Genomic DNA, 72,089 nt, shown 5'->3' with positions numbered 1-72,089 from the left:
AGTTAAAGTGACTCCTGCAGTGTTGACCCCCCGCTCTTCAGTGCTGTGACTGGACCAGGTTTGCTTTAAAATAAACCTGAATTCAAAAGAGTGAAATTTTTTGTCGTAGGAGACATTTAGAAACTCAGGCCCAGATTCTCAAAGGGCTTACGACGGCGCAACGCCATGAACGCCGTCGTAAGTCCTAATCTGGACCGTCGTATCTATGCGACTGATTCTTAGAATCAGTTACGCATAGATAACCATTAGATCCGACAGGCGTAAGGCTCTTACGCCGTCGGATCTTAAATGCAATTTTTTTTTCGTTTTTTCGTTTTCCCCGTCGAGTATGCAAATTAGCTAGATACGCAAATTCCCGAACGTACGCGCGGCCGACGCAGTAAAGTTACGATGTTTACGTTAGGCTTGTCCCGGCGTAATGTTGCCCCTGGGTATATGAGGCGCAATCAATGTTAAGTATGGCCGTCGTTCCCGCGTCGAAATTTGAAAATTTACATCGTTTGCGTAAGTCGTTCGTGAATGGGGCTGGACGCCATTTACGTTCACGTCGAAACCAATGACGTCCTTGCAACATCATTTGGAGCAATGCACCCTGGGATATTTTACGGACGGCACATGCGCAGTACGTTCGGCGCGGGAACGCGCTTAATTTAAATACTACATGCCCCCTACCTGGCTACTTTGAATTAGGCGGGTGATTTACGCTACGCCGCCGCCGCAACTTTACACGCAAGTGCTTTGTGAATAAAGCACTTGCCTGTAAAACTTGTGGCGGCGTAACGTAAATGAGATACGTTACGCCCGCACAGTTTTGTGCGATTCTACGAGAATCTGGGCCATAATTTGGGCCTTAGCAGTATCAGGACAAACCTAGATTTTGTTTGGATTCTCCCTAAAAATAGCAGTGCACTTCCTGGTATGTGAGCGTGCCTAGGCACCCCCATAGCGCCCAACTGCCCCTGATTTGGAACAATCATTTGTCCCTCCTTTTGGTCTGATCTATAGAGTTGTATATAAAATGCACTTTTCATCTTTCAAAAAGTGTTTCCCAGTGCTAAACCTTTCATCATAAAAGGTTTAGAAAAAGAATAGTAGCGGTAAAAAAAAGCATTTAATTAACAATTTTTTTTAGTTAATTCTCCTTTAACCGTTTAAAGTGGAGGTTCACCCTATAAAAAAATTCTAAGACTACATCCAGCCCAGTCTTGCATATAAAATTACACTGACCTTTTTCTTTTTCTTTGCCGTAGATAGCGTTTAGCCATGGAATTCACCGCGGCTTCCGGGTAGCCGAATCACGTTTATAGGGGGACACAATCGATGACGTCACACCTACAGCCACACCCCCCTACAGTTGTAAACACACTTCAGGTCACACATAACCCCATCAGCGCCCCCTTGTGGTTAACTCCCAAACTGCAATTGTAATTTTCACAATAAACAATGCATTTTAAATGCATTTTTTGCTGTGAAAATGCCAATGGTCCCAAAAATGTGTCAAAATTGTCCGAAGTGTCCGCCATAATGTCGCAGTCACGAAAAAAATCACTGATCGCCGCCATTAGTAGTAAAAAAAAAAATTATTTATAAAAATGCAATAAAACTATCCCTTGTTTTGTAAACGCTATATATTTTGTGCAAACCAACCGATAAACGCTTATTGCGATTTTTTTTTACCAAAAATATGTAGAAGAATACGTATCGGCATAAACTGAGGAAAACATTTTTTTTTTATATATATATATATATTTTTGGGGGATATTTATTGTAGCAAAATGTAAAAAATATTGCATTTTTTTCAAAATTGTCGCTCTATTTTTGTTTATAGCGCAAAAAATAAAAACCGCAGAGGTGATCAAATACCACCAAAAGAAAGCTCTATTTGTGGGAAAAAAAGGACGCCAATTTTGTTTGGGAGCCACGTCGCACGACCGCGTAATTGTCAGTTAAAGCGACGCAGTGCTGAATCGCAAAAAGTGCTCTGGTCTTTGACCAGCAATATGGTTAGTTTTTAGTTAATTCTCCTTTAAGGTGGTGTGGCAGGAGGGCGTGTCCTATGCCTACATACATTTCTTAGTAGGTATCCCTCATTCCAATGTCAAAATGTTGGGAGGTATAGCCCCCCCCCCCCCTGCTATCTGTAAATCTGCAGCGTGAGATTTAAGGCACTGCTGCCTCTGACTGGCAGTTTTGGGAGATTTGGAGTGAGACTTGGTGATACCTCAACTGTGCTGCTCACTGTTCTCTTTGCTGGAGACTCTGACATGAGGAAGCAATACCTGGCCTCTACCAAGATGGCTGCCTCCGCACAGAGATATACAGCGGGTATAGAAAAGAATCACCTAAAATAATCACATTTTGTTGCTTTGCAGCCTGAAATAAAGACAAGACACAGTTTTTGTTTTATCCAGCTGTATTTACACAACGTTTAACATCCAAGCGAAAGATATAATAACAACATGTCAGAACAAAATGTAAAAAAATTCAAAAACAGACTTATTGAGTTAGAAAAAGTATCCCCCCCCTTATGTCAGTATTTTGTTGGACCACCTTTTGCTTTCATTCCACCCTTTAGGCTGGGTTCACACTATTGCGAATTGGATATCAGGAGTGACCAGCTCTCTATGGAGCCGGTTCGCACATCTCCGGGGACAGCTGCGGAGCAAATTGCACAGGAGTCCTGTGCGTCTTCTGGTTTGGGTTGCCACCTCATCCCTTCAAACCCAAACACATAAAAAATTACACAGGTTCTGAGGCTAATTTTATGGAGATAAGGCACTAATAGGTAGATTCACAAAGAGTTAGGCCGGCTTATCAGTAGATAAGCCGGCCTAACTCAGAATCTACGCCGCCGTATGTTTAAGCGTATGCTCAAACAGGGATACGCTTAAACATATCTAAGATAGGATGGCTTGCGCCGTCGTATCTTAGATTGCAATTTTTCTGATGGCCGCTAGGTGGCGCTTCCATTGCGGCCGGCGTAGATTATGTAAATGAGGGGATACGCCGATTCACGAACGTACGCCAGGCCGACGCAGTACTTTTACGCCGTTTACGTAAGAGATAGGCCGCGTAAAGTTAGTGCTAGGCTCTAGTGGAATAGTAATGTTAAGTATGGGTGCCGTTCCCGCCGCAAAATTCGAAATTTTTACGTCGATTGCGTAAGTCGTCCGCAAATCGGGATTTACGTCGTTTACGTCCACGTCAAAATCAATAGGCCCATGCGGCGTACTTAGCTGCAATGCACACTGGGAAATGTAGTCGCCCGGCGCAAAGCGCAGTCACAAAAAACGTCAAAAACGTGAGGTCAAGCCTCATTACCATAACACACGCCCCCCCCCCAAACCATTTGAATTAGGCGCCCTTACGCCCGCTCGTTTTAGGCTACGCCGCCCTAAGTAAGGAGGTAAGTATATTGAGAATCAATACTAGCCTAGCTAATTTACGGCGGCGTAGCCTAAACAGGCTACGCTACGCCGCCGTAACTATAAGCCATTGTACCTGAATCTACCTATACGTAATTTTAATTACCACCTTAATCAGCCACAGAACCTGTGTTATTAATACGTGTTCGGGATTAGAGGGATAAGGTGGCAACCCTACCACAAATTCAGCCACAAATTTGGACTGAAATCGGACCTGAAATGGTGAACGGGGGCGCACCGGACCCCCTGCTGTGAGCCGCTTTGCTCGGCAGTGTGAACCCAGCCCTAGTCTGTTGGGATTTGTCTCTACTAATTTTACACATCTAGATTTCGCGATATTTTCCCGCTCTACGATGCAGAACTGCTCAGTTCAGTTACATTTAATGGTGACCGTTTGTGGACTGAAGTCTTCAAGTCATTCCACAGATTTCCAATGGGATTTAAAGCGGGATTCCACCCGCAATTTTATTTTTTTTAAAGTCAGCAGCTACTAACAGTGTAGCTGCTGACTTTTAATAAGCACACTTACCTGTCCTACTTGCCCGCGCTGATGGCCCCCCCGATGCCGATCCCACGATCGATGCAGGTCCCGCGCCGCCATTCACACTAGGGGAAACAGGCAGTAAAGCATTACGGCTTCACTGCCCATTTCCTACTGCGCATGCGCGAGTCTCACGCCGACTTGTGAATGGGCAGCTGCTCTCTGAGAACACACACAGTTCCCAGAAAACAGCGCGCTCCATTCACTAGGAGAAGATGAAGAAGAAGACAGACCGCGGCTACGGAAGAGGCAGATTACGAACTTCCGCATATCAACAGGTATTTCAGGTGAGTATAATTTTTTTTTTTTTTTCACATTTTTTTTTTCATTTTTTTTTTAAGATTTTTGGGCAAATGTTGTTTTCCTGGGTGGAACTCCACTTTAAATCTGGGCTCTGACTAGGCCATGCTCCTTCAATCACTGTGTGCTCATTGTTGCTGTGTTATTTGGGTCATTGTCATGTTGGAAGGTAAACCTTCTTCCCAATGACGGCTATCTGGCTGAGGGCAGCAGATTTTCCTCTGGAATTTGATGGTATTTTCCACTATCCATTTTTCCTTCTATCCTGACAAGTGCTCCAGTCCCTGATGCAGAGAAACACCCCCATAACAGGATATTATGCCCCCTCCCCATAACAGGATAGTACCACCCCCCATAACAGGATATTACCCCCATAACAAGATATTACTCCTCCATAACAGGATAGTACTACCCCCACCCCCCCCCCCAATAACAGGATATTACCACCCCCATAACAGGAGATTACCACCAACCCCCCCCCCCCCCCATAACAGGATATTACCCCCCATAACAGGATAGATTTGAGAGCGAGTGGGAGCACTGGCTTCCTGAATACTGTGCTTGCCTCTCTGCGCTGCCTCGGCGTAGCGTATATTTGATACGCTACGCCGGCATATATATGCGCCACTGTATGTGAACCTGGGCCTATGTGTGGGGGGAAAACTAACACTGCACATCACGCTGAACACGCCATCCTCACTGTGAAACATGGTGGTGGCAGCTTCATGTTGTGGTAATGTTTTTCTTCAGCAGGGACAGGGAAGCTGGTCAGAGTTGATGGGAAGGTGGATGGAGCCAAATACAGGGAAATCTTAGAAGAAAACCTGTTAGAGTCTGAAAAAAGACTTGAGACTGAGGCGGAGGTTCACCTTCCAGCAGGACAACGAGGCCCTCCAGTTGTTCAGGAACTACAATTCCCATCATGCCTAGTCATGTCTGTGAATGTCAGAGTTTTACAATGCCTCATGGGATGTGTAGTTCTGCAACAGCTGGAGGGCCATAGTTTGAGGATCCTTGGTTTAGATCAAAGCATATTCATGTGTTAATGGCCCAGTCACAGTCCAGACCTAAATCACATTGAGAATCTGTGGCAAGACTTGAAAATTGCTGATCACAGACGCTCTCCATCCAATCTGACAGAGCTTGAGATATTGTGTAAAGGAGAAGAATGGGCAGAAATGTCCCTCTCTAGATGTGCAAAGCTGGTAGAGACATCCAGGGCCGGCCTTAGGTGTTCAGGCGCCCTGTGCAAGCTAATCATGTGGCACCCGCCAGTCACCTAAACATACACAAAGAGGACCCCTTTACATTACACAGCACCCTGCATCACTGGACCCTTTTACATTACACAGCACTCTGGACGCCTTTACATTACACAGCACCCTGCATCACTGGACTCCTTTACATTACACAGCACTCTGGACGCCTTTACATTACACAGCACCCTGCTTCACTGGACCCCTTTACACATTACACAGAACCCTGCAGCTCTGGACCCCCTGCATGTTACACAGACCCCCCTTCAGTGCAGACCCCCCTTCAATGTATCCACCCCTTCAATGCAGACTCCCCCGTTCAGAGTAGCCCCCCCCCATTGCTGGTCTGACACCCCCCAGTGTGTGGTACGCCCCCACCCCTAGTACGCCTCTGGATGGCCGCATGGCGCCCCTGTTGCCCATGGCGCCCTGTGCGGCCGCACAGCTCGCACATCCCAAAGGCCGGCCCTGGAGACATCCCTAAAAAGACTTGCAGCTGTAATTGCAGAGAAAGGAGGTTCTACAAAGTATTGACTCCGGGGGCGCCATACAAATGTACCCCCCACACTTTTCACATATTTATTTGTAAAAAAAATTGAAAACCATTTATCATTTTCCTTCCACTTCACAATTATGTGCCACTTTGTGTTGGTCCATCACATAAAATCCCAATAAAATCCTTTTACGTTTTTGGTTGTAACATGACAACATGTGGAACATTTCAAGGGGTATGAATACTTTTTCAAGGCACTGTACATAGAACACTGCACCCCCAACATGACTCCCTGCTGGGCATAACACAATTTTATTACAACCTATATACAGAATACTACACCCTCAGCTGGACATGGTCAGTCAAATGAGTTGTAAGCACTGTACTGACTTTACTTTTTGGATCTGCCAGGACATCCAAAACCGCGATAGATAAGAAGAGAAAGCATGAGAGTTCATCTAGAAAACACTTACTTATTTAAAGTGTATAGAGAGCCACTTCTCGGGATCCCGATTAATTCCCTCAGCTGGCACCGAGCTCTCTGCATTATTTTCTCTCTTGCCAACTTAGTACTTTTCACCTTGGCTGCCAGCCCTGCCAATAATGCTACATTAAGGGACTATTTTCAGATGCCCACTGGCCATGGGAACGTTGTCAGGACGGCATCATGGAAAGTGACACTTCAGCTGCCGAAAAAAAGCGAACAGCGATCCGAAACGTTTACAGCTGAGGAAAACCTACCTCTGCCCTGGAATTCTCATAAATGGCACAAAAGTACCAGCGCAACTTGGCAGCTGTCAGTCAAAAGTTTATAAAACTCGCAAACACAAGCCGGCGCATTCTTTGCTTAAAGCGGAGGTTCACCCAAAAACACAACTATGTACCATCCAAACGAGCATACTAGCGTCAGCTACAGTATGCCTTTTTTTTTTTTTTTTGCGCTGTACTTACGGTTTAATCCGTAACTTTCGTTTCAGACTTCCGCGGGGAAAGGCGTTCCTATGAAGAGGGGAACATGATTGGCGCGTCACACGTTCCGAAAATAGCCGGAGTAGGACTCGGCTCTTCACTTCGCTATACGGTGCCTGTGCACAGACTAGGAGCTGACTGCGCAGGCGCCGTATATGTCCGCGTCCTATTTCGGCTTTTTTCGGAACGTGTGACGCGCCATAGCTGGACATCAATCATGTTTCCCTCTTCATAGGAACGCCTTTCCCCGCGGGAGTCTGAAACAAAAGTTACGGATTAAACCGTAAGTACAGCGCAAAAAAAAAAAAAAGCCATACTGTAGCTGACGCTAGTATGCTCGTTTGGATGGTAGATAAAGAAAAATTTTTTTTTAGGGTGAACCCCCGCTTTTACCCCTTTATGCTCTCTTTTGCGCTTGATTATCAGCTCTGTGCCTATAGGGTGCCACCTTATAGGGCCCTCTGCAATGCAATAAAATGAGCCCCTCTAAGGCTAGGGCTACATGGGGCATTAAGGTCCACTTCACACTGCCGTGCTGCATTAGCGCATTGTGTTTTAACCAAAAAAAAATCCTAAATAGCTTCATTTACCTTAGTGCAGGGCTGTCTTAATGAGAGGGCACACCTGGGCACTGCCCAGGGGCCCCAGCTGCATGGGGGGCCCCTGCACTTTCCCCAAAGCAGCTGGTCCTTGAGCCCACGCTGTCCCGTAATTGGGGGCCCCATGATGGCACTGAGAGTGATAGATACACAGGGGAGGCAGTCTGCCTCCTACCTACTTGATGTCTGTTTACCTTCACTGTCATCATTGTAGTCCAAGGGAGGGGGCGAGCACGACACTCCACACCAGGGAGAAAGCCTTGCATTACTGTGTGGAGTTACAGACAGAAGAACAGGAAGTGAGGATTTCTCAGAAGAAATAAGGACATTTAAAAGCAAAATGGAAGGATGAGGTAAGTGAATGAGGACTGCACTAAGGTAAAGGAAGATATTTAGGGTGGAAAAATTGTACCTTTACAACCCTTTTAAGTGGTTAAGGTGACGCAGTACCGTATGGCAAAAAGATGGCCTGGTCATTAACCACTTAAGACCCGGACCATTATGCAGGTTAAGGACCTGGCCCCTTTTTGCGATTCGGCACTGCGCCGCTTTAACTGACAATTGCGCGGTCGTGCGTCGTGGCTCCCAAACAAAATTGATGTCCTTTTTTCCCACAAATAGAGCTTTCTTTAAGTGGTATTTGATCACCTCTGCGATATTTTTTTTTTTGCGCTATAAACAAAAATAGAGCGACAATTTTGAAAAAAAATGCAATATTTTTTACTTTTTGCTATAATAAATATCCCCCAAAAAATATATAAAAAAATGTTTTCCTCAGTTTAGGCCGATACGTATTCTTCTAAGCGGGGCTTACTGTGACACGACATTGATCACTGCTCCTGATGACAGGGAGCAGACAATCAGTGTCCTGTCACTAGGCAGAACAGGGAGCTGCCTTGTTTACAATGGCATCCCCTCCGTTGCAAGGCTGGCAGTTACAATTACACCCAGAGGCATGATGGGACTTGTAGTGATGGGCCCCAGTTTGCCTACCCCTGTTCTATTCCCACCATCAGGGCAGGACTTAGGGTGGTGGGGGCCCCTGGGCTTGAGTGTTGATTGAGGGGCCCCCTGTAGCCGAGAAGCGGGGGGGTCGAATTTGTTGAGCGGAGGGGGGCATGCCGCTGAGATCGAAGCTGATCGAAGTTGTTGAGCGGGGGGGCTGCCACCGATCGGAGCTGACCAAAGTTGTTGCGCGGTGGGGGGGGGCGCCAATCTGAGTTGTTGAGCAGGGGGGGTCGCCGATTGATCAAGGTTGTTGAGGGGGGGGGGCGCCGATCGTAGTTGTTGAGCGGGGGGGCTAAGGGGACTTCTTACCTCTTCATCAGCAGTGGCATGGCTCTTCCTGCTTCCTCCTCCCGGGGCCCATGGGCTTGAGCCCAGTCAAGCCCAATGGTAAGTCAGGCCCTGCCCACCATCCATGTGTAGATGGACAAATCTCCCGCTGCCGGCTATTGTATTTTGACAGCCAACCAGAATACGCCAACAGTGGCTGCATCTGATTGGATGCAGCTACTGGTCACCCTACAGTTTTCCACCTAGCTCTCTCAGTTTATAGGTCCAAGGGTGTTAGATGATGTTCCAACAGGCACATCTATAAGTCCATTTGTACTTAATGGTGCTACTCCAAGCTGAGGTGTATAGCCCCATTGGTACTGATTTTAGGGATGGCAGCATTGAAGAGTAACTCATCCAGAAGTAAGAGTCCTAAGCAAGAAACCCCCGCCCACCTAAACCGATCCTAGTTAGGATGTGTGCATGTGAAAGCCTCAGTCAATGCCGCTCCTCAGACCACACCCCCTGACGTGTTTAGCCCCACCTACCGAAGCTTAATCATAGAGTTGAGAACCTCACCTCTATGACTAAGCCCCAGTAGGTGGGGTGAAACACGTCAGGGGCGTGGTCTGAGGAGTGGCATTAACAGGGCCGCCCATTGCTTGAATTTTAGCCCCTTCCTGATGAAGTTTGCCCCATGTATGGCCAGCTTTAGATGCTGAATAGAGATGAGCTTAGGTGTCCTCTGAACTCATCTATAGCTAAACTCCGAACTTGAGGAGAGGAGTTTGGAGGATGTCCAACTCATCTCTGCCGCTGAAAGATTATAAACACAAAGAAATGCGTGGAGATTTACTCAAACTGGAGGGTGTGAAATCTGGTGCAGCTCTGCAAAGAAACCAATCAGCTTCCATGTTTTATTGTGAAAGCCTAAAGTGTTTGTAAAGGCACAAGGTTTTTTACTTTCATGAAGGGGCCCCCCTAATACTTACCGTATTTATCGGCGTATACCGCGCACTATTTTGCCCTGAAAATCAGGGCAAAATCGTGGGTGCGCGATATACGCCGATACCCGCTTTCCCGCGCCGAGTTTGAATACTGCGCCGGCATATACCGAGCGCAGTACACTCGTGTATAGTCGGGCAGTCTCGGCTACACTCGCGCTCACGTCCTGTACGTCCAGGACGTCAGCGCGAGAGTAGCCGTGCATTGCTGACTATACGCGAGTGTACTGCGCTCGGTATATGCCGGCGCAGTATTCAAACTCGGCGCGGGAAACGAGCGGGGAGGACGCCGCAGAAGGACGCCGGACCCGACGAAGAGGACACCCGAAGCCGCAGACGGACGCCGGACCCGACGAGGCCTCCGATGGACGCCGTGCAAGACACCAAACTGTAAGTACAAAAATCTTTTTTTCACAGGAATTTCTGGGCAAATTTAGGGGTGCGCGCTATACGCGGGAGCGCGCTATACCCCAATAAATACGGTACCTGAGACCCATCGCGATGCACATGACGGCCTCTGCTCTGTCTTGACTCCCACTGCTGTCCATCCCAAGTCAGTGAGCCAATGAGGAGAGAGAGGGGGCGGGGCCGAAACTGAAGCTCTGTATGTGAACGGACACGTAGAGCCGTGGCTGGGGAGCGCACTTGCTCGGTGCCTAGGGTTGCCAACTCATCCCTTTAAAACAGAACACATATTAATTACACATGTTCTGTGGCTGATTAAGGAGGTAATTAAACTCACTTGGTGCCTTATTTGCATTAAATTAGCCACAGAACCTGTGTAATTCATATGTGTTCTGTTTTAAAGGGATGAGTTGGCAAGCCTATCGGTGCCCCTACAGCAAGCTGCTTGCTCTGGGGGGCACTTGGCAGGAGGTAGGGGCCTGGTGCACCCCAGGGGGCCCAAGAAGAGGAGGATTCAGGCTGCTCTGTGCAAAACCACTACACAGAGAAGTTAAGTATGACAAGTTTTTTTTTTTGACAAACCTTTACTATCACTTTAATTGAACAAGCTGAAATTAGAAGCCGATTGGAGACCAAGCACAGCTGTACTGGATCCTGAGTGCTCCAGTTTTAGCAAATCTCCCTCATGACCTAACAAGCAGTTATTGAATCATCTGGAGAGCCCCCCCAACCATAGGTGTGCGCAGCCTATTGCATTAGGGTGTGCACCCCAATGCTCAGACACATGTGCCCATGTGTGTGTATGTATATATATATATATATATATATATATATATACACACACACACATATACATGCATACACACACACTCTTATTAATAAATGTAAACAAACATCTTAGAATGTAATTAAAAATGGAAATACCAGAGCAGTGGACAGTGACAGTAGGGCAGTGAAGGCTTTCAGTAGGGCAGTGGACAGTGACAGTTGGGCAATGGACGGTGTCAGTAGGGCAGTAGATAGTTTCAGTAGGGCAGTAGATGCTTTCAGTTGGGCAGTGGACAGTGACAGTAGGGCAGTGGACAGTGGCAGTAGGGCAGTAGATGCTTTCAGTAGGGCAGTGGATGGTGTCAGTTGGGCAGTAGATGATTTCAGTATGGGGCAGTAGGCAGTGTCAAAAGGTCAGTGAACGGTTTCAGTAGGGCAGTGGACAGTGTCAGTAGGACAGTAGACAGTGTCTGTAGAGCAGTAGATGGTTTCAATAGGGCAGTGGACGGTGTCAGTATAGGGCAGTAGATAGTTTCATTAGGGCAGTCGACAGTGTCAGTAGGACAGTGGACAGTGTCTGTAGAGCAGTAAATGGTTTCATTAGGGCAGTGGACGGTGTCAGTAGGGCAGTAGATAGTTTCAGTAGAACAGTGGGCGGTATCAGAAGGACAGTAGACAGTGTCAGTAGTGTCAGTAGGGCAGTAGATGGTTTCAATAGGGTAGTGGACAGTGTCAGGAAAGTAGAGGACAGTGTCAGTAGGGCAGTAGATGCTTTCAGTAGGGCAGTGGATGGTGTCAGTAGGGCAGTGGATGGTGTCAGTAGGGCAGTGGATGCTGTCGGTAGGGCAGTGGATGGTTTTAGCAGGGCAGTGGATGGTTTTAGCAGGGCGGTGGACAGTGTCAGTAGGGCAATAGATAGTTTCAATAGGGCAGTAAATGGTTTCAGTAGGGCAGTGTCAGTAGGGCTGTAGATAGTGTAAGTAGTGCAATAGACAGTGTCAGTAGGGCAGTAGATGGTTTTGGTAGGGCAATAGACAGTGTCAGTAGGGCAGTAGATGGTTTCGGTAGGGCAGTGAACGGCATCAGTAGGGCAGTAGATAGTGTCAGTAGGGCAATATACAGTGTCAGTAGGGCAGTGGACAGTGGCAGTAGATGTTTTCAGTAGGGCAGTGGACAGTTTCAGTAGGGCAGTGGACAGTGTCAGTAGGGCAATAGACAGTGTCAGTAGAGCAGTAGATGGTTTCAATAGGGCAGTGGACAGTGTCAGTAGGGCAGTAAATAATATCAGTAGGGCAGCAGATGGTGTCAGTAGGACAGTGGACAGTGGTAGTAGATGGTTTCAATAGGGCAGTGGACAGTGTCAGTAGGGCAGTAAATTGTATCAGTAGGGCAGTAGATGCTTTCAGTAGGGCAGCAGATAGTGTCAGTAGGGCAGTGGACAGTGGGAGTAGATGGTTTCAGTAGGGCAGTAGATGGTGTCTGTAGGGCAGCAGAGAGTGTCAGTAGGGCAGTGGACAGTGGCAGTAGGGCAGTGGACAGTGTCAGTAGATGGTTTCAGTAGGGCAGTGGACAGTGTCAGTAGGGCAGTGGACAGTGGCAGTAGGGCAGTGGACAGTGGCAGTAGGGCAGTGGACAGTGTCAGTAGATGGTTTCAGTCGGGCAGTGGACAGTGTCAGTAGGGCAGTGGACAGTGGCAGAAGATGGTTTCAGTAGGGCAGTGGACAGTGTCAGTAGGGCAGTGGACAGTGGCAGTAGGGCAGTAGATGGTTTCAGTAGGGCAGTGGACAGTGTCAGTAGGGCAGTAGATGGTGTCTGTAGGGCAGCAGAGAGTGTCAGTAGGGCAGTGGACAATGTCAGTAGGGCAGTGAACAGTGTCAGTAGGGCAGTAGATGGTGTCTGTAGGGCAGCAGAGAGTGTCAGTAGGACAATAGACAGTATCAGTTGTTTTTTTGGGGGCAATCTGCCCACATGGGGTGACTAGGGTGTGCCCAGGCAACAACTTAATCAGTGCAAAGGCTGGAAACAAAATATCAACTGTGCAGTCAAATCTGTGAAAGGTAACTAATCGGTTGCTATGGGCTACAGCAGCATGCCCACCCCCCCCCCCCCCCCCCCCCCCCTTTGCCCTACATCAAAACCTTGTATAACTTGCAGCATTTTCCGATAGCCCTTGTCAAATTTTCTAGGTACCTTTAAAAAAAAAAAAGTTTTTGAAAACTTTTCTAAGAAACTTCTGCAACTTCATTCCACCAAAAAAAGAGGGAGAGAAAAGCCTTGGGAGGGGCTGTAAGTTTGAGGGCAATTTTTGCCTTTTCAGAAGTTAAAAGTCAGCATGTACTTTCATTGTTCCCTTTTCTCAGCTGTGGAAGAAAACTAGTTAACTCACAAAGAAGGGACCTGCTCGCTCACTATATTGCCTGTTCACTGGCAGCCATTCAATTTAGCTGTCGTGATATCGAATTGCAGTTAAAGTCTGGCAGCCGGCCAGAAGTAAGCCTATTTAAAAAGACAGCCTGCGCCTACAGTAACCAGTCTCTTTACAAACTCCACTGCCGTCTACAACTGGTGGGAGATATACAAAGTACTTCTTTTTTTTGTGTGTGTTCCTCCTATTCTTGTTACTTTGTTACTCTTTCTTTTATTTATTTATTTTTTTACTTTCTTTTGGATGATCAACTAAAAACTCCTTGTTTCAAAAGTTTAAAAAGCTACAGATTTTGAAACACTTTTGCAATATTTTGAGGAATTAACACTTGATTTGCAGGACTGCAAAGAATTACCGGATTTTGCATTCTGGCTAAAGAAGTTTGTGATTAAAGTAGATTTATTTTTTTATTATTATTATTTTTTGACATAGCAAACCTGTTGCTTCTGATTGCAGCAACAGGTCCCCGACAATTGTGTTTAGAAGACAGCAGCACCTTGCTTGGTGTGTTGAATTTTTAGTCCTTTTTGATTTTGCAATTGTAGGCTGCAAAGGGGGTCCGTAGCTGGGAGTGCAACCCCCCATATTCCCCCCCAACTTTGCATTTTAGGGGTTTTTGCTGCATTTTTTTTTTTTGGGAGGGGGGAGAAGCACTTTGCCTGTCCAGATGATTGTGCCTGCCTGTTTCCTGCTCACCCTGTGCCTGGGGATGTGTCAGTGCCTGGGCTCCTTTGTCCACTGCGAGCCCTGCGATGAGAAAGCCATGTCTATGTGCCCACCGACCCCCGTCGCCTGCGAGCTGGTGAAGGAGCCCGGCTGCGGCTGCTGCATGACCTGCGCCCTGGCGGAAGGGCAGTCCTGCGGGGTGTACACCGAGCGCTGCGCCGGGGGGCTCCGCTGCCTGCCCAAGCAAGGAGAGGAGAAGCCCCTGCACGCCCTGCTCCATGGAAGAGGGGTCTGCCTGAACGAGAAGATCTACAGGGACCAAGTCAAGATCGGTAAGAGACTCTCTGCAGCTCAGCTGGCAGTCACTGCAGTCTGCAGGATGTGATTGACAGCTGTCAATCAAAACCCATCTCTTTCTCTCTATCTTTCTCTCTCTCTTTTTTTGTTTAAATTGTGTTTCTGATGTAAAAGTGAGTCAGCTCTGCAAAGAGATTACATTCTGTAACCTTCCCCAACCTTATCACACCCTTCTCTTTTCAAGTTCATGTTAAGACATAATCTCAAGTGTCATGTGGACTTTGAGTCAGTGAAGCTCTTTTTTTTTCTAGTGTTGGTGAAACCCTGCAGTTTGCCAAAATGTACTGTCACATGGGATGTTATAGGAAAGGCAATAGAGTGATGATAGGATTATCATTGCATGAGATATAGATTATAATATTTGAGATTGGGAGCTGTCCAGTTAAAGTCAAGTCCATAGTTTGCATGCCAATAAAGCGTTAATCTTCCATGGCTTGAATCGTCAGATATTGGTTCTCAATATTCTAGTCTACATGCCATCAAAGAGTTAATCTTGCATGGCTTGTATTATTATTAATATTTGGGAATGGGAGCTGATCAATCAAAAGTCAAGTCAAAGTTGACTCCCTTTAAAGAGTTAATCCTCCATGGCATGAATCGTCAGATATTGGTTCTCAATATTCTAGTCTACATGCCATCAAAGAGTTAATCCTGCATGGCTTGTATTGTTACTAATATCAATATTTGGGAATGGGAGCTGATCAATCAAAAGTCAAGTCACAGTTGACTCCCTTTTAAAGGGTTAATCCTGCATGGCTTGTATCGTCAGATATTGGTTCTCAATATTCCAGTCTTCATAGTCTACATACCATCAAAGAGTTAATCCTGCATGGCTTGTATCGTCAGATATTGGTTCTCAATATTCTAGTCTACATGCCATCAAAGAGTTAATCCTGCATGGCTTGTATTGTTATTAATATCAATATTTGGGAATGGGAGCTGATCAATCAAAAGTCAAGTTGTAGTTTGTCTCACTGTAAAGAGTTAATCCTCTGACTTGTATCGTCAGATATTGGATAGTTCTCAATATCATCGTCTGCATGCCTTTAAAGAGTTAATCCTTCATGGCTTGTATCATCAGGTATTGGTAATCAATATGTGTGAGTGGGAGCTGATCAATCAAAAGCCAAGTTAGTTTGCCTCCCCTGAAAGAGTTAATCCTCCATGACTTCTATCATATATTGGTTCTCAATATTCTAGTCTACATGCCTTTAAAAAGTTCACAAGCCAAGTCACAGTTAACTCCCTTTAAAGGGTTAATCCTCCATGGCTTGTATCGTCAGATATTGGTTCTCAATATCCTAGTCTTCATAGCCTACATACCATCAAAGAGTTAATCCTGCATGGCTTGTATTGTTGTTAATGTCAATAATTGGGAGCTGATCAATCAAAAAAGTAAAGTCATACTAAAAATCCATTTAAAGGGTTAATCCTCCATGGCTTCTATCGTCAGATATTGGTTCTCAAAATGATAGTCTACATGCCATCAAAGAGTTAATCCCCCATGACATGTATGGTCAGATATTGGTTCTCAATATTATAGTCTACATGCCATCAAAGCGTTACTCCTGCATGCCTTTTATTGTTATTGGTTATTAATATCAATATTTGAAAATGTGAGCTGATCAATCAAAAGTCAGGTCATAGTAAACTCCCTTTAAAGGGTTAATCCCCCATGGCTTGTATTGTCAGATATTGGTATTCAACATTCTTATTGATATTTGTGAATGGGAGCTGATCAATCAAAAGTTGTAGTTTGCCTCCCTTTTAAAGAGTTAATCCTCCATGGCTTTTATACTCGGATATTGGTTCTCCATATATAGTCTGCACGCCTTAAAGAGTTAATCCTCCATGGCTTGTATCTTCAGATATCGGTATTCAGTATTATTATTATCAATATGAGTGAATTGGAGCTGATCAATCAAAAGTCAAGTCATAGTTTACCTCCCTTTAAAGAGTTAATCCTCCATGTCTTGTATCAAAAGTTGGTTCTCAATATTATAGTCTTCCTAGTCCATAGTCTACATGCCATCAAAGAGTTAATCCTGCATATTGGTTATTAATATCAATATTTGGGAATGGGAGCTGATCAATCAAAAGTCAAGTTGTAGTTTGCCTCCCTTTTAAAGAGTTAATCTTCCATGACTTGTATCGTCAGATATTGGTTCTCAATATCATAGTCTGCATGCCTTAAAGAGTTAATCCTTCATGGCTTGTATCATCAGGTATTGGTTATCAATATGTGTGAGTGGGAGCTGATCAATTAAAAGCCAAGTTAGTTTGCCTCCCCTGAAAGAGTTAATCCTCCATGACTTCTATCGTCAGATATTGGTTCTCAATACTCTAGTCTGCATGCCTTAAAAGGTTCATCCTTCATGGCTTGTATCATGAGATATGTCTGCATAGTCTGCATGCCTTAAAGAGTTAATCCTCCACAACGTGTATTTATTTCTATTGATTTTCAGGGTTTATCAGTAACCTTGGTGAAAGCCGAGCAAATACAATTCAAGCCCATAGATTGCATGCTCCTAAAGAGTTAATCCTGCACAGCTTGTATTACTGTAGATATTGATCTTCAATATTTGTGAATAGGAGCAGATCAAAAGTCAAGGCACACTTTGCATGCCGTTATTCAATATTTGTGACTGAGCCGATCAATCAATAGTCAAGTCATGGTTTGTCCCCTCTTTAAAGAGTTAATCCTCCATGGCTCCTATAGTCAGATGTTCGTATTCAATAATATTATCGATATGTGTGAATAGGAGCTAATTATTTAAAGTGGAGTTTGTTTGCCTCCCCTTAAAGATTTAATCCTCCATGACTTGTATCATCAGCTATTGGTAATCAATGATCTGATCAATATGTGCGAGTGGGAGATGATCAATCAAAAGTCAAGTTGGTTTGCCTCCCCTTAAAGAGTTAATCCTCCGTAGCTTGTATCATCAGATATTGGTAAATTGATATTATGATCAATATGTGTGAGTGGGAGATAATCATTTAAAATCAAGTTGCTTTGCCCCCCCCCCTTAAAGAGTTAATCCTCCATGACTTGTGTCATCAGATATTGGTTACCAATAGTATGATCAATCAAAAGTCCAGTTAATTTGCCTCCCTAAAGAGTTAATGCTCTCTAGATTGTATCATCAGATATTGGTAATCAGTATTATGATCAATTGTTCGCCTTCCTCTGGATCAACTGTGGGTCTAGAATTGGGTATATGGGATTGTACGAGATATATATTTTTATATGGTTGAACTTGTGTCTTTTATTTCAACCTGACTAACTATATAAGTATTATGATCAATATGTGTTAATGGGAGCTGATCAATCAGAAGTCAAGTTAGTTTGCCTCCCCTTAAAGAGTTAATCCTCCATGACTTCTATCATCAGATATTAGTATGATCAATATGTGTGAGTGGGAGCTGATCAATCAAAAGTCAAGTTACTTTGCCTCCCCTGAAAGAGTTAATCCTCCATCGCTTGTATTGTCAGATATTGGTATTCAATATTATGATCGATTATGTGTGAATGGGAGCTGATCGATCAGAAGTCGAGCCATAAGCCATGGGTTGCATGCCCTTAATACGTTAATCCTCAATGGCTTGTATTGTTAAATATTGATATTTAATATCCTCAATATTCGTGGATGGGAGTTCATCAATCAATAGTGAAGCCCATAGTTTAGCATGCCTTTTTTTTTTAAAGAGATACACCCCCCAATAGATATTAAATGTTCATAGCTTGCATTCCTCTTATGGATTTTCCGTGTTATCGGTAAAGCGGAAGCTGAGCATGCTCAATCCAAGATTGCAGGCACTTAAAGAGTTAACTTTCTTTTTTTTTTTTTTTTCTCCGATGCCCCATGCTTGCAGCAGATGCTGAGACAGTTTTTTTTTTGCACATACCTACTAAGTTGTGTTTACTAGTGCAGCAAAGCCCTTGTGTAGCCGGGTCCCGGCCCCCTTTCTCCCCGCCCAGCACTGTTGTGACTAACGTCGGCGGTGAATTGCCTGCACTGAGGAGTTGCATCATCATTTCTGTTCAGCTTCTATGGAATGCAGCCAACCCCCCCCCCCCCTTCTCTCCCAATCCCAGGTGACTGCAAGGCAGGCGAGGGGTTAACATTTGCAAAGTCACGATTAACTCTTGGCTGTCCGGGCTGCAGCTGTGGCGAAGGGCGGTCGTCGGTTGGGACTCTGCCTACCTGATGTCCTTCGATTCCCAATCCATTCGTAAGGCTGAGGCTGCTGCACGGGTTTTAGGAACGATTTGCATTTGGCGATGATGACCCCTGTCTGCGGGAAGGCGCAGCACTTGTTCTCTTCGCTGCCAAAAAACAAAAGGTCATCGGCGAGGAATTTTTTTTCTTTCTTTTTTTTTTTCCTCTTCGCCATCCGCCGCAGCACACCTGTAATTAACTAGCAATGTATACATTCCATAAGCAGTGTTACTGGTAGCTCCACCTGACCTTTTTGGGGGGAGGGGTCATTATCAGGCTGGAATTTGACGGTAGATGTTTGATTTTTGGTGAACGAGAGCAGGGGGTCTCCAAACTTTCGAAACAAAGGGCCAGTTTATGGTCCTTCAGACATAAGGTGGGCCGGACTTTGGTCATTGGGTGTAGAAAAGGTCTCGCTGTCAGTGGGGGGAAAAAAAACAAAGACCCATTTTTGGTGTAGGTGGAAAGAATTGTGCCCCATCGTTGATGTTGTTGAGAAGCAGGGGCGGATGTACCATTCGGGCACTGCCCTAGGGCCCCATGCCACTAGGGGGCCACATCAGGGTTGCCAGCCTCAAGAAAACCAGGGACAGTATGTAAAAATCCTATTTTTTTAATTATTTTTTTATCCCAAGATTATAGCTGCCCGCCTCTCCAGTACCTTTTCAGTGTGTGTGTTTATACTGTGTGGCCCCATAATCTATTGCCTCGGGGGCCACATAATCTCCTATTGCCTAGGGGCCCCATGAGTTGTCAGTCCACCCCTGTTGGGAAGAATTGTGCCCCATCTTGGGTGGTGTTGGGAAGGAATTGTGCGCCATCATTGGGTGTTGGCAAGGAATTGTGCGCCATCGTTGGGTGTCGTTGGGAAGGAATTGTGCGCCATCGTTGGGTGTCGTTGGGAAAGAATTGTGCACCATCGTTGGGTGTTGGGAAGGAATTGTACACCATCGTTGGGTGTCGTTGGGAAGGAATTGTGCGCCATCGTTGGGTGTTGGGAAGGAATTGTGCCCCATCGTTGGGAAAGAATTGTGCGCCATCGTTGGGTGTTGTTGGGAAGGAATTGTGCGCCATCATTGGGTGTTGGGAAGGAATTGTGCCCCATCGTTGGGAAGGAATTGTGCGCCATCGTTGGGTGTTGGGAAGGAATTGTGCCCCATCGTTGGGAAGGAATTGTGCGCCATCGTTGGGTGTTTGGAAGGAATTGTGCGCCATCGTTGGGTGTTTGGAAGGAATTGTGCGCCATCGTTGTTGGGAAGGAATTGTGCACCATCGTTGAGTGTTGTTGGGAAGGAATTGTGCCCCATCGCTGGGAAGGAATTGTGCGCCATCGTTGAGTGTTGTTGGGAAGGAATTGTGCCCCATCGTTGGCATCTTTGGGAGAGTTTGTGCCCCTTCATTGGTGTCAGTGGGGTGAATTTTGCCCCACTATTAAATATCAGTGGATGAAATGGTGCCCCAAGGGCCAGATAAAAGCAAGCAAAGGGCCACATCTGGCCCCCGGGGCCGCAGTTTGGAGACCACTGAACTAGAGAGAAGAAGAACTGGTTAAACGTTTTTGAGAACTTGCACAAGTTGCTGGCAAGGGGATTGCGGGGTCCACACCTAAAATGTTCTGAGACTGGTGCCAAATGGGTGCTTTAAGCGCTGTGTCTAAAGCCAGATTAAAAAAAAAAATGCTAAGTTTTGAGCATTGCATTGTGGTTCAGTCACCTCTTTGGGGGAGATTTACCAATGCTGGAGAGCGCAAAATCTACTGCAGCTGTGCATGGGAGCCAATCGGCCTCCAGGTTTTATTGCCAAAGCCTAATTGAACAACATGAAGTTAGAAGCTGATTGGCTGCCATGCACAGCTGCACCAGATTTTGCTCCCTCCAGTTTTAGTAAATGAACCCCTTTGTGCAGCTGGAGCACAGAGCCTGCCATTAAATTCTAGAGGTGTTGGAGAAATGCTGTGCCAAGAAGTTAAGGAACTCTCATTTTTCCCGGATGCAGCTAATGGTCGCACTAAAAGGGTGCCAACGAAGGGTTAACTCATTAAAAATTCTTTAAAAAAAATAAAAATTTAATTAAAACAAATGGCATTCATTTTCTTCTTTTCTTTTAAAAAAAAAAAGTGTTTGGTGCACGTGCGACTTCACCCTTTTTTTAAGAGGCGTGCCAACCAATGATGTGTGGCGGCCACGCCTCTTTCGGTCTTGTTCATCAGCCACAATTGCTGCCAATCCGGGTTTTCCCCAATTCTTCCACCCTGTGAAATAAAGTAAAACCTGTATCTGTGAAGGCATTTGGAATTCCTAAAATGTATATCATTAGGGTTCCCCCCTCCCCCCCCCCTAATGGGTCATTCATATACGAGAACGCAGGTGAATGGATCAGCGTGTCTCTGAATGTTACAAACGGATCCACCTGCGTTGCAAGCTTGACTTTTGCACAGCCTGCAGTATTAGTAGTCATCGAGGATCGGAGCCGAGAGGCGGTAATGGAAAATCTAGCCGCTGTAACATAAAGGTTTTAAGGAAATCGAAATAACATAGCGGGGATTTGAGACGGCGCCAAAATATTTCGGAACTTTTGGTTTATTTTTGTGAGGCTGTGACTGGGCCATAAATTCTTTTCCTCCGCGGTATTGTGTTGCCGAAATGGGCGTTGGCTCTTGAGAGACTGCAGGTGCCAGCGTGCAGTTGGCACATGTATGTTCATATATAGGATGTATATAAATCTAAATATATATATATATATATATATATATATATATATATATATATATATATATATATATATATATATATATATATATACTCGAGTATAAGCCGACCCGAATATAAGCCGATGCACCTAATTTTACCACAAAAAAAATGGGAAAATGTATTGACTCGAGTATAAGCCTAGGGTGTCCATCTGCATGCCTCACTGTGCCCATGCCTCACTGTGCCCATGCCTAGACTGACATTTAACATGGGAGTCTATGGAAGGGGTGCTTGGCTTTGAAAAATCGGTGCTCCCCTGCCGTAGGTCCCCCAGACAACAAACTTTGTACAATTGTAGAGAAGAAATGGGGCTACAGCTGTGCCAAGTTCTGGGTCCAGAAGACCTACGACCGGCCAGTACCGGGTCCCCAAATTCACCAAAGAAATTACTGTTTAATATGGGAGTCTATGGAAGGGGTGCCCGGCTTTGAAAAATCGGTGCTCCCCTGCCATAGGTTCCCCAGAAAACAAACTTTGTATAATTGTAGAGGAGAAATGGGGCTACATCTGTGCAAAGTTCTGGGTCCAGGAGACCTACGACCGGCCGTCACCAGGTCCACAAATTTACCAGAGAAATTACTGTTTAACATGGGAGTCTATAGAAGGGGTGCCCGGCTTTGAAAAATCGGTGCTCCCCGGCCGTAGGTCTCCCGGACAACAAACTTTGCACACGTGTAGAGGAAGAGTGGGGCTCCATGTGTGCCAGGGTTGGTGTCCGGCCGGCTGGTACCGGGTCCCCAAAGTTCGGGAGATCAGGCCCGAAAAGGTGACTCGAGTATAAGCCGATGGGGGGCGGGGGGGAACCATTTTCAGCACAAAAAGAATGTGCTGAAAAACCCGGCTTATACTCGAGCATATACGGTAATCTCTCTCATTTAATGCAAGGATCTCCAAACTTTTCAAACATGTCCTTCAGGCTTGAGGAGGGCTAGATTGTGGTCAGCAGGGGCAGAAAATGTCAGGGGCCCGGCATAAGTGAGAATAAATATGGCCTCTGGGTTGGTGGTCAAAAGAAGTAGTTGTAGTGTCCTTTATTAGTAAGAGGAATAGTATCCCATCACGGGTATTGGTGGAAGAAATGGTGCCCCACTGTTGGTGTCAGTGGGAGGAATAGTGCCCCAAGGGCCAGATAACGGCTAGGAAAGGGCCCACACAGGGCCGATCCTAGGCAGGGTGCACGGGGTGCTCCGCACCCAGGCGGCGCAGAGGTGGGGGCGCCAAAGCTCCAAAGTGCTCCCCTCCCTCCTCCTTGTCTGTGTCCAGAGGCGGAGTGCATGTAGCGAGTGCTGCGGTTCCCCATCCTGCTTGCTCTCTCCGTTGGCAACTGACAAGAGCGCATACCTCCCGCTGTCCCTGGGATCCGGGCTGGGTACCACAGCGGAGCCTAGTACTGGAACACTTTTCGGCACTAGGCTCCACTAATTAATTCTGTCCGGTGTGCATGGAGCAGTCTCCTGTCTGCCCCGCCCCCTCTGCGTGCGTCAGCTCTTTTCCCATAGGCGGTGTGATGAGAGGGTCTGGGTTGGCCGGAGCTGCTGCCAATCATCCCGTGCACTCCCAGAAATGCTCTCCGAGTGCCACCCTCCAAGTAACCAAAGATGCCACGTATGCCCCGCCCCCTGTAATGTGCTTCTGCTCCCAGCGCGCCCGAGCTACAGGGATCTATTGGACAAGTACTGATCTATGGGGACACCTGCTGTGGGGGGGGGGCTCTGATGGGGGACACCTGCTGTGGGGGGGGGGCTCTGATGGGGGACACCTGCTGTTGGGGCTCTGATGGGGGACACCTGCTGTGGGGGCTCTGATGGGGGACAACTGCTGGGGGGCTCTGATGGGGGACACCTGCTGTGGGGGGCTCTGATGGGGGACACCTGCTGGGGGGGACTCTGATGGGGGACACTAATGAAGACTTCTTAGGGGAGCATCTCTGTGTTTGAGTCGTAGCCATAGAAACATTTGTAAAGGGGAGGAGTTAGTAAGATGACCACGCCCATGTGGGAGCCTTACTGATAGGAGAGCAGAGAATGTTGGCCCACCAGTCCTCTTCTGCTCCTTATCTGTCCAATGACAGGCTGGAGATGGGACCTGAATTGCAGTGGAGAAGCGAGGTCACCAACTTGAGTATGCTCTTTGGCATGTGAGAGAGGAGAATGATGACATATCAGTCTTTTGCTGCTCCTTAACTGTCCAATGACAGGCTGGAGGTTGGAAGATGGCTAGAATTGCGGTGGAGAAGTGAGGTCATAAACTCGAGTATGCTCTTTGGCATATGGGAGAATGATGACTTATCAGTCTTCTGCTGCTCCTTCACTGGTCAATCACCAGCACTACAGCTTGGTCACCTTCCTGGCCCCTGCTTAACCACAGCTGAGAAAAGTAGGGTCACCAACCTATCTTGTGTGGTATGAAAGAAAGGAAAACGATGGATGATTTGTCAGTCCTCTGCTGCTTTTTCTTTGTCCAATAACAGGCTGGGGGTGGGAAGGTGACCATAGTTGTAGTAGAGAAAAGTCAGGTCACCAAATCGACTTTGGCGCGAGAGATAGGAGAATGATGAAAGAAATGGGAAGGTGGACCAAACTTTATTAACTGCAGCTGAGAACAGTAAGGACACCAACTCAACTATACTCTTTGGCACCAGAGATAGGAGAATGAAGACTCATCAGTCTTCTGCTGCTCCTTCATTGGCCAATGACTTGGTGAGAAGTTGGACCAAGCTGTATTGCTTAACTGTAGCTGGGAAAAGGAAGATCGCCGACCCAACTATCCTGTGTGGAACAAAAGCAAGAAGAATGATGACTCATCAGTTCTCTGCTGCTCCTTCTTTGTCCAATGACAAGGCTAGGATTGGGAAGGTGACCATAATTTCAGTAAAGTCAGGTCGCCAATTTAAATATACTCTTTGGCACAAGAGATGGGAGAATGACGACTCCTCAGTCTTCTGCTGCTCCTTCATTGGCCAATGGAGGGCTGGACGTGGGAATGTGCACTAAGCCGCATTACTTAACTGCAGGTGAGAAGAGTAAGTTCACCAACCCAACTATCCTGGCACAAAAGAAAAGAGAATGATGACCCATCTGCTGCTCCTTCTTTGTCCAATGACAGGCTGGAGGTGGGAAAGAGACCATAATTGCAGTAAAGAAAAGTCAGGTCACTAATTTGACTATGCTATTTGGCAACGAAAGATAGGAGATGTCTTATCCGTCTTTTGCTGCTCCTTAATTGGCCAATGATGGGCTGGAAATGGGAAGGTTGACCAAGCTGTATTGCTGAACTGCAGCTCAGAAAAGTAAGGTCACCGACCCAACTATCCTGTGTGGCACGAATGAAAGAAGAATGATGACTCCTCAGTTTTCTGCTGCTCCTTCTTTGTCCAATGACAGGCTGGGGGTGGGAAGGTGACCAAGCTGTATTGCTGAACTGCAGATGAGAAGAGTTAAAGCCTCGTGCACACGGTCGGATTTTCCGACGGGAATTGTGTGAGGACAGGCTGTTGTCGGAAAATCCAACCGTTTGTACGCTCCACCGGACAATTGTTGTCGGATTTTCCACCAACAAGTGTTGGATAACATGCTTTAAAATTTTCCGACAACAAATGTGTGTTGTCGAATTATCCGATCGTGTTTGTGTGTGTGTGTACAGAAGTTCTTCGGACAAAAATCCAAAGTACAAACACACATGCTCAGAAGCAATGCTAACCATAACACAACATTAGCAGAAGTTGGCGCTAAAAAGCTGAAAAAACATGTAGTTTTGTGTTTGTTGGTCAACAATTCTTCGCCATTTGTATGCTATACAAGTTCATGGCCAACGCCCTTTGGACAGGACAGAAATGCAATACTTTTGGTTAAAAAATGCCTACTTCTATGTATACTATTCTAACTATATGCCTGGAGTTCAACTTTAACTAAGCTTGGAAAGACACTTTCACAATGTCAAGGAGCCAAAACGCCCAACTGGTCCAGATGCCGGAAGGGCATGTTAGTTCTTGTAGTTCTTCAGCATTTGGTGGCAATCCAATCCCGTCCCAGACATTCCTGGTGGTGTTTTCACAGCAGATGTTGGCAAGCTCTTCTGCTGTTGTAGAATTACAGATCATGACCCATATCTGGCTTCCACCGTGACATGGCTTGCTTAAGTCCATTTCATGTGAACGTGGAACTTGGACTATCTCAAAGGCCTACGCGCTCCAGCAGAAGGGGGGTTAAACATCCTCCCGGCAACGGTTCCCCCCCCTCCATTATTTCTGGCGGCCTGCCCTCCTTCAGCCTTGCGAGGTATGGTTGGCACAGAATCACTTATGTAACATGCGCTGTATTAAATGAAAACCAGAGAGGAGTGACAGTCGGGGACAGTGCGAACGATCTCGGCTACAGCTGGAAAGTGACAGCCTGGCTTGGGAACTCTGGGAACGTTCTTCAGCCTAAGGCAGGGAATATAGAATTCAGTTTTTTTTTTTTTTTTTTTTTTTTATTATTCCAATATTGCTTTACAATATTAGCGTTTGGGCCATTCTTCAGACCCAAAAAAGTTTTTAACCCTTGAACCCCCCCCCCCCCCCCCAACCATGTGTAATGCTCATGCAGGGTGCTTGCATTCACTTAAATGGGTCTTGCTCAGTGTACTTTGCCCACCGATAGAAACAGGGCTTTATAACCTGCCACAGCACTCAGCCGCTGCCTCTGAAGCTAAAGGGGGGGTGCAGTAAGAACCATTAATGTGAATGAACCCTAAGGTTGAAACTCAGCCAACCCTTTTTGGATGGAGTAGAGAAGGGTTTGTCTTTGTCCCATATTGCTGGCCATACGCAAATAGAATTTCTTTTGAAAGAAATTCTCTTTTAGAACACACTGTGCATAGCACACTCCTAAAACCTGCACTTTACAAACAGTGCACTCCTGAACTCTTCACTCTGTACCTAGTGCACCCCTAAACTCTGCACATAGCGCACCCCTGAGCTCTGCACTCTGTACATAAAACACCCCTGAATTCCGAAATCTGTATGTAATGTACCCCTAAACTCTGAACATAACGCACACCTCTGAACTCTGCACGTAGCTTACCCCTGAGCTCTGCACTCTGTAGCACACCTCTGAACTCTGCACATAGCGCACCCCTGAACTCTTTACTCTGTACGTAGCGCATACCTCCCAACTTTTTGAGAGGGGAATGAGGGACACCTGTCAACAAAAGTATGCAGGCATAAGACACACCCCTTGGCACGCCCCCTTAAAGGAGAATTGTACAAAAAAACAAGATTGGTTTAACCCACAAGTGCTTTTTTTAATCACTACTATTCCTATATTGGCCTATGGAATTTATAAATGCAGCAATTTAGAAAGGTTTAGCGCTGGAAAACACTTTTTGAGAGATAAAAAGTGCATTTTATATACAACTATATAGATCAGACCAAAATGAGGGACAAATGAGGAGAATGAGGGACATTGCTCCAAATCAGGGACAGTCCCTCCAAATCAGGGACAGTTGGGAGCTATGCGTAGCGCACTCCTGAACCATGCACTCTGTACGCAGCACACCCCAGATACAACCAGCCCTTTGAGGGCAACCATATTGCTGACGTGGCCTGTAATGAAATTGCATTTGACACGCCTGTTTTAGAAAGTTTGTTGGACTTTGTAATGGGGATAATAGGGTCAGATCGATGTGTGTGTGTGTGTGTGTGTGTGTGTGTGTTTTATTTTTTTATTTTTTACTGTAGTGTGAAGGAAAAGTTGAAGGAGACGGATGCAATTTATTTTTCCCCCCCCAATGAAATTCTAACTGCAAATGTGGTTTTTGTTTGGGGAAACAAATTGTACTTCTTGTATTGCACATGTGCATTTTGAACATAAAATTTAAAACATTGGCATGGCAATCAAATTCAATTTGTTAGGGTTTAAATACAAGATTTGGCGAATCCATAATACTGTTGAATGTTTCTGAATTTTCGGGTGAAATTCTACGGGTGATTTGCCAGGTTAGTGGGTAAATCCCACCTTTTTGGCACTTCTTTCTGGAATAAGATATCTCAATAGGGAGATCTCGTTTCACTTCCTGTTCTGATGACCACGATTACATTTTTGGGTTCCCTTTTTTTTTTTCTGACTCCAGTCTCCAAACCAGAAATGGAAAGCGAATCTCTTGTCCAAACATTGGCAAGTAGAAAGTGGAGAAAAGCCTTGTTAGAGATTCCGGTGTGGATTCCCCAGCAGGCTGAGTGCAGGAAGTGCCTCGTTCTTTCTCTTTCACTTTCTGTCCTTGTTAGTGGCTCTCTCTGCTGACTCATCACCAGCTGACAATTCCTTGAAGTCATCGAATAGGCTACACGGTAAGCAATGAGTTTTGAATTGTTGAGCCTTCGGCAAGGGCGGTGGCGGGTGCACTCCTGACGCCAGGCGGAGCTCATGGTTTGCTGCAGGTGGCAGCAGTTGAAGGGTACCTGGGTCCCCTTGATTTCTCGCTTTCCTTGCCCCAGCTCTTCTCTCTGGTTGGCAGTGCCAGGGTTCGATTAAATAGCAGCCCTGGCACATCAGGCTATATGTATGGACTCCATCCAAATTTCCTGGAGCCCGGGAAGGGAGCAATGCTGAGGCATTCACAACGATGCCAGCTCAGTCTCATTTAGGTGACCAAGCGTGGAATTAGAACGTTGGATAAAAGGGATGGATCTGGACAGGCCATTAGACCTGCACCTGGCTCTGCCTCCTTCTCTCATAGGGCCCAATGTGCTAAATGCCTCTGAAGGCATGCTAAAATGACATACAATAATACTGACTGAGAGACCACTTTAGCATGCCTTAAATGCACTTAAATTGGATCTTCATCCATTACAGCAACTGGTTCCTCCACCCTCCCTCTTCCATAATTGGATAACATTACCAATTTTCTTTTTTTTTTATGGTTTCTGACCTTTTTTAGTGCTACGACCCAGCTCTTCGGCTTTCTCGCCTTAGGCAAGAATGATGCAGGACTTCCACATTCCCCCCTCCTTCCCTCTGACTCCTGAGATGTCCACATTACACATTCCAGGAGCCAATTTCACTGATGGGTGAATCCGTGCCGCCGCAGGCTTTTGGGTCCCAACAAAGACCTGAGGCACATCTGTGCACCAGAGGATTCTCACACGTGCAAACATACAATGCAGGTATTAAGGTCCCAGATTCCAGCAATGAGGCTCCTGCACGGGAAACTCCCTGCTCGTGTATAGATGTGCCACAGATCTCTATTGAGTCCCAAAAACCTGCAGCATGGATGCGCCTGTCAGTAAAAGCTATTGGGATGTGTAATTCGACCATAGGTGTGCGCAGCCTGTAGCATTAGGGTGTGCACCTGAAAGCTCAAAAACACGGTACCGATCTCTTACTGTGTTGATTCAGAAAGGGAAGGGACCGGTAAATGACATTACCCCTTCCCCCACTCATCCTGAAATATCATGTGTGTGTGCCCACTGCAGTAGCCTATGGGAGAGGAGGGAAGCCAGCCATGCTGTTGGAGGGGGCACCGGGCAGCAGGGGGAATCTTCACTGCAGGGGGTGATTAGGGTGTGCCTGGGCACACCCTGTGCGCACACCTATGAATTCGACACATTTACAGCCAAATCTTTCAAAGATGTCAGCAGCCGAAGCCGAGTAATCGCTCGTCTCTCGGCTTCCCCCGCCGTCATCCTCGGTGAGGGAATCGGGAAGTGAAGCGGTGCGGCTTCACTCTACGGTTCCCTACTGCACGAGCCGCGCGGCGCATCCTCACTTGTCCCTGCTGTCTCTTGGGACCAGTGTGTTTTCAGCGTGGGGGTAACGCAAAGGGGCGTGACTCCCGCAGGAGTCTATTTCCGGAAGTGGGTGCAAATACCTAAATTATATTATACAGGTATCTGCACCCCCCCTCCCCCCTGAAAGGTGCCAAATGTGACACCTGAGGAGGGTTCCGAAAAGCGGAGGTTCACTTTCTGTGTGGACCTCCGCTTTAAGTTGGGTTCATACCTTTGTATCGGGGGAATGTACGAAAAAAGCAAATGTGGCAAGTTATGTCTTCAAGAGATATATAAGAAGCAGATAAATGATCCATGACACTGATATACACCCATAATTAAAAAGTTAAAAGTTATTTTTTTGTGTGGACTAGCCCTTTAAAATAAGTAAAACTTCTTGACAATTAAAAAAAAAAAAAAGTTTTAGACGAGTGCGTGTTTACCAAAAAAAAGTGATCTTGTTACTTTTAACCTTCAACGATCGTCTTGTTCTTCTTCTGCAGATCACTTTATGCTACACGAGTCCCAGCGGTACCTTTAAATTTGGGTTGGCGATTGCACTGTGTGTTTTCTGTGCAGTGTTGTGGATTCCAGCGCCCCCTACAGTCACCACACAGAAAAGCAGTTTTTGTTTCTGCTATATTAAATATATTCAATTTTATATTAATACATACTATATCTATATAATATCAAGCAATATTTTCGTTTTTTTGCATTTACTCAGTACTTCATTTTAATAATACATTTATTTATATATATATATATATATATATATATATATATATATATATATATATATATATATATATATATATATATATATATATATATATATATATATATATAAATTTCTTCCCGTTGTGTCTCTAGGACATGAAATGAAGGGTAATCTCATCAATGAAACACAGACAGGGTAACTGCTAACTGAATGAAATGTAATCTCTGAAACGCTGTGTATAATAATTTTTGTTAACAAAGTGCTTTTTTTTAATTCAGTTATATTGCAGTAATACAGATCTCCAGGAGCCTTTGCCACCAACTTCCTTCGCACACTGCAACATTTTTTTAGGGCCATTTTTTTTATATTAAAAATAGCCTTTTTAAATTGATATGAGATTTTAGCAATTGGGATTTACTGATTGCTCTAACCGTCTCTTGCCCGCCCCGAAGAAAAAGCTTGTTTTTAGCTCTGTGTAAATTGTTGGCTCCATAAGGATCTAGAAGGATTTCCCCAACTCTTGGGCTCTGAGGTCAGGCACACGGGTAAGGATCTCTGGGGTAGGGGGAAACAGGGGTAAGGGACTCTGGGTCAGGGGTCGGGGGCTCTTGGTTGGGGGAACAGGGGTAAGGGGCTCTGGGGTAGGGGGAAACAGGGGTAGGGGATCCTGGGTCGGGGCTCTGGGGTTGAGGACACGGGGGTGAGGATCTCTGGGGTCGGCGACACGGGGGTGAGGATCTCTAGGGTCGGAGACGCGGGGGAGAGGTTTCCTGGGGTCGGAGACACGGGGGGTGAGGATCCCTGAGGTCGGAGACACGGGGGGTGAGGATCCCTGGGGTCGGAGACACGGGGGTGAGGATCCCTGGGGTCGGAGACACGGGGGTGAGGATCCCTGGGGTCGGAGACACGGGGGTGAGGATCCCTGGGGTCGCAGACACGGGGGTGAGGATCCCTGGGGTCGCAGACAGGGGGGTGAGGATCCCTGGGGTTGGAGACACGGGGGTGAGGATCCCTGGGGTTGGAGACACGGGGGTGAGGATCTCTGGGGTCGGCGACACGGGGGTGAGGATCCCTGGGGTCGGAGACACGGGGGGTGAGGATCCCTGGGGTCGGAGACACAAGAGTAAGGGTCAAATGCATCACCGCCCTTACCCACAGCCCAAACGAGAGACCGTGTCATCCTGCAGTTCTTCCTCAGGTTTACATGGATCACCTGCTTACAGACCAGGTTTCAAGTATATCCGTGGCCTGCCAATCACTGGAAACCCCTTAGTCACACAATTTTGCTTAAACAGAGCTACCCTTAATACTTTGCCAGCTGACCGTGTTGATTACGAGGTCAGGTGGCAGCTCAGCCTTTCTGGATTCTAGGTACTGTTCTGCGGGTACGTCTCAGGCCCCAGCCTCTTCTCATTCCCACCCTTCGTCTTCCTTTTCCTCCTTGTATTCTTGCGGTGATGTGAGCCCGTATTGAATAACACACCGCAGCGCCTCGGGCTCAGACTTTGTATCAGTAATCAAGGATTAGAGGAGAGCTTGCCAAAAACTGAGATTTGATGGGAAAATTGCAGCAAACCTTTTTAACTCAATCACTGTTGGAACATAGACTGGAATGAGCAGAGTGTGGATGGTCCCTGGCTGTCCCTGATCTCTGGGCACAGTCCCCGGATCGAGAGTTGCTGGGCCTAAAAGTTTGGGGATTTTTTGCTGCACAATTTGTTTTTATTACAAGTACATTTTGTCATTTTAAATTAGTAGCATTACATGGGAGATCTCCTCCTTCACCACTGTCCCTGACCCTATCCAGCCCAATGGTGCATGCACATTCACCCTCACTCACTATCATACCTGCTGCCATGGGCATCCGCTCCATAGGGCAAGGGGGGTCGTTTGCCCCCCCCCCCTGGAATCGCCAGGGAGAGCCAGGAGCAGGTCAGAACTGGCCCTGGGGCCGATTTAAGCAGTGACTGCAGCGCTCCCCTCCCCTCTAGTTGTCCCTTATTTAGAGTGCCTGTCCGTCTTCTGGAATCAAATCCATTTGTCCCTCATTCCAAAAGGTTCCTCTTTTTGACCTGAAATAAATATACTGTCAATATAGTGTAGTGTTTCAATCAAGGGAAAGGGGTGATGTGTAATGTAAAGGGGTCCAGTGATACAGGGAGCTGTGTAATGTAAATGCGGTCCAGAGCTGTGGGGTGCTGTGTAATGTAAAGGGGTCCACTTTTAACCCGCGCTAGAGGTTCGAAGAAAGGGTAAAATGCGACTGTGTATCGCCGCTGCCGAAGCACCCCCCTCTGAAAAAATTTCAGCGGACACCCATGCCTGCTGCCACACCATCCCAGGGGTGAACTGGGCTGCAGGCAATCCCCCCCCCCCCCCCCCAGGCCGCTTTAATGCCCTGTGAAAAGGCTGCACCGCTTCTGTCACAGACTGCTCTAAAGGCTTCTTGGTGACGAGGAGTAAAAAGTCCCCATCTGTGTCCTACCAAGTACAGGATGAGAATGGGGACACAGTGCAGCACCCCCCGGCATGAATGGTGTATGCCATGTTTGAGTAGAGGCCTCTTCCGGCCAGCCAAGAGTTGGTGCTGTCCAGCCCAACCCGTCCACTGTGCATAGAGTATCTGTAGCGGAGCTTCAGCCTGGGATAAGGGGTCATGAGGGGGAAGAGGGACAGTAGTAGGGGCCTGAGTCACTGCACCATGGGCCTCTGGGTTGTACTTGCCTCTTGGGACAAAAGTTGCCAGTCAGCCCCTGGGCACACCTTTTGCTTTCCATGATGAATGCTGCTGCCAGACTTGTCCACCTCATCAACCGTTTCATGTCCATTAACCTTCTCTGCCGATCCCAATGCCAATTAGCTTCCACTCGCAAAATGAATACAATTAAAAATGTTGACCACCTACCTTTTGTATGTGACGCACCAGAATGCTTGGCACTTGCCACCCATTTTTGGAGCCCTACAATGCATTGGGTTGCCATTTGAGAATGAAGGCACCAATGCACATGTGTTCTTGCACTGTGGAAACGCAACGGCCTCTAGGGGCTCATTTAGTCCTTGCGCTTGGGTTGGGAGGTGTTGAGCCTTGTTTTTTTTTTAGCACTGCCACCCCCTTCTTAAGTCACAAAGGACTGGGGTGTTCACATGCAAATTTGGCGGACAGTACTTCTACCATACAAGTGAATTGGGAACACGCCACAAAGGCCCACAATACACGTAGTTGTGTCGCATTGGTGCTGCATTTATGGGGTTAAAACAGACGGTGGGGAGGCATCTTATCGCCTCGGACTGTGGATTGCTTTTTAGAGGCGTGGCAATTTTAGCCGCACGTCTAAATGTAGCCTTGGGGTTCACATTGACTTATTTTTTTATCCCTAATAACAGGCCATTGTTTCATTGTTGAAGATCCAATACTTTTGTATCTGAATGTCTTCCCCGTCCTGACATCACCAGAGAAGACAAATATGTACTCGTATATTTTTGTTTCAGAGACGGGCTCGTCCTGAAGCAAATATTTGTCTTCGATTTTTTTTTGTTTTGTACAGGGGTCTAAAACAAGTTATCAAAACTCAAGGAAACAAAGTTATTCTAAACTTTTGAGACTTTTTTTTTTTTCAGCTCTCTGTGCCAGAAGAAGGGGAGGAAGGGGAGTGCAAGGTGTGGGGGGAGGGAAAAGTGCTGTGTCAGCATAAAAAAAGAAAAAAAGAGAGAAGGACTGAAGATCCTGACGACAGACAAGGATTTGTAAGAGAACCCCTGTGGTTTGTTTAAACCCAACCCCCCCCCCCCTCCCACCTGCTCAAAGAGGGACAAATTTTAATCCCAAGGCAAACATGGCGATGTCATAAATTTAATTTATTCTGGCTCCAAAAGCTGTAGATTGTCTATAACCCAAGCACATCACCCAAGGTGCAAGTTCTCAATCTTGGCGCGTTGAATGTGCAGCCAATGTGGATTGATCAGGAGTGATGGACCCTTTTAAAGAGTGAATTGCTCGTACAAAATGGGTATTTATTGCAGCAAATGTAAAGTTGAGCATACTCCAGTACATAGGCGTGCACAGGGTATGCTGGGTGTGCCTGGGCTCACCCTAATCACCTAGTGCTCATTAGTATTATCCCTCCCATATAGCAGTGGGTAGATGGAAAAGATCCCTCTCTTACTGGCCCTGCCATAGAAGTAGTGCTTACGCACCCTCTTTCACTGTGCCAGCAGGGAGATCAATGTCCCAGAATGATATATATGTAGACACACACACACGTGTGTTTGAGCTTTGGGGTGCAGACCCTAATGCAGGGGTGGCCAAGCAGTGGCCCGGGGGCCACATGTGGCCGGCGGAGCCTTCTAATGTGGCCCGTGACCTCCCGCTCTGGAATGGTGGGTTGGCAAGCCCAGATCGCAGGTTGTTGACCCGTCATACCACAGCATCAGTGTTGTGAATGAAGCTGGTGGTAGAGAAAGAGAAAGAGAAAGGGAAAACGGTGGCGGAGTAGAGCCCCATAAGCCTGTACAGTGCCTGCTTTTGCTAAATTGCGGAGTCTATGGCAAAGTTCAGCTAACCTGCAGGGTAGCCACAGGTGCACTACGCTGCACCCACGGTGTGGGTAAACCGCAGCTCATCATTGTGAAAGCAGTTATAGGCCCTTTTCACGCGATTGGACCTACCCAATCAGACCGTCAATTTATCTCTACAGAGCGGCAGATGTAAACAGACTGTTGTCCGTTTACGCCTGCCCACCTCCAATCCGATCCTCTAGAAAATGTATCCCCTTCTATTTGGGTGGATCGGATCGGAGGGCCTTTAGAGTAGCCGTGACCTGTCATCCTCCCGCTCCGCTCATTGTGGCCCGCGACTGGTTACCAAGTTGCTTAAGTGGCCCTCGCTCTTCAAAAGGTTGGGCACCCCTGCCCTAATGCAATAAGCTGCGCACACCAATGCGCCAGTAGAATTTTGTTTGAAGATTTTTATCTTGGGAATCTTTACATTTTTCTAATAGTGATTTGTGGAGTCCAAACTGATGTTCGGTTTCGACCATTGTGATGAGAAAATGTGAAGGAGTGGGATGGGAAACTTTTTCTTGAAGGGTTTTTGTACAGGGGGAATTGTATTGGTAATTCCAATTTGTTAGAGGCGTAACCGAGCCTGTGCACGTTTTCCACGTACCATGTGTAGGACGGCCCATTCATTTCAATGGGTTGCGGTATAAGTAAGAAACCTGCAAAAGAAGCCCTTGGCCCACTTTCAAAATGTGGTTTCTTGCAGACATTAGCACATGTGTGGGGGTGCCATTAACAATTAAAGGGGTTGTAAAGGTTTTATTATTATTATTATTATTATTTTTAAATAACAAACATGTCATACTTTCACCGTGCAGCTCGTTTTTCACAGAGTGGCCCCGAATGGCGTTTTCTGGGGTCCCACGGCGGCTGTCTCGACTCCTTCCCATTTCTGGGAAGCGCTCTCCCAAGGGGGTTACCTTGCAGGTGTGCTCCCGAGTCCTGCATATGGCATCCATAGCCGTATAATGCATTAAGGTGAAAAAACACAAACCTTTACAATGTCTGCTAGAGGGCAACGCGTTTCTTTGTGTGTCGGGAAGGTGCAGGGGCCTTGTTCACCTGTGTGGGTGTTCAGTGCAGACCCATACAGACAGCTTGGCCTGCTGCACAGATCTCCATGTGTAGCCATGTGGGTCCGATGCATGGATTAGGACACAGACAGACTGTGTTCTAATCCATGCATCAGACACGTGCAAAAATGTACATGGAGATCCATGCCAGTCCATGCAGTTGGCTTGTCATTGATTTGAACAGGTTGTCCACGTCCTGTGTTGGGGAAGACGGCCCCTTTGCACAAGTTTACAGATCTGTAAGCCTGTGCCAGTGAAGTCTAAGTTGGTGATGCCAGTGGGGGAGCAACAAAAAAGTTCCCGTATAGGTGCATTTGTAGTAATTTTATGCATGTTCTTTCCCTGTAAAAGCTCTCTTTGTGTAGACATTCAAAGATCTGAGACTGCTACTGGGTGCCGCCATCTTGGATATAATGTTGGCAAACTCGAAGCTGTCACTCAAATGACCTTCTATAGCTGCCTTTCTGAACTCTTTTTACCCCAGAGTAACCCTTAAAATATTTATCGGGTCCTGGAGAACCCCTTCTAAATCTGATCTTTGGGGATCGGTGGGAAAAATGCCCCATCTATTGGTGGTTAGCGGGAAGAATATAACCCTTACAACAGTCGTCTGGCTGCAAAAAAAAGAGAATTGGTGCAGCAAACTTACTAAGTGGCATTGGCCCTAGAACTAAGCGGGCACCCTCAGAAGGGGGGGTGAATCGGCCACAGCTCAAGGGACCCCTGGGCACCACTGGTGGAACCTAATGGTTCTACGGAACCCTGATCTATAGCAGCCATTCTCAATCAGGATTCCTCCAGGGGTGGAGCTGAGGCTAACTGACCTCCTATCTGGTGGTCCCGTTCATAGTTCCAGGTCCGACGCCACTTGGCAGAGCAAGCTGCATGACTTCAAGGGTGTCAGTCTGGCCATCCATGTGGCTTTCTTCCCATTTACCATCACCAATGTAAGGGGGTATTTTCCCAATAACCCCCAATGGACTAATCTTACCAGGGGTTTCTTTAAGACCAGAAAATTATTTCAAGGGCCCCTCTGGGTTAAGAAGGTTGAGACAGGCTGCTATATATAATGTATTCCGCTTTGCTTCTTCCCCAGCAGCTACAAAGGGTTATGTAAGGAGGTGAGGGGTGGAGGAGCTGGACCAGCACAGACCACAATTGGACACTCCCAGAAGCAAAGACGGCTATGACCTGCAAGGAGGGAGGGGGATGTGCTAGAGAACTGATTAGTGATTTTTTTTTCTAGCAATTTCAAAGGCACGTTAAGTTCATAAAAGATAATTTTATGCAAAGAAAATACACTGCAAGTAAACATTTAAAATACATTTTCTGTAATTTTACCTGCATTTTTTTTAAGTTGGTGACAGGGTCATTTTTAAATCCTTCTGCCCCTTTTAGCATCAGCTAAGTATTATAAGGGATTTTCCACCTTAAGTGAACTTGTACATGCAGGCGCCTTCCTGCGACTGCTATTAATATCTCGCCTTTATCCTTCTATCATGTGTTTATATCGTTGAACACAGGTGATTATTTTTGTGTCTTTGGAATATGACATGGACTTGGCCCTGCGTATGGCAGTGCCCGAGGAGAGAGGAGAAAGCTGGCTATGACATTGATCACCCAGCTAAAATAAGCCGTGAAAAGGAAGTATGGTGGATGCCGAGCAAAAAGTACATATCGCCACTGCAGGGGGAGAGAGAGACAGATAAGGGATGGGCACATACAGGGGGTAAGGGAACAAAATGTGTTGGACGTTGATATTTTGGGGAGCAGATTCTGGTAAACTCATTCGCCTTCTAACTTTGGGGTTCCAAACAATCCTCCTTTATCAGGGCTTGTGTATTATATTTATTTAGCCCTGATGAAAGGAGTTGTTGGCTCCTAAAACGTGTTGAATGTTGCATTTTTAGCCTTTTTGTCATTTTAAGGGATCAAGTCCAACCAAACTGACTGACATCCCTAGGGGTAGAAGTATTATGGCCTTTTTGATGGTGGTAGGTAGGTGGAAGAGTTTCAGTTTAAAAAGCTGACCACGATCTGTTGTCTGTAGGTAGGTAGCGAGGTTGAAGTCTGAAGAGCTGACCACCATCATCTGATGGCTATAGATAGGCAAAGGGGTTGCAGTTTGAAGAGCAGACCAACATCTGATGGTGGTAGATGGGTGAAAGGGTTTCAGTTTAAAGAGTTGACCACCATCTGTTGTCTGTAGGTAGAGAGGTTGGAGTTCGAAGAGCTGACCACCATCTGATGGCTATAGATGGGCAAAGGGGTTGCAGTTTGAAGAGCAGACCACCATCTGTTTTCTTGTGGGTAGGTGGAGGGGTGAAAGAGCTATAGGCTATAGGTAGCCAAAAGGGTTACAGTTTGAAGAGCTGACCATCATCTGATGGTGGTAGATAGGTGGAAGGGTTTCAGTTTAAAGAGTTGACCTCCATCTGTTGTCTGTAGGTAGAGAGGTTGGAGTTCGAAGAGCTAACCACCATCTGATGGCTATAGGTAGGCAAAGGGGTTGCAGTTTGAAGAGCTGACCACCATCTGATGTCAGTAGGCAGGTGGAAGAGTTTCAGATTGAAGAGTTGACCACCATCTAATGTCTGTAGGTAGGACGGAGGGGTTGAGGCTTGAAAAGCTGACCACCATCTAATGTCTGTAGGTAGGTGGAAGAGTTTCAGATTGAAGAGTTGACCACCATCTAATGTCTGTAAGTAGGACGGAGGGGTTGAGGCTTGAAAAGCTTACCACCATCTAATGTCTGTAGGTAGGTGGAAGAGTTTCAGATTGAAGCGTTGATCACCATCTGATGTCGGTAGGTAGGACGGAGGGGTTGAGGCTTGAAAAGCTGACCACCATCTAATGTCTGTAGGTAGGTGGAAGAGTTTCAGATTGAAGAGTTGACCACTATCTGATGTCTGTAGGTAGGACGGAGGGGTTGAGGCTTGAAAAGCTGACCACCATCTGATGACTGTAGGTAGGTGGAGGGGTTGCAGTTTTAAGAACTGACCACCATCTGATGTCTGTTGCATACCTCCCAACATTTTGAGATAGGAATGAGGGACACCTACTACCCAACATATGTAGGCATAGGACGCGCCCCCTGCCACACCCCCATAATGGAGAATTAACCAAAAAAGGTTAATTTAATCCACAAGGGCTTTTTTTTACCACTACTAATCCTTTATATTGGCTCTTGAAATTGACAAATTTAGAGCAATTTAGAATTTGGATGAAAGGTTTAGCTCTGGGAAACATTTTTTGAAAGATTAAAAGTTTTATATACAACTATATAGCTCAGATGAAAATGAGGGACAAATGAGGAGGAAATAGGGACAGAGGGACATTGCTCAAAATCAAGGACAGTCCCTCGAAATCAGGGACAGTTGGGAGCTATGCTGTAGGTGGAGGGGTTGGAGCTTGAAAAGCTGACCACCATCTGTTTTGTGGGTAGGTAGAGAGGTTAGAGCTTGAAGAACTGACCACCATCTGATGACTGTAGGTAGGTGGAGGGGTTGGAGCTTGAAAAGCTGACCACCATCTGTTTTGTGGGTAGGTAGAGGGGTTAGAGCTTGAAGAACTGACCACCATCTGATGACTGTAGGTAGGTGGAGGGGTTGGAGCTTGAAAAGCTGACCACCATCTGTTTTGTGGGTAGGTGGAAGGGTTTCAGATTGAAGAGCTGACCACCATCCGATGTCTGTAGGTAGGAGGAGGGGTTGGAGCTTGAAAAGCTGACCACCATCGGTTTTGTGGGTAGGTAGAGGGGTTAAAGCTTGAAGAACTGACCACCATCTGTTGACTGTAGGTAGAGGGGTTGGAGCTTGGAAAGCTGACCACCATCTGTTTTGTGGGTAGGTAGAGGGGTTAAAGCTTGAAGAACTGACCACCATCTGATGACTGTAGGTAGGTGGAGGGGTTGGAGCTTGAAAAGCTGACCACCATCTGTTTTGTGGGTAGGTGGAAGGGTTTCAGATTGAAGAGCTGACCACCATCTGATGTCTGTAGGTAGGCGGAGAGGTTGGAGCTTGAACTGACCTTCATCTGATGACTGTAGGTAGGTGGAGGGGTTGGAGCTTGAAGAACTGACCTTCATCTGATGACTGTAGGTAGGTGGAGGGGTTGGAGCTTGAAGAACTGACCTTCATCTGATGACTGTAGGTAGGTGGAGGGGTTGGAGCTTGAAGAACTGACCTTTGTCTGATGACTGTAGGTAGGTGGAGGGGTTGGAGCTTGAAGAACTGACCTTCATCTGATGTGTGCAGGTAGGCGGAGGGGTTGGAGCTTGAAGAACTGACCTTCATCTGATGTCTGCAGGTAGGCAGAGGGGTTGGAGCTTGAAGAACTGGCCTTCATCTGATGACTGTAGGTAGGTGGAGGGGTTGAAGCTTGAACTGACCTTCATCTGATGACTGTAGGTAGGTGGAGGGGGTTGGATCTTGAAGAACTGACCTTCATCTGATGACTGTAGGTAGGTGGAGGGGGTTGGAGCTTGAAGAACTGACCTTCATCTGATGACTGTAGGTAGGTGGAGGGGTTGGAGCTTGAACCGACCTTCATCTGATGACTGTAGGTAGGTGGAGGGGTTGGAGCTTGAAGAACTGACCTTCATCTGATGACTGTAGGTAGGTGGAGGGGTTGGAGCTTGAAGAACTGACCTTCATCTGATGACTGTAGGTAGGTGGAGGGGTTGGAGCTTGAAGAACTGACCTTCATGTGATGACTGTAGGTAGCTGGAGGGGTTGGAGCTTGAAGAACTGACCTTCATCTGATGTCTGTAGGTAGGCTAGGGGTTGGAGCTTGAAGAACTGGCCTTCATCTGATGACTGTAGGTAGGTGGAGGGGTTGGGGCTTGAACTGACCTTCATCTGATGACTGTAGGTAGGTGGAGGGGTTGGAGCTTGAAGAACTGACCTTCATCTGATGACTGTAGGTAGGTGGAGGGGTTGGAGCTTGAAGAACTGACCTTCATCTGATGACTGTAGGTAGGTGGAGGGGGGTGCAGTTTACAGAACCGTCGGTGGGGCTGCAGGTTGTTTGCACCTGCTTTCCTCCCTCAGAGCAGAGTCCTGCTTTCAGTGCAGCCCCCTCCCTTCCCCCTTCCCTCTGGCAATAAATAGACTGTCAGTTTATTGCTGGTGTTGCAGGATCTGGATGAAGTGTGGGGTGTTTGTAGTGGGGGGGGGGGGGGGGGGAAGGGGCAGCAGGTGTGTGTGCAGGAAAGACAATTGGGGATGGGGGGGGGGGTGGATGGGTTTGTTTGAGAATGTCGGAGATCCTACAGAGGTCATGTTTCCACAGCTGATATCCATGGTGAAATCATAGCAGCCCGCACCATTCTCTCCCAATGACCTGACCCACGGGTGTCGACTATTTAAAACCTGCGCTGCTAATCTAATACACAGAGGATTCGCTGAGCTACAAGGAAATCCCAAAGGGAGCAAAAATAAAGAGTATATTTTGGCACATTTGGAGGACAAGCTCTCCATTTATGTGTGAAATAATGACTAGATTTACTACTAGTATATGTAACCTTTCCTCCTTATATGTGTGGTGGATTCCCAGGGGCCCAGCGATTGTTTTTTGTAGGATGGGGCCTTGTGTGTGGAGTCATTTTCTCAGTGCTAAGTTACTCCAGGGCCCTGTGGTTGGTTTTGGTAAGATGGTACCTCCTATAGGTTGTAACTTCTCAGTGTAGAGCTACTTTGGGGCCCCGTGGCTAGTTTTGGTAGGAAGGTAACGTCTATGTGGTGATTTCTTAGTGCTGAGTTACTCTGGGGCCCGGCGGTTGATTTTTGGTATGAGGGTTCCATACACGTGGTGTAACTACTTGGCGCCAAGTTACCCTGGGGCCCAGTGGTTGGTTTTGGTAGGATGGTGTGGTCCATGTGTGGTGATTTTCAGTGCCGAGTTACTCTGGGACCCAACAGTTGGTTTTGGTATGAGGGTTCCTTCCATGTGGTGTAACTACTTTGGCGCTGAGTTACTCTGGTGCCCGGCGGTTGGTTTTGGTAGGGATCCTTCCATGTGGTGTAACTACTTGACGCTGAGTTACTCTGAGGCCCAGTGGTTGATTTGGTAAGATGGTGTGGTGATTTTCAGTGCCGAGTTACTCTGGGACCCAACAGTTGGTTTTGGTATGAGGGTTCCTTCCATGTGGTGTAACTACTTTGGCGCTGAGTTACTCTGGTGCCCGGCGGTTGGTTTTGGTATGAGGGTTCCTTCCATGTGGTGTAACTACTTGGCGCTGAGTTACTCTGAGGCCCAGTGGTTGATTTGTTAAGATGGTGTGGTGATTTTCAGTGCTAAGTTACTTCAGGGCCCTGTGGTTGGTTTTGGTAAGATGGTACCTCCTATAGGTTGTAACTTCTCAGTGTAGAGCTACTTTGGGGCCCCGTGGCTAGTTTTGGTAGGAAGGTAACGTCTATGTGGTGATTTCTTAGTGCTGAGTTACTCTGGGGCCCGGCGGTTGATTTTGGTATGAGGGTTCCATCCATGTGGTGTAACTACTTGGCGCCAAGTTACCCTGAGGCCCAGTGGTTGGTTTTGGTAGGATGGTGTGGTCCATGTGTGGTGATTTCTTAGTGCTGAGTTACTCTGGGGCCCGGCGGTTGATTTTGGTATGAGGGTTCCATCCATGTGGTGTAACTACTTGGCGCCAATTACCCTGGGGCCCAGTGGTTGGTTTTGGTAGGATGGTGTGGTCCATGTGTGGTGATTTTTAGTGCCGAGTTACTCTGGGACCCAACAGTTGGTTTTGGTATGAGGGTTCCTTCCATGTGGTGTAACTACTTGGCGCTGAGTTACTCTGGTGCCCGGCGGTTGGTTTTGGTATGAGGGTTCCTTCCATGTGGTGTAACTACTTTGGCGCTGAGTTACTCTGGTGCCCGGCGGTTGGTTTTGGTATGAGGGTTCCTTCCATGTGGTGTAACTACTTTGGCGCTGAGTTACTCTGGTGCCCGGCGGTTGGTTTTGGTAAGATGGTGTGGTGATTTTCAGTGCTAAGTTACTCTGGGACCCTGTGGTTGGTTTTGGTAAGATGGTACCTATAATGTTACTTACGTGTCCTAAGTTGGATTGGCAGTTTGAGAATAGGGGGTGAACATATTTCCCCCCAAAAAAAACGTTTAATATCCCGTCGCTTTTTTTTGTACCTCTTCCCTTGCATTATGGGTGTAGGCACCTTGCATCCAATCGTAATAGGAAAAAGTATCCACACCCTAATTGCATACATGCATATTGTACATACACATGTGCAAAAGCCAAATGTAGAGACTTCAAAAAGTCTCTCATTATCCTAGAGAAGTAAATAAGTTGGCACATCTCCTTTCATGGACCTTCCAGTGATAGCAAAGTCGTGTGTGTGTGTGTGTGTGTGTGTGTGTGTGTTTTGATCACTTTATATATACTTACAGGCTCTGTGCAGTTGGCTTTGCACAGAGCAGCCCAATCCTCCTCTTCTTGGGTCCCCTGACCCCGCCCCCCCCCTGCCCCCAAAGCACTCCTCTGAGGGCACCCAAGCAGCTGCTCTGCATGCCCATTCACACACACAGAGCTGTGGCTCGCCCCTCCCTCTCCTGATTGACTCACTACCTGTGACTCTTGCTGCTGCCTCAGCCAATGAGGAGTGAGAGTCCCCTGAGACCCAAGGTTCTCGAACATCGCTGGATCGCGATGGGGCTCAGGTTAGTATTGGGAGGGGGCTAGAACCAGTCACCCCTGTGGCCCTTCCTGTGTTTACAATGCTTCAGTTTGTGAATGAACAGGGAACCTCTATAGAGGGTGCTTCCTGTTCATTCACTCTGTAGCTGAAGCTGCAGAGAAAGGTTTGAGGAATCCGTGTCCTCAATCTCTTCCTTTTTGTCTCAAAATACTTTTAGAAAAATTGTGTATGTGTGTGTGTGTGTATATTGTGTCTTCTGCTGCTGTTATTCCAAACCTTGCAGCTTGCTGCCCTGGCAGACGTCACAGGCCTCTCCATATAACATGCCCTGTGGATGACAAATTATTCCCATCCTGCTTTTTTTTTTGGTTGTTCTCTGTATGTCCTTACAGAAGTTGCCCCGTGCGCACCTCTCAGCAAGGGTCCAAATAGGCATCTGTTTCCTATCCGCCGGCTCATCAAAAAAACAAAACGCGCGGAGGGGAAGATCAGCACGTCCGATGTACACATAGCCAAAATTAGCCTCGTATTTATAGACGGAGCAGACATAATCTCTCAGAATAGTTGTTTGTAAACATTGCTGTTATTTACTAAAAAAAAAAACAATCAAGACCTCAAAAACATCAAAATGGAAACCCAATCACTAAAGGCTCACCTGCGCTTTTTAACACGTTAAAGTGGTTCTAAAGGCTGAAGGTAAAAAAAACTTCTGTGTAGCAACCCCCGAGCCCCCATCTTCCTCCACCAAAGTGCATGAGAGCCCCAGCCCCCTGCTACTTACCTGAGCCCGATCTTCACCAATGTGCATGAGAGCCCCAGCCCCCCTACTACTTACCTGAGCCCGATCTTCTCCACCAATGTGCATGAGAGCCCCAGCCCCCCTAATACTTACCTGAGCCCAATCTTCCTCCACCAATGTGCATGAGAGCCCCAGCCCCCCTACTACTTACCTGAGCCCAATCTTCCTCCACCAATGTGCATGAGAGCCCCAGCCCCCCTACTACTTACCTGAGCCCAATCTTCCTCCACCAATGTGCATGAGAGCCCCAGCCCCCCTACTACTTACCTGAGCCCGATCTTCCTCCCCCAATGTGCATGAGAGCCCCAGCCCCCTACTACTTACCTGAGCCCAATCTTCCTCCACTAATGTGCATGAGAGCCCCAGCCCCTCTACTACTTACCTGAGCCCAATCTTCCTCCACCAATGTGCATGAGAGCCCCAGCCCCTCTACTACTTACCTGAGCCCGATCTTCTCCACCAATGTGCATGAGAGCCCCAGCCCCCCTACTACTTACCTGAGCCCGATCTTCTCCACCAATGTGCATGAGAGCCCCAGCCCCCCTACTACTTACCTGAGCCCGCTCTTCTCCACCAATGTGCATGAGAGCCCCAGCCCCCCTACTACTTACCTGAGCCTGATCTTCTCCACCAATGTGCATGAGAGCCCCAGCCCCCCTACTACTTACCTGAGCCCAATCTTCCTCCACCAATGTGCATGAGAGCCCCAGCCCCCCTACTACTTACCTGAGCCCGATCTTCACCAATGTGCATGAGAGCCCCAGCCCCCCTACTACTTACCTGAGCTAGATCTTCTCCACCAATGTGCATGAGAGTATGAAAAAATGTGGCGCCACATTTTTTCATATTTACGTTCACGAAGCATCCACTTTGGTATGTTGGCAGCCTGATTCACTTTGTTATTGTGGTTTGCGCAATATTACACACACACTATTAATGTGCATGAGAGCCCCAGCCCCCCTACTACTTACCTGAGCCCGATCTTCTCCACCAATGGTCATAAGAGCCCCAGCCCCCCTACTACTTACCTGAGCTAGATCCCCAGCCCCCCATATTACTAAACTGGTATGCTGTATTGTATATATTTTTATTATTGTTTTGCTTTAGGAGAAGGTCCTGGTACCTACACCTTATTCTAGAGGACTAGTTTAGGAGATCCTATCATTTGCATGTCTGCAGCTCTCCCCCGTTCAGAGACAAAATTCTTTAGTCGTTTTTTTAGTAGCATTTCTACCTTTCCTAAACTATAGGAGAGGTTATGTTTAGTTTCTCCTTGCATCAAGACAGATATCCGTTGATCTGGGCTTACATTGTTACACTGGATTACCCAACTCTCGGCCTCTGGTTTAAATTTAAGAACTCTCCAGATTTCTCCCCCTGCTGTCTTGAACTCCTTAGCTGTCAGTAGAGCTGCTGTGCCTCAGATTTACAGCCCCTCTGGGAGAGTGTGGGTGAAACTATGCCGGGTCCCCCCATTTCATGAGCACGACCCCGCCAGAGAAAAGTCACATTGTTCCACGCGCTGCCGTGAGACACACAATCCCCCCCTTGTAAGTGACCTGGCCTGTATCAGCAATTACTGCTTGAATAGCATGGCCTGTTTCAGGCTCTTGTAATGCCAGACAGACAAGCTTCTCCAAGAAATACCTGGCCTTCTATATAAAGGACTCGGCAAAGCTCTAGTTGTAGCTACAGTGGCCTTATAACCTCAATAGTCAGTCGGCAGCAGTCTTCTTCCCCAATAGTTGGTCTACAGCGGTCTTATTCCCCAATAGTTGGTCTACAGCGGTCTTATTCCCCAATAGTTGGTCTGCAGATGTCTTATTCCCCAATAGTTGGTCTACAGCGGTCTTATTCCTCAGTAGTTGGTCTACAGCAGTCTTATTCCCCAATAGTTGGTCTACAGCGGTCTTATTCCTCAGTAGTCGGTCTACAGCGGTCTTATTCCCCAATAGTTGGTCTACAGCGGTCTTATTCCTCAGTAGTCAAGCTACAGCGGTCTTATTCCTCAGTAGTCGGTCTACAGCGGTCTTATTCCTCAGTAGTCAGTCTACAGCAGTCTTATTCCCCAATAGTTGATCTACAGCGGTCTTATTCCCCAATAGTTGGTCTACAGCGGTCTTATTCCTCAGTAGTCAGTCTACAGCAGTCTTATTCCCCAATAGTTGGTCTACAGCGGTCTTATTCCTCAGTAGTCAGTCTACAGCGGTCTTATTCCCCAATAGTTGGTCTACAGCGGTCTTATTTTTCCCACTGACCACCACATTCAGGGCTTTTTTTCTCAGACAATAGGTGCAGGAACTCCCCTTTTCCGAGTCACTTGTTTCTCCGCCCCCTACCCACCTCCGAGCAACGTCCCTTGGTTCCATCACCTACCCACCTCCCAGTACCGCCCCTTTTAGACAATACAGAACCAAGTATCATTTTGTTGTGCTAAGTAATTTGTATGGAATTTGGTTTCCCCTTCAGCCAGCAACAATAGATCCCCCTTACAATGTACCACCCACAACAAAATCCCCCCCCCCCCCCAGTAACAATAGACTCCCGGCAGCTTCAACAGATCTCCGCACAGCCAGCATTAATAGACTCTATGGCAGCTATCAACATTAGACCCCTCCCCCAACAGTAGATCTCCTTCAGCAACAACTGACCCCCCAGCAACAATAGGTCCCCCACCAGTAACACTAGACCTCCTCAGCAACAATAGACCCCTCTGCAAAAATAGATCCCCTCCAGCTAGGATAGATCAGCTAGCAGTGAGCAACACACCCCAGCACCCCTTGACATTACATACAGTCAGTCCAGGAGGTGCCGGAACTGTGTTCCCCCGCGTTCCCGCTGAAAAAAAGCACATTAATGTATCATGAGTTGTAGCTATAGTCATTATTAGTAGTGGTGAGACCGGAAAGTTATTTCAAGGGTTCCTCTGTGTTTTGAAAAGGTTGAGGCAGGCCAGTGTAAAGAGAAGGAAAAAGAATAAAGAGATCCCTCCAATGGGAATACTTTCTCCAGTGACAACTGACTAAAAGGGGTAAAACATCTACATTCTAAACTGTAATTAGGTTTTGGACTCTACAAACAAGTCACCAAACTCTTCTATTGACAGACAGACCTCCAGCTAGTAAGTCTGAACAGCTGTCGTCCTTTCACTCCCTGAGCTTCCAGGTGGCTCATTTAGGAAAGACGTTCTGTTTACTTAGCCCTCCTCTTCTAGTGTCCTCCTGGTTCCAGTCTGTTCCGGCCCTTCTAGAGGTCCACTGCTTTCTACCGTATTAGTGAACCATCTAATCCCAGCTGTAGACACTATTGTTGAACCTGCACAGCCATAGATGGCTAGACCAATTGTGAAGGGGATGTGATTGCATTTTTTTTAAGAGATGGGGGGGGGGAGCAGAGGTAATTGAGTTGGTCTGAGAAATTGATAGTCGTGGGGGTTGGGCCAGTGTCACAGGTCTTTTCAACCGTATTGAATAGCTGACAGCAAGGTCACCGTGATGCCGTAAAAAGACAGAAGGTTTGGATCAAAAGTTTTTAGATGCAACTTTCTGCCTAGTAACAGAAGGGTTCATTCTGGACTAGAATTCTCTATAATAATTCACCTATGCATGTTTAATATGAACATAAAAGTAGTTACCAAACCCCTTTCTTTGAGAGCCGCTGCGGGTTTTCCGCGCGCGGCGGCGGCCTTCGGGCACACCCCCCGGGGACACGCGCGCTAGCGGTCCATGGTGGGTGCTCTACAGGAGGTTCGCGATCGCTTTAGTGCGTTGTGTTCTGCTGTTGTGTAACTTATCCATTGCATTTACTGTGCGTACTATTATGTTTTATTTTTGTCGGCCTGCGCGGCCTTGTCCCTGTTTTACGAAAAAAAAGAAAAGTAGTTACCAAAGCATTCTTGGAAAACTGACGATGCATCTTCCCAGACGTAACTAGAATCTTAAAGGGGTTGTAAAGCTTTTTTACCTTTAACCACTTAAAGCGGGGGTTCACCCGTACGTAACACTTTTTCCCCCTAGATTCCTGCTCGTTTTGTCTAGGGGAATCGGCTAGTTGTTTTAAAATATGATCCGTACTTACCGTTTACGAGATGCATCTTCTCCGCCGCTTCCGGGTATGGGCTGCGGGACTGGGCGTTCCTATTTTGATTGACAGTCTTCCGAGAGGCTTCCAACGGTCGCATCCATCGCGTCACGATTTTCCAAAATATGCCGAACGTCGGTGCGCAGGCGCTGTATACAGCCGCACCGACGTTCGGCTTCTTTCGGCTACTAGTGACGCGATGGATGCGACCGTCCGAAGCCTCTCGGAAGCCTGTCAATCAAGAAGGAACGCCCGCTCCCGAAGACCCATACCCGGAAGCGACGGAGAAGATGCATCTCGAAAACGGTAAGTACGGATCATATTTTAAAACAACTAGCCGATTCCACTAGACAAAACGAGCAGGAATCTAAGGGGAAAAGATAAAAAAAATATATAATTGGGTGAACTCCCGCTTTAAGACCCGGACCAAAATGCAGCTAAAGGACCAGGCCCCTTTTTGCAAATCGGGACTGCGTCGCTTTAACTGACAATTGCGCATTCGTGCGACGTGGCTCCCAAACAAAATTGGCGTACTTTTTTTCCCACAAATAGAGCTTTATTTTGGTGGTATTTGATCACCTCTGCGGTTTTTAGTTTTTGCGCTATAAACAAAAATAGTGCGACAATTTTGAAAAAAATGCAATATATATTACTTTTTGCTGTAATAAATATCCCCCAAAAAGATATAAAAAAAAACTTTTTTTTTTTCCCTCAGTTTAGGCCGATACGTATTCTTCTACATATTTTTGGTTAAAAAAAATCACAATAAGCGTTTATCGATTGGTTTGCGCAAAATTTATAGCTTTTACAAAATAGATAGTTTTTATTGCATTTTTATAAAAAAAAAAAAAAAATTCTTACTACTAATGGTGGCGATCAGCGTTTTTTTTTTTTTATTTAAAATAAAATAATCCACTCTATTACAGGAGTATATAATGTACAATGTGTGTGTTTCTGTAATATAATTGCGGGGAAGAGAGCTCCGGCGGGTCATAGATGCGCAGAGCGGCGCTATAACGAAGGTATTTGGCACATTTATATTACAGAAACACACACATTGTACATTATATAATACTGTAATAGAGTGGATTAGGGGATTACTGTCAGGCAGGGAGGGAGAGGGGGAGAGAAGACCGCACATTACATGGTAAGACCTACTCCGAAAAATAAGCCCTACTGTGTCTTTTGTTGCCAAAATTAATATAAGACCCGGACTTATTTTGGGGGGGAAACACGGTAGATATAACTTGTTAATTGTGTATTCACAACCTAGACGTGTTTTGACTTTTAAACTCCTTTATTTTTATTTACTTTTTTTCTTCTTTTTTTTATACTTTTTGGATTAGCCACACATTCTAAATTCTTTTTTGGACTCTTCTTAAATTTTTGCATTTACGGGGAGTTGGGGGGCTGGTTCCCAAAAGGATTTCAATGTAAGATTGGAGTTCAGATTGGTGGGGGAAATATAATTTGGGGGCTCCGACTAGGACATGGCAATATAAATCTGACAGAGGTTCTTTCAAACTCCATCCAAAACTAAAGAGAATGTTTTGGTTTTCGGGGTACACTTTAGACTGGACTGCCATAATTGCCCTCTAAATGGGCAGGTGCAAGTTCCGCTCTCTTCCAGCGATGGGAAATACATTTATTTTATCCCGCCCTGTGATTTGTTAGCTCAGCTGTCAGTTGGTTGAAGGGGAATATATAGCACAGCCCTTGTCACAAAAGAGGGAAATGTCCATGTGTTTGCGCCCCCTGGAGGGGAGGGTGAGAAGGGAGGCCAGGTGCAGTCTCTGCCCCAATTCTCCGCCAGCAGTGCAACTGGGGCACGGAGAACTTTAATATTTGGAGGACGTCAGTCCTTTGACTTGCTGTCGATTTTGGTATCAAACCTGTGGAGGAGGAGGCAATAAAACTTGGCTGCTTCTCATAACTTGTTTTGTGTGTGTGTGTGTTTGTTTTTGTATTTTTTTGCATCCATCTTTCTGTAATCAAGTGTTTTTTTTTTGTTTTGTTTTGTTTTTTTGTTTTTTTCCCAAAAGAGTTCAATGTTCAGTCATTTTGTGACTTTTTGTCCAGCTGGAGGTCAGCAATAGGCCACTTCGATTGACACCACCACAGTGCCGCAATCATGGCTTGCTAAGGACCAAACTCTAATGCCGCGTACACACGGTCGGAATTTCCGACAAAAGTTCGATGTGACCTTTTGGTCGGAAATTCCGACCGTGTGTAGGCCCCACCTGACTGGAATTTCCGACAGCAAAAATTTGAGGGCTGGTTCCCAATTTTTCCGACAAGAAAAGTTCCTGTCGGAAATTCCGATAGTCTGAATGCAATTCCGAAGCACAAAAATCCACGCATGCTCGGAATCAAGCAAAAGAGCCGCACCGCCTATTGAAATTAATTTTTCTCTGCTCATCGTACGTCACCGCGTTCTTGACAGTCAGAATTTTGTGTGACCGTGTGTATGTATCACAAGTTTGAGCCAGTATTCCGTCGGAAAAAAATCCACGGTTTTCTTGTCGGAATTTCCGATTGTGTGTACTCGGCATAAGGGATTGATTTACTAAAGGCAAATAGACCGTGCACTATGCAATTGCTCCAGTGCTGTCCATCCAATCATGTGCAAGCATAAATGCTTTTTTTTTTTTTACTTGCTTGCACGTGATTGGGTATATTTACAAAGTCAAGCTTTACCACATTTACTAAGCTCTGGAGCAACTGCAAAGTGCACAGTCTACTTTTAGTAAATCGGCCCCTACATGTCTTTAAAACTGGCATCGGCCTGTCGTGGCAAAAAGCTGGGCTGTATGCAGAGCATACCGCCATTTTGCCCTGTGCTATTAAGCACAGAATCCATCTTAATGAAATAATCCATAATTAAACTAAATAGATTCACTCACCATCATTCTCTGCCATTCATACAAGCAAGAGACCTCACACCAGCATGTTCTCATTCCATTCAGCTCTTAGTCATCATCTCTTCTGACTTCAAGCCCCTTCTCTCTTTATTTATGTCAATTTGAGTAACAAAAGAAGGTGGTGGCTTTACAAAACAGCCAATCAGACATGGTGTATACATTCAAAAGAACCAATCACAGACATGTGATTCAAACAATGCTAGTAGTGATGTATACAAATGGCTGCGGGCAGTCGCCATGTGCAGACTGCCATTGTTGCAAATCATACTTAAATCATGGATCAGATAACCATAATTTTCATATAGTTATCCTACAGTTTCCAGGTACGCAGATCTGTCCACTTGGGGTCATTTAATGCAGTCGGCAAGAAGTGGCCAGTCCCTTGCTGAGGCATAAATTAACGTCCCTAAAAGGAGCGTGCAGATCTGCTGTTTCCATGGAAAGGTGTTTGCCCCAATGGCCTTCCACCAACGTCTGTATGCGTGTATTCGCTCACCTGAGCGCACTACAGCAAAACCGACACTGGGGGGACATCTGACAACATACATTTATAGAATTTTCCACAACAGGCCCAGATTCTCAAAGGAGATACGCCGTCGTATCTCTGAGTCTGAGCCATCGTATCTATGCGCCAGATTCTTAGAATCAGTTACGCATAGATTTGTAATAGATCCGACCGGCGTAAGTCTCTTACGCCGTCGGATCTTAACTGCATATTTACGCTGGCCGCTAGGGGCGTGTACGCTGATTTACGCCTAGAATATGTAAATCAGCTAGATACGCGAATTCACGAACGTACGCTCGGCCGACGCAGTACAGATACGCCGTTTACGTTAGGCTTTTCCCGGCGTAAAGTTACCCCTGCTATATGAGGCATACATGCGGCGTACCAATGTTAAGTATGGACGTTGTTCCCGCGTCAAATTTTAAAATTTTTACGTCGTTTTCGTAAGTCGTTCGCGAATAGGGCTGGGCGTTCATGTCGAAAGCATTGGCTTCTTGCGGGTTAATTTGGAGCATGCGCACTGGGATACTTTTACGGACGGCGCATACGCCGTTTGCAAAAAGCTCATTTACGCGGGGTCACATAAAATTTACATAACACACGCCCACATCTACCACATTTAAATTAGGCGGGCTTACGCCGGCCTATTTACACTACGCCGCCGCAACTTTCTTTTAAAAATACGGCACTTGCCTGTAAAAGTTGCGGAGGCGTAAGGTAAATAGTATACGTTACGCCCGCACAAAGATACATGCATCTACGTGAATCCGGGCCTTCATGGGCAACCAGCGGTGGACCAATGAGCTCCAGTATGTTCCATGCAAAGCTGCAGTGCTATTCTTCCAGCACAGGTTGCAGAGTGGAAGCTAGACATCTGGAAGATGACTGGGCTTTTTTTTTTTGTACAAGTAAGCCCATTGTGTTCCTAATGGTAGTATCATTCGTGGTGTTTTGTAAAATGTTGGGCTGTGTCTCCCCCTACTGGCTGACATGAATAGTGGGGAGCCAAAATCATTTTCAGGGCCATGGAATGCATAGTTCATTGACATCAGTCCCTGAGGGAGTATGTGGGGGGATATAATTACTACTCCTATAACTGAATAGTATTTTAAAGGATTGACAACACTACTCTAAATGGTAATTTATATTTTACAAGAGTGACCAAAACTGCTTTCCACTTCTGTTAGTGTGAGTGACATCTTTCCTAAACGGATATTTTACTCTTTATCTATCTCTATCTATCAAAAAAAAATCGTGTGTGTGTGTGTGTGTGTGTGTGTATATATATATATATATATATATATATATATATATATATATATATATATATATATATATATATATATATATATATATATATATATATATATAATCTATATCTCTATCTCCTATCTCACGGCTCTTTGCAATCATAAATACATTGGTGACTATATACACTAATATTTAAAGTGTTGACATCACTGCTATCTGTACTCAATATACACTCATATACACTAATATTGAGTGATGACATCACTGCTCATATTTACAGTGACAACAGTTTTTCATATACAGTCATGTTTACAGTAGTGATGTCACAATTTGTTATATTTGCATCAGTGACATCCCAGCTCTCCATATACAAGTTTATAGTGGGTACTTCAATGAACTTCATATACAACTATTATTACAGTATTGACATCACGGCTCTCCATATTTATATTTACAGTGGTGACCCCACTAATAATATACAGGTTATATTTACAGCGGTTACATCCCTGTTTTCCATATAAACCCATATTTACAGTGGTGGCATGACTGTTCTCCATAGGCACCCATATTTACAGCAGTGGCATCATTGCGCTCCATACGCGCCCATATTTACAGTAGCGGCATCACTGTTCTCCATATTCACCCATATTTACAGTGGTGGAATCACTGCTCTCCATAGACATCCATATTTACAGTGGTGGCATCCCTGTTCTCCATAGGCACCCATATTTACAGCGGTGGCATCCCTGTTCTCCATATTCACCCATATTTACAATGGTGGAATCACTGCTCTCCATAGACATCCATATTTACAGTGGTGGCATCACTGTTCTCCATAGGCACCCATATTTACAGTGGTGGCATCATTGCTCTCCATATGCGCCCATATTTACAGCGGTGGCATCCCTGTTCTCCATATTCACCCATATTTACAGTGGTGGCATCACTGCTCTCCATAGACATCCATAGTTACAGTGGTGGCATCACTGTTCTCCATAGGCACCCATATTTACAGTGGTGGCATCATTGCTCTCCATATGCGCCCATATTTACAGCGGTGGCATCCCTGTTCTCCATATTCACCCATATTTACAGTGGTGGCATCACTGCTCTCCATAGACATCCATATTTACAGTGGTGGCATCACTGTTCTCCATAGGTGCCCATATTTATAGTAGTGGCATCACTGTTCTCCATAGGCACCCATATTTACAGTGGTGGCATCCCTGTTCTCCATATGCGCCCATATTTACAGAGGTGGCATCCCTGTTCTCCATATTCACCCATATTTACAGTGGTGGCATCACTGCTCTCCATAATCACCCATATTTACAGTGGTGGCATCACTGCTCTCCATAGACATCCATATTTACAGTGGTGGCATCACTGCTTTCCCAATGTGTGTTCTGATATACAGCCTCCTATATTTATTAGCAAAAAGTAGAGCTGCCTGTTTTGAATTGTAGAACGTTAAATACATTAAGTTCCCTTTTTATGGAACGGTTTGTCAAGTGTGTCGTCTTGCGAGGACTCAAAAATTTTCCAATCTCTTGCAGAGCGGGAGTCCAGGGAGGAAGACCCGACTACATCCGAGACAGAAGAAACCTACCCGACGAAGCCACGCAAAAGGGGCCAAGGGGTCTCGGATCACAAAGCCATCGCCCTGAACAACTTCCGTCAGAAAAAGCAGTCTGCCTCCAGGATTGTGTCTGTGGAGAACAACAAAGGCCAGACTCACTCTTTACCCGAGTACAGCATCGAGTCAGAGATGGTGAGTGAAGGTGTCAATGACTGGTTGGAGAACATGTGATAGGTCAAAGGCTTGTGTGTTAAAAATTTGTATTTTATTTTTTACGTTAAGAGTCAACAGAAGGATCCATCCAAAATTCTACTGCTTGCAATTGACTTTTCCGCATTGTATAATCTGAGTCTTGGGAACCTTTTTCTAATTGAAACCAATATGTGTGGTTGACTTTCCTGCGTAGAGCCACAATGTTTCTTTTTGGAAAATCTTCCCTGTTGAATTCTGGTGCATTTTATCCATACATCAATTTTCCATAGAATTTTTTTATTTTTTTTTCATACAAAACAGTTGAGTACCAGGCTGGTACTCAACTGTTTTGTATGAAAAAAAATAAGCAAGTGGCTGTGCAATACAAGATCCAACATGGTGATATTAATGTTTTTTTCTTGATTGGATTAAAACCGCGTCTGAGTCTCCAGCCCAAGTTTTCCTTTATGTTGTGGATGGAGTTGGGAAGGATACAAATAACTTTCAGGTTTTTCTTGCTGTCCCCTTTTACATCCTGTCCTGCTGATATGGAGTCAGAGGAATAGAAAACGATCCGTCAAAATGGCTAAAGGTTAAACAAATTTTTTTTTTTTTTTAGGAAAATTGGGAAGGGTGGGAACCTTGGTTGGGTTTACTACTGTGTCTTTCTGTCATGGTAAACCCACATTCTCCATATTTCTTGTCCTGGAAGTCTACGGTGTCACATTGCAAGTGGAAACCTTCCAATGTGGAAATAAAAAACCTGAAATTCTACAACATGTTCACACGTATACTTGGTCCAAGGCTCAAGCGTAAATGTTCCTTTTGGATAGAATTTGGAGGGCTACAAATCAATTTCTGTTTTTTCTTGCTGTCTGTCCCCATTCGGGAGATTGGGGTTTTTCACTGCATCCAATTCGCACGACAGGCGAGTGTGACCGGCTTTCAATGGAGCCGATTGCAAAAGGGTCCTGTGCATTTTTGGGTTCGGTTGAGGTGCAAATTCAGGCAAAAATTTGGACCTGAATCACACCGGACCCCAGGCATGAAATCACGGCCACACATATGTGAACCTGGCCTGATTGAGTTCATTGCTGTGTTTTTCTGTCCTGGTAAACCCCCCCCCCCCACTCCTCATTTCTCATCCTGTTATCATAGATTAGCACTCATGACACATAGAAAGTAGAAATCTACCAATGTCACAATAAAAACATGATAGATGTTCTAAACTAGTGGTCTCTAAACTGTGGCCCGAGGACTGGATGGGGCCCTTTGCTTGCCTTTATCTGGCCCTTGGGGCACTATTCCTCCAACTGATTCCAATGGCGGGGCACCAGTCCTCCCAATGACTCCAACAATTGTGCACTGTTCCTCCCCATGACTCCAACAATTGGGCACTAGTCTTCCCCATCCCCATGACTCCAACAATTGGGCACTAGTCTTCCCCATCCCCATGACTCCAAAAATTGTGCACTAGTCTTCCCCATCCCCATGACTCCAACAATTGGGCACTAGTCTTCCCCATGACTCCAACAATTGGGCACTAGTCTTCCCCATCCCCATGACTCCAACAATTGTGCACTAGTCTTCCCCATGACTCCAACAATTGGGCACTAGGCTTCCCCATGACTCCAACAATTGGGCACTAGTCTTCCCCATGACTCCAACAATTGGGCACTAGTCTTCCCCATGACTCCAACAATTGGGCACTAGTCTTCCCCATGACTCCAACAATTGGGCACTAGTCTTCCCCATGACTCCAACAATTGGGCACTAGTCTTCCCCTTGACTCCAACAATTGGGCACTAGTCTTCCCCATGACTCCAACAATTGGGCACTAGTCTTCCCCATGACTCCAACAATGGGGCACTAGTCTTCCCCATGATGCCATCAATGGGGCAATATTCCTTCCATTAAAACTAATTGTGGATCTTTGCTTACTCCCATTGATGGCAGATCATTTTTTACTTCCACCAGCCACAGTCTGGCCCCCTTAAAGCCTGAAAAACAGTGATCTGGCCCGTTTAGAAAGTTTGGAGACCCCTGTTCTAAACCTTGCCCACTGTATTAAAAACTAAAAATTCTGTCTACAACTGGACATAAAAGTGAAAAACTAGTGAAATGAACCTCCTGCTACAATGACTAAGAAACAATACTTTTTTCTTTTTCCCAGGGTCCTTGCCGTAGACAGATGGAGACCGTTATGCAGGACATGAAGATGTCTCATCGTGTATACCCAAGGGCATTCTATATTCCCAACTGTGACCGTAAAGGATTCTTCAAAAGGAAACAAGTAAGAACATCTCCAACAATGTCACAGACTTGGATCCATCAAGCTAGCATAAAAGTATCAACAACAAAGGACTTTTTTTTTTTGCCTTTACTTTGATTAGTAATATTGAAAAGTATCTGTCATCTGTACACAAGCCTGGTTTTGTGAAAAGGTCACTTAGGTGAGGGCCTAGGGCTGAAAGATTTCAGGTGGGTGTGGAAGGGTGGCAGACCGTCTCGCATTTCATTATTTTTCACCTCTTTCATAGTAAGTCTTCAGGAAGAAAAAAAATAAATGTTTGAACCTTAAATAGTAAATGTCTCTTTGTTGGGGTGGAGCAGGTGTTTGATCCTTGTTGGGTCTCATCTGTTGTCTCAAGACCTTGTTTTGAGGTCCACCTCCTCCTCCACCCCAACTCAACCTTAAAAGCAGCAAATTTTTGCCAGAGGCCGAGGTCAGTCTTTAACCACTTAAGACCCGGAATATTATGCAGGTAAAGGACCTGGCCCCTTTTTGCGATTCGGCACCGAGACGCTTTAACTGACAATTGCGCGGTCGTACAACGCGACTCCCAAACAAAATTTATCCTTTTTTTTTTTTCACAAATAGAGCTTCCTTTTGGTGGTATTCGATCACCTGTGCGTTTTTTCTTTTTTGCGCTATAAACAAAAATAGAGCGACAATTGTTGAAAAAATCTAAAAAAAAATACTTTTTGCTATAATAAATATCCCCCAAAAAAAATATTAAAAAAAAACAACGTTTTTTTTTCCCCTCAGTTTAGGCCGATACGTATTCTTCATATTTTTGGTTAAAAAAAAATCGCAATAAGTGTTTATTGATTGGTTTGTGCAAAAGTTACAGGGGTAGATTCAGATAGAGATACGACGGCATATCTCCTGATACGCCGTCTTATCTCTGAGGTGGCGTTTCGTTTTTTTTTTTTACGCGACGAATATGCAAATGAGGATTTCCGCCAATTCAGAAATGAACGACCGCCCGGTGCATTTTTTTTACATTGTTTGCGTTCGGCTTTTTCCGGCGTATAGTTACCCCTGCTATGTGAGGGGTATCCTATGGTATCCTATGTTAAGTATGGCCGTCTTAACAATGGCGCATGCGCAGTTTGTTCGGCACGGGTACGCGCCTGATTTAAATTTTACACGCCCCCTAGCCGTGGAATTTGAATTTCTGCCAGGGGATTTTACGATACGCCGCCGCAACTTTAGAGGCAAGTGCTTTCTGAATAAAGCACTTGCCTCAAAAACTTGCGGCGGCGTAACGTAAATCAGATAGGTTACGCGGATCTAAAGATCCGCTGACCTATCTGAATCTGGCCCATAGCGTCTGCAAAATAGGAGATAGTTAGTTAGTTTTTTTTGTATGGCATTTTTATTAATATTTTTTTTTTTTACTAGTTATGGCGGCGATCAGCGTTTTTTTTTTTTAATATGACTGTGACATTGCGGCGGACACATCGGACACTTTAGACACCATTGGCATTTTTACAGCAATCAGTGCTGTAAAAATGCACTGATCACTGTAAACATGATACTGGCAGTGAAGGGGTTAACCTGTAGGGGGCACTGAAGGGGTTAAGTGTGACCTAGGGAGTGATTCTAACTGTAAAGGGGCGTGGCTTGATGTGACATGTCACTAGGAAGAACGGGAAGATGTTGTGTTTACACTGACATCTCACCATTCTTAAGCTCTGTGACCCAATCGCAGGACACTGGCGGACATCGAGTCCGCGGGTCCCGTGGGCACGGTCACGCAGCTCACGACCGGGTCGAGAGCGCGACCACACGGCGGCAATTTAAATGGGACGTATATACTGTATACGCCCATTTGCGCAGCCGTGCCATTCTGTTGATGTAAAAAGTCGTGCGGCGGTCGGCAAGCGTTTAATAGATTTAAATAGCGACTATACAATTAAATGGGTGTCACCGTATCCTGCTCCCTCAATGAGGGAACTTATTGCTAGTGATTAAATAGATTGTTTATTTGTATTTATTTTTTTCATCAAAACAAATCCAATTACAGCTTGGGATTCAAAATCTTTAGTATTATTGTCTATGTAAAGATTTTCATTCAGAAGTCCGTTTTTTCTTAAAATTAATAATTTTTTTTTTTTTTTCCCCTGACAGTGCAAGCCCTCCAGAGGTCGCAAGCGCGGGATCTGCTGGTGCGTAGATAAATACGGACTTAAGCTTCCCGGAAGCGATTATGCCGCCGGTGACCTGCAGTGCCACAGCTTCGACAGCAGCAACATCGAATGATCCTGCCGCGATCTCAGTAATGCTAAGACGGCCCAGGTGGACACGATCACTCTTCTTTCTTTGTTACATGTTCCCGGGAAATCCAGAGGAATTTTTTTTTATTTTTTTTTATTTCATTATTTTTAATTTTTTTTCCTCATCTCATCAGCAATGGAAAAAAATAAAATATTGAACGCTTCAGAAGATAACACAAAATTAAAGACAATGATGAAGAAGCTGAGGAAAGGTGAACTTCTGATGAATAAATAAAAAAATAAATAAAAATGGAGTGAAGCTTGAGGCAACGGAAAAAGTGAATTTTTAAAAAGTTGAGTCTTTTCCGTTTTGAGAATCTGTTGCGTTTTTTTTTTTTTTATATATATATTTTTATTTTTTGACAAGGGGGAAACTCCCTATAAGCTTTTCTTGGCTCCATGCTGTTTTTTTTTTTTTTATTATTATTTTTTTTGTATCGACTGACTGAGGAAGGTGACAGGGCATCTAATATTTTAGAGAAAATGTATGTTCTGTTTAAAAAAAAAAAAAAAAAAAAAATGGCAAGCTTTTGGGGCTTAACCAAAAGTCCTTGAAACATAGCCTGTCAACGCAGACAGACCTCCCCAGTTAGTGGCGACAAACAAAGTCATGGAGACCGAATGATGTCGATGAAAACGAACCAAGAGGCCAGATCTTGGTTCAGCTTTCACCGACTGACTGAAGGCCTAGAAATCGTTTTACCTGTCACTTTAATTTCAATTTTTTTTTTTTTTTTGGGACAGGGCACAGGACACTTGTAACAATGCACTCCATGAAACGAATAACGCTTAAAAGAACAGTGGCGGCACTTTTTTTTTTTCTCTATTCATAATTTAATTTTCTCGTTGTGTTGACTCTGTGTCAATCAAGGCATGGTTTTTAAAGAAACTTGACCGAATTCTCTACACGACAGCTTGTTTTCAGTCCTTAGAAGCGTGGCACCGTTTTTTGCTTGAGTACTTATTTCAAGTTGGGTGTGCAGATTCACCTTTTAACGCTCTTGATTACTTTATCTGACAGCAGAAAGTCCTTTTTTTTTGGAGTATTTGCTGAGAAGCTGTGACTTTTTTATTTTTTTTCTCCTCTATTCTGCCTCCATTTGGCAGAATATTCAATAACGGCTCCCCAAACCCACTTTGCTGCCAATATTTTTTTTTTTTTTATTATACCTGCACATGATTAAAAAATGGTTCATTGCTGAAGGCATCACCCACTAGTTCAGGTTCCATGTGTAATTAATACTAAAGGCCTACAGTGCACTTTTAGCAGCCTGGTTACGGACCTGCTCTCTCCCAGTCCTTCCTCCCGCTCCCCCATTTTTTTTTTTTTTTTTTTTTTATGTTTTGCAGAATAATTGGTGCTGTTTTTTTTTTCTTACTGACGTTTCAATGGTTTGTTGAAAAATATAAGCTAAAAGGACAAGTGGAAATATTGCGTTTCCTTAAGCATCGGGGGGGAAAAAATGGTTGAGTGGATCTCTTGTTTAACAAAAAGAAAATGAAGGCTTTAGATACCACTTTTCTAAGTCTTGCCAAGCCATAGGGAAGATTTTTTTTCTGACACTTTTAAAAAAAAAAATGCTGAACTGGTACGAGGTTCAGGAAGAATTTATTTTTTTATTTTTTTTTATTTTAAAAGCCAGAAGCAGCGGGTAGATTTACTAACAGGAGACCGATAACATGGTGGTCACAAAACCAGTTTTGATGGATGGACCACTCCAGTATTGGAAAGAATTTGAAGACGTATTCGCTTTAAAAAGAAAAATCGACCTGTATGCCCGAAAACCCAACATCTCGAAGGACAAAAAAAAAAAGACTGGCTTTGGATTGTAAAACTTTTCTTGCAAAATTGGGGATTTTTGGATTGGGGAAAGTCAATCTTGCCATATTGGATGACCAGCTGTAGACTTCATTGAGTAGCATTGCTGATAGTTATGCTTGGCATTCCTTGACTCGTTGCCTTTCAGTTTCTGGATGGAGGAAAATAAATGCAAGACAATAAGTTAGCACGTGGACTTTGCAAAAAAAAAAAAGTGAAATGGAAGACGCTGGCCGAAATTTAACACTACGGTTCGATTGGAATGTTTGATGGACGTTTTATTTTTTTCTCTTGAGCTCAGCAAATTTTTGAATGTTCTCTGCTGTGTGTGCGTGTGTGTGTGTTGCAACATTTCTTGAAAGCTTTGTATATTACTCCTGTAACAATTTTATTTTTTTTGGTCAAATATATATTGCTGATTTAGTGTTAGTGACCAGTGGCATACCCCTTTTTAAAATTACTTGCTCTAAAATAGCCTTGCAAAAAATAGGTCTTTCAACTCCTCAGACTGGCACGACAAGCTGGGACTTGGGTGGCCGTCAACAAGTTGAAAGGTCAGAGTTGGGTTTATATTGTCTACGACTTAAGGTCACTGGACAAAATTTCTCCATGGAAGTGACGAACCTTGTTCTGCCAAGAGTTTTCCACCTTCAGAAGACTTTAGTATATTATTTTTACAGGACTTGTAAAGAACTTTTATTCAAGAGCATCTGCGTTGCCAGCTCTTTTTGATTCAAATTTTTGTTAACCACTTTGGGCCAGATTCACGTAGAATCGCGGCGGCGTAACGTATCCTAGATAAGTTACACCGCCGCAATTTTTCATCGCAAGTGCCTGATTCACCAAGCACTTGCGATGAAAACTACGCCCGCGGCCTCCGGCGCAAAGCGGGCCAATTCAAATGGGCGTGTGCCATTTAAATTAGGCGCACTCCCGCGCCGGACCTACTGCGCATGCTCCGTTTCCTAACTCCCGCCATGCTTTGCGCGCCGTGACATCATTTTTTTGAACGGTGACGCGCGTAGCGTACTTCCGTATTCCCGGACGGCTTACGCAAACGACGTTAAATTTAGAATTTCGACGCGAGAACGACAGCCATACTTTAGACAGCAATACACTTGCTGACTAAAGTTAGGGCAACAAAAAAAACGACTAACTTTGCGACGGGAAACTTGACTACGGGCGACGTAGCGAACGCGAAAAACCGTTGTGGATCGGCCGTAACTCGTAATTTGCATACCCGACGCTGGTTTACGACGCAAACTCCCCCCAGCGGCGGCCGCGGTACTGCATCCTAAGATCCGACAGTGTAAAACAATTACACCTGTCGGATCTTAGGGATATCTATGCGTAACTGATTCTATGAATCAGTCGCATAGATAGAAACAGAGATACGATGGCGTATCAGGAGAAACTCCGTCGTATCTCATTTGTGAATCTGGCCCTTTGACTTTATTTTGTAGATTTATTTTTTTCAACATTTTCTATGCATGGGTCTCCATGTATTGGCATTTTTTTTTGTTTTATATTTTTTTTGTTTATTTTTATTTTATCTTTTTTATTTTATTAAAATGTTTTAATTGTATATATATATTTTTTTCTATTGCCCTGGGACCTTCTGTATAGGATTCTGCTATATCCTGCCTAATCTTAAAGTGGATGTAACCACATCTGCCTGATTTTATCAATGCATACCCAGGACAAAAGAAATTAAAATGCAATTATTTTTGAGTTTTAAAGAGCACTTGTTCAAGTCTATAAAGCTTTAAGAAGTTCTCTAAATGTGGAAAACCTTTTTGCAGTTTCAGATATTCCCCCTTCCTCTTCCACCAGATTATCCAAAGAGAAAAAAATAAAAACTGTACCACCCAGGTTTAATAATATTTGTCCAATCACCTCACAGGGCACAAGATGCAAATCCTTACTCTGGCTGTTGTTGTTTTTTTTCCCGATAATGCTGTCCAGTTCTTTCATTGTTGGTAGAGATTGTTTGTTGTTCTCCAAAATTTTCTTTTTTTTTATTGTATTTTTTTTTTTATTATTTATATTTTGTACCATGATATATATATATATATATATATATATATATATATATATATATATATATATATATATATATATATATATATATATATATATATTTTTTTTTATATATATATATATATATATATATATATATAAACAAAACTGCAGACATTTGCTTTTTTTTTTTTTGCTTTTTTTTCCCTAAAATAAAATGAGTACATGCATATCTATCAAATTGGGTAAAGATATAGAAATAATAATATGGATAGAAAGATATTGTAGCTATCAAAAAAAAATAATTATACTTGGTTTAAACGGATATAGCGAGCCTTATATGTTTTTGGGGGAAAAAAGGGATGTAGCAGCCAATTATCTGTTTGGACTATTTATTGCCTTTTTTGAAATATTATTAGTTCTCTTATTAAACATTTTGTATATTGCTACTTTTTTTTGGCACTAGAATAACTGCAGTTTTAACTTGTATTCTGAAATTGTGCTAAAAATCGAAACTTGTAGAAAGAAAATGAATGTTATGGTTTTCGGTTTGTAAGATGCGTCATGTTTTGGTAAAACCAATGTTAAAAAGGAGGAGCAAGAGGACCTGTTGGTGTATAATATAGAATCCAGTATTATTAATCTTAAGACCCATTCTCCTAAATATGTTTTCATCCCTAGCAGCCAACTAAATTTTAAAAACAAAAAAATGGTCAAGTTTTCAAAATTTACCCGCAGCTGCAAAATGGCCACCCTCAATAGTCATGGCTTAACCTTGGGCCCATTTGGACATGGTGTTCATCTGAGATAGTCCACTGCAGAGCCAAGACGTCAAAGTATGGGACCAACGAGTGGACCTTTTCCTTCCCTTCCAACAATGCAGTACTCTGTGTTTCAGGGACCTCTTGGCAACCCAAAACTCCCGCCATCGTGACCCATCATTGGTGTCGGTGGGAGGAATAGTGTCCCATCATTGGTGTCGGTGGGAGGAATAGTGTCCCATCATTGGTATCAGTGGGAGGGATAGTTCCCCATCATTGGTATCAGTGGGAGGAATAGTTCCCCATCATTGGTATCAGTGGGAGGAATAGTTCCCCATCATTGGTATCAGTGGGAGGAATAGTTCCCCATCATTGGTATCAGTGGGAGGAATAGTTCCCCATCATTGGTATCAGTGGGAGGAATAGGACCTCCTATTATTACCCCATTGTTACTTCCTTATTTTGTCATTTGGAAAATTAAAACCTTACAGAATATAAAAAATAAATTACAAAACCTTGGATATGGTCACCCACATTCATCAAAACTTTTAAAAAGCATAATCAGAGACTTGGGGGGTCATCTACTAAAACTGGAGAGTGCAAAATCTGGTGCAGCTGTGCATGGCAGCCAATCAGCTTCTAACTTCAGCTTGTTCAATTAAGCTTTGCCAAAAAAAAAAAAGGAAGCTGATTGGTTTCTATGCAGAGTTGCACCCGATTTTGCACTCTCCGGTCTTATTAAATCGGGGGCAATTTTTTTTTGCGGAGCAGGATTTTCCAGTGACAACAGACACATACGGAGGAAAGCTCCCTTAACCTGCAGCACTCTGTCATCTCTTATGGCAGCTTTAATATTTTGCATTTTTTTTTTTTGTTGTTTATTTTGTGTGTACATATAATTATGCCAATAGAAGAGAGCAAACCATTTTGCTGTCTTCCTTTTTTTTTTTTTCTGGTTATGGTTGGTTTGGTTGGTAATCTGCAAGTGTTTGTTAAGGTTTGAGAGCTTAGTGATGTCTGATCTGTGAGGGTAGAATAAAAATAAATATATATATATATATATATATATATATATATATATATATATATATATATATATATATATATATATATATATATATATATATGCATATATATATATATATATATAAATATGTATGCGTTTTTTTATATATATATATATATATATAAAATGTCCCAGTTTAAAAAAATGAATATATTTAGAAATAAGAAAAATATAAATGTACATTCTATTTTGTTAAAAGAAAATAAAGTTTGTGTATATTCACGTAAATAGCATCTTATGTGCATGGAATATAAACTTATTTTAATTTTTTTTTTTTTCTGTTTCATGAACAATATTTTTAAGACTAATAAAATTAAAAAAATTAAAATACTTTTAAAGTCGGGCAGTGATCTCTAGCACTTCAGGGGCTAGCAAAATATGTGTTTTGAGATTTAATACGACAAAATTCTAAAAATCAGTCTACTTTATCCCATTTTTCCAGAATAAATAGAGCATTTAAAATAATGGGGGAGATGTCACTTATTTAAAATCTGTAAATATTTTTTTTTTTTACTTTAAAATGTGTTCATCCCTAGTCAAAGAATGTTACCGGTTAGAATAACACATTTTGTGAAAGTGATTTTTTTTTTTTGTAATGCAGCAATATGGACTTGAGTTTTTTTTTTTTTTTAACCACTACTTCAGGAGTATTTTTGCACTATTTTTTTAAATAAATTCTTTCACACTTCTTCAGCCAGTGGACTTTATATGAAATCAGCTGACCATTCACTTACAGTTTTTTTTTTTAATGTCGAAATCACTTTAACAATGTCAGATACCTGGTCACATTTAACACAAGATTTCCCACAACAGCGTTTTTTTTTTTACAATTGGACTTCATTTATGTCCATTCTGCAATTTTCAGTTTTCACTGCATCCATTTACAGGACCCTGTATCTCTGTTATTGTTTGGGTTCATTTTATTCATCTTTACATTACAGTTATTCATAATCATAACCGGTGTAAAAAAAATAAATAAAAAAAATTATATAGTTTAAGAAGTTTAAAAAGTAAAAAAAAAAAAAAAAGAAAGCTTGTTGAAATCTGAACACGATGGAAACTGTAAGTTCTGTTTAACATTTTGTACTTAATAAAAGAAGAAAAACAATTCTTGCATTTTATTACAATAGTGAAGATTGTTGTATGCTATTTATTCATCTTCTAATTTATGTTACTCATCGAATCTTGATTCTTCTTCTTTTTTTTATTTTCTTTTTCGTGACGAAGCATTTATTTAATAAAGTTATGTATACCATTTTTATAACTAATGTTTTTTAATCAACCTTTGTTACTAAAATTAAATCAACAGATTTGACGCAGAAATTAAAGAGCATCATAAAAAAAGGGGAAACAATTTTTTTTATATATAAATATATGTATTTTTTTTTAATTAGCCTTTTTGCTAAATTTAATATAAGTAATCTATATATGGTTTTCTAAGTCCCTCACTGACTTCTTGAAGCTCTTGCACAGGGGTCTCCAAACTTTCTAAGAAAAGGGCCGGCTTACAGTCCCTAATGCCGCGTACACACGATCATTTTTCGGCATGAAAAAAACGTTGTTTTAAAAAAAAATGTCATTTAACATTTTCGTGTGTGGGCTTCACATAATTTTTCGGGTTCTGAAAAACGACAATTTTTTTTTTTTACGAACATGCTGCATTTGTAAACGACGTTTTAAACGATGTCGTTTTACGGGTTGTAAAAAATGTCTGTGTGGGCTAAAACGACGTTAAAAACACGCGCATGCTCAGAAGTTATGAGACGGGAGCGCTCGTTCTGGTAAAACTACCGTTCATAATGGAGTAAGCGCATTCATCACGCTGTAACAGACTGAAAAGCGCAAATTGTATTTTACTAACAAGGAATCAGCTAAAGCAGCCCCAAGGGTGGCGCCATCCGATGGAACTTCCCCTTTATAGTGCCGTCGTACGTGTTGTACGTCACCGCGCTTTGCTAGAGTATTTTTAAAAAACGATGGTGTGTGGGCAACGTCGTTTTAATGATGAAGTTGGAAAAACTTTGTTTTTTTTTTCTACATGCCGAAAAACTTTGTTTTTTTCATGCCGAAAAATTATCGTGTGTACGCGGCATTAGACTTTAGGGGGGAAGGACTGTGCCCAGTGTGGTTAAAAAAATGTCCCAGTGTTAGTGGAAATACAGGCTTGGTGGTCAATGAGTGTAAAGAAAGAGATATATATATATATATATATGTATATATATATATATATATATATATATATATATATATATATATATATGTATGTATATATATATATATATATATATATATATATATATATATATATATATATATAGAGCACCTGTGGTCGGTAGGAGGGAGAATAGTGTACCATCATTGGTGTCAGTGGAATAAATAGTGTCCCATCATTGGTAATAGTGGAATGAATAGTGCTCCATCATTGGTGTCAGTGGAAGGAATGGTGCTCCATCATTGGTGTCAGTGGAAGGAATGGTGCCCCATCATTGGTAATAGTGAGAGGAATAGTGTCCCATCATTGATAATAGTGAGAGGAATAGTGTCCCATCATTGGTAATAGTAAGAGGAATGGTGCCCCATCATTGGTAATAGGGTAATAGTGAGAGGAATAGTGTCCCATCATTGGTAATAGTAAGAGGAATAGTGTCCCATCATTGGTAATAGTGAGAGCAATAGTGTCCCATCATTGGTAATAGTGAGAGGAATAGTGTCCCATCATTGGTAATAGTAAGAGGAATAGTGTCCCATCATTGGTAATAGTAAGAGGAATAGTGTCCCATCATTGGTAATAGTGAGAGGAATAGTGTCCCATCATTGGTAATAGTGAGAGGAATAGTGTCCCATCATTGGTAATAGTAAGAGGAATGGTGCCCCATCATTGGTAATAGGGTAATAGTGAGAGGAATAGTGTCCCATCATTGGTAATAGTAAGAGGAATAGTGTCCCATCATTGGTAATAGTGAGAGCAATAGTGTCCCATCATTGGTAATAGTGAGAGGAATAGTGTCCCATCATTGGTAATCGTGAGAGGAATAGTGTTCCATCATTGGTAATAGTGAGAGGAATAGTGTCCCATCATTGGTAATAGTGAGAGGAATAGTGTCCCATCATTGGTAATAGTGAGAGGAATAGTGTCCCATCATTGGTATTGGTGGAATGAATAGTGCTCCATCATTGGTGTAAGTGGAAGGAATGGTGCCCCATCATTGGTAATAGTGAGAGGAATAGTGTCCCATCATTGGTAATAGTGAGAGGAATAGTGTCCCATCATTGGTAATAGTGAGAGGAATAGTGTCCCATCATTGGTATTGGTGGAATGAATAGTGCTCCATCATTGGTGTAAGTGGAAGGAATGGTGCCCCATCATTGGTAATAGTGAGAGGAATAGTGTCCCATCATTGGTAATAGTGAGAGGAATAGTGTCCCATAATTGGTAATAGTGAGAGGAATAGTGTCCCATCATTGGTATTGGTGGAATGAATAGTGCTCCATCATTGGTATTAGTGGGAAGAATAGTGTCCCATCATTGGTGTCAGTGGGAGGAATAGTGCCCCATCATTGGTTTTAGTGGGAGGAATAGTGTCCCATCAGTGGTATCAGAGGAAGGACTAGTGCCCTATCATTGGGGAGGACACACAGTATTTATTGCTAGCAGCAGCTATAGCCGCTGGCAATTATCGCATGACAAATCCAACAGGCTGGTTGTACCCAAGTTGATCAATTAGCCGGCCCACAGATGGTTTGAATTTCGGCCGGTTCCTGCTGAACTGCTGGAGATTGGAACTGCCTATAGATGGCTTTAGCACTCTTAGGTCTTCTTAGATCTCATACCACATTCTAGCCCCAGGTGGCCTTTCCAAACTCAAGCAATGGCCTTCACGCAATCGCTGTTCGAGAAGCTTGTTTAGGTATTTTATTAAGGCATGGGCCAACTCGCTGATGGCTTGTCAGGGATTGACCAGCCAAAAAAACATTCCAGGGCAGCCCATGCTGGCCTCTTTAGATCAGCATGGTCTAGCAGATAGGCAGTAGAGATCCTGAGCTGTTCTCTGTGTGAGGGGGATATGTTACAGCCGGCACAGCTGGAATCTACATGGCTTTACCTGCTGACCAGGGACATTCCCCTCTTACACATGTTCGGCAAAGTAGGAGGGTCGTGCAAGGCCCCTGTGATTGCGAGGCCTTAGGCCACGCCCACTTTGCCTAATTAGAGAGCCGCCTCTGGAGACCTATGTTAGGAAGGCCCATCATGCAGGAGAGCTGTGTATTTCAACTTGTTTTTAGTCAGGCTACCTTTTAAAAAACGTGAAAAATCTTGAGGCACCTCAACCTTAAAATGTGGCCCCTCTATCACATCATAGACCTTATAAGCCCTCTCCCTTTAAAATCAGAGTCCTTAGTACCACCACCCACCTCCCCTTCATAACAGAGTCCTAGTCTGCTCCATGGAAACGTATGCAAAAATATGGGATGCAGCGCAGGACACCTGATGAACCCAAAAGGCACCCTGATTGAGAAATGCTGTACTAGATGATAGGTCTGATGTATGGAAGGCAGTGCAAAACGGTGAAACAGGTGCACATAAAGCATTTTGTGGACATTGATCCTGGAGAAAGCAATTAAGGGTAAAGCACTGCAATAAAGGTGCATTAGTGGGACACGGCAGCACACAATTGCATATAGCAGGGATATGCAATTAGCGGACCTCCAGCCATGGGTGTCCGCTGAAATTTTTTCAGAGGTGGGCGCTTCTGCAGCGGCAATACACAATCACCTTTAACCCTTTCTTCAAACACTAGCAGGGTTAAAAGCGCCCGCTAGCGTCCGAATACCGCAGCTAAATTGATGGTAAAGCGCCGCTTTACCGATAATGCGGCCAGCTGGCAGTGTGGAATAGCTCTTCAGATAATTCAGCTTCACTCCATGCCCATATAAATATAGCCTAGAGAATGTACAGACCCCCCCTTCAGCACAGATGGACTCCCACCTTTCAGCACAGACCCCTCCATTCAGCACAGATGGACCCCCATTCAGCACAGACACCCCCTTCAGCACAGATGAACCCCCTTTAAGCACAGACCCCCCTTCAGCACAGATGGACCCCCCCTTCAGCACATACCATCCTTCAGTACAGACCCCCCTTAAGCACAGATGGACCCCCCTTAAGTACAGACCCCCCTTGAGCACAGATGGACCCCCCCTTCAGTACAGACCCCCCTTCAGCACAGATGGACCCCCCATTCAGTACAACCCCCCTTCAGCACAGACGGACCCCCCCTCCCCCCATCCCATTCAGTACCTCAGATCAGCCATCAGTACGGCACAGGCAGCAGGTTCCCTCCCCCTGTGTACACATAAACACTGGAGGGGGAGGCGGCTTCACTCTGCTCACTGTGCCTGTGTGACATCCGGCCCGGGACTTCTCAGACAGCTCACGGCCGCGAGACTCTTCAACACCTTCTCAATTTTTTAGGGGGGGCAATTACCCCCCCCTTGCCCTATGGAGCAGACACCCATGCTCCAGCTGTTGCAGAACTACAAGTCCCATGAAGCATTGCAAGACTCTGACAGCCACAAGCATGACACCCAGAGGCAGAGGCATGTTGGGACTTGTAGTTTTACAACAGCTGGAGGTCCACTAATTGCATATGCCTGGCATATAGCATGTGTTACCACAACAGAGTGGTGTGATTGGGCCCTTTACCAAGGAAGGTCTGATAAGCCAATCTGAGCTCCTACCTAGAATGTTTTGGGTTGGACGGAACTCCAGGTTAACAGAGGATTCAAGCGACTTTGACAAGGGCCAAATTGTACTGGCCCGACGACTGGGTCAGAGCAACTCAAAAGCGGCAGCTCTTGTGGCATGTTCCTGGTCTGCAGTGGTCAGGACCGACCAAAAGCGGTCCAAGGCTCATTGTAGTCCGATCCAATAGAAGAACTTCTGGATCTTAACCTCTTCCCTACCGGGCCTATTTTAGCACTTCTCTCCTTCATGTAAAAATCTCATTTTTTTTAGCAGACACCCTAGGGAATAAAATGGCGGTCATTGCAACTTTTTTTCTCGCACGGTATTTGCGCAATAATTTTTCAAACATTTTTTTGGGGGAAAGTTTCATGAATTAAAAAATAACAAAACAGTAAAGTTAGCCCAATGTTTTTGTATAATGTGAAAGATGATGTTACGCCAAGTAAATAGATACCTAACATGTCACGCTTTAAAATTGCGCACACTCATTGGAAATGGCGCCAAACTTCAGTACTTAAAAATGTCCATAGGTGACGCTTTAACATTTTTTACAGGTTACTATTTTCGAGTTACAGAGGAGGTCTAGTGCTAGTGCTTTTTACACTTTTATTTTTACATTTTTTTTTTTGATCACTTTTATTCCTATTACAAGGAATGTAAACATCCCTTGTAATAGGAATCAGTGTGACAGGTCCTCTTTATGGAGAGATGCGGGGTCAATAAGACCCCACATCTCTCCTCCAGGCTTACAAGCACAAAATCGGTGAAAAAAAAATCACTGATCACATACCGACAGCCGCGATTGCGGCTTTGTTTACTTCCAGGTACCGGGCGTGACGTCATAACGTCGCACCCGGGCCTCCGATGGTCATAGAGATGACTGGTGACCATCATCTGTGTTTACACACGGCTCTCCCCTTCTTCAGCTCCGGGGACCGATTGCGGGACCCCAGCGGCGATCGGGTACCGCTGTCCCGGAGCTTTGGACCGGGTCGCGGGAGCGCGCCCATGACCCACGGCTGGGTACTAGTACAGGACGTACCTGTACGTACATGTGCCCAGCCGTGCCATTCTGCCGACGTATATGTGCAGGAGGCGGTCCTTAAGTGGTTAAAAAAAATTCAGGGACTTAGGAGCTAAATTGAGGAAAAGGACCTCCAAGGTAGTATTCTCAGAAATACTACCGGTACCTGGAGCCACACCAGAAAGGAAGATTAGGGAAGTAAGTGGTTGAGGAGCTGGTGTAGAAAGGAGGGTTTGGGTTCCTGGAGAACTGGACCGACTTCGCAGTCGGTTACCAGTTCTATCGAAGGCACCTAAATGAGGAGGGTGCAGATCTGCTGCAAGTGAAGATGGCCGACAAGTTATAGGGGTTTTTAACCACTTAAAGCGGGGGTTCACCCTTAGAGGGCACTTTTCCCCCTTAGATTCCTGCTCGTTTTTACTAGGGGAATCGGCTATTTATTTTAAAATATGTGCAGTACTTACCCGTTTACGAGATGCATCCTCTCCGTCGCTTCCGGGTATGGGCTTCGGGAATGGGCGTTCCTTCTTGATTGACAACCTTCCGAGAGGCTTCCGACGGT

The 72,089-nt window shown here is 44.8% G+C and overlaps 1 protein-coding gene across 1 annotated transcript; it reads left to right on the top strand.

The window, feature by feature from the left end:
* The first annotated feature begins 13,401 nt into the window (after window positions 1-13,401).
* On the top strand, window positions 13,402-61,125 carry IGFBP5 (insulin like growth factor binding protein 5). Its single transcript, XM_040358199.1, has 4 exons — window positions 13,402-14,458; window positions 54,315-54,529; window positions 56,703-56,822; window positions 58,947-61,125. The coding sequence occupies exons 1-4, from the start codon at window positions 14,128-14,130 to the stop codon at window positions 59,076-59,078; spliced, it is 798 nt and encodes a 265-aa protein (XP_040214133.1). The 5' UTR covers window positions 13,402-14,127; the 3' UTR covers window positions 59,079-61,125.
* The last annotated feature ends 10,964 nt before the right edge of the window (window positions 61,126-72,089 follow it).

Source organism: Rana temporaria, chromosome 6 (assembly GCF_905171775.1).
Source record: "Rana temporaria chromosome 6, aRanTem1.1, whole genome shotgun sequence".
Classification (NCBI taxonomy): domain Eukaryota; kingdom Metazoa; phylum Chordata; class Amphibia; order Anura; family Ranidae; genus Rana; species Rana temporaria.
This window is presented reverse-complemented; position numbering and strand designations above follow the sequence as displayed.

Coding starts and splice junctions, on each gene's coding strand:
- IGFBP5 (XM_040358199.1), top strand. CDS start 14,128: ATGATTGTGCCTGCCTGTTTCCTGCTCACCCTGTGCCTGGGGATGTGT. Junction 54,530..56,702: donor ACAGCATCGAGTCAGAGATG/GTGAGTGAAGGT, acceptor TCTTTTTCCCAG/GGTCCTTGCCGTAGACAGAT. Junction 56,823..58,946: donor GATTCTTCAAAAGGAAACAA/GTAAGAACATCT, acceptor TTCCCCTGACAG/TGCAAGCCCTCCAGAGGTCG.